General features: G+C 36.7%; 3 protein-coding genes and 1 pseudogene across 5 annotated transcripts; all 4 read left to right on the forward strand.

The window, feature by feature from the left end:
- Nucleotides 1–15,966, forward strand: part of LOC142543090 (cysteine-rich receptor-like protein kinase 15) — a 16,289-nt pseudogene extending 323 nt beyond the window's left edge.
- A 9,437-nt stretch (nucleotides 15,967–25,403) lies between these two features.
- Nucleotides 25,404–33,390, forward strand: LOC142543091 (pumilio homolog 1-like). Of its 2 annotated transcripts, none has more exons than XM_075650106.1 (10): nucleotides 25,404–25,775; nucleotides 25,909–26,622; nucleotides 27,510–29,029; nucleotides 29,116–29,257; nucleotides 29,373–29,480; nucleotides 29,688–29,900; nucleotides 29,993–30,103; nucleotides 30,451–30,645; nucleotides 32,144–32,318; nucleotides 32,947–33,390. In XM_075650106.1, exons 2-10 carry the CDS (start codon nucleotides 25,987–25,989, stop codon nucleotides 32,982–32,984), a joined length of 3,138 nt encoding a protein of 1,045 aa, XP_075506221.1. In that variant the 5' UTR covers nucleotides 25,404–25,775; nucleotides 25,909–25,986; the 3' UTR covers nucleotides 32,985–33,390. The 2 variants fall into 2 exon arrangements, with proteins under 2 accessions (XP_075506221.1, XP_075506220.1); XM_075650105.1 differs by having other exon boundaries at nucleotides 25,404–25,691.
- Nucleotides 33,391–37,448: 4,058 nt separating this feature from the next.
- LOC142541829 (putative mitochondrial protein AtMg00820) lies at nucleotides 37,449–37,790 on the forward strand. The gene has a single exon (XM_075648285.1). It carries the CDS (start codon nucleotides 37,449–37,451, stop codon nucleotides 37,788–37,790), a length of 342 nt encoding a protein of 113 aa, XP_075504400.1.
- A 10,866-nt stretch (nucleotides 37,791–48,656) lies between these two features.
- LOC142543092 (transcription factor PCL1-like) lies at nucleotides 48,657–51,513 on the forward strand. 2 transcript variants are annotated; one of them, XM_075650107.1, is made up of 2 exons: nucleotides 48,657–49,593; nucleotides 51,187–51,513. In XM_075650107.1, exon 1 carries the CDS (start codon nucleotides 48,702–48,704, stop codon nucleotides 49,566–49,568), a length of 867 nt encoding a protein of 288 aa, XP_075506222.1. In that variant the 5' UTR covers nucleotides 48,657–48,701; the 3' UTR covers nucleotides 49,569–49,593; nucleotides 51,187–51,513. The 2 variants fall into 2 exon arrangements, with proteins under 2 accessions (XP_075506222.1, XP_075506224.1); XM_075650109.1 differs by lacking the exon at nucleotides 51,187–51,513 and adding an exon at nucleotides 50,300–51,180.
- Nucleotides 51,514–72,089: the final 20,576 nt, after the last annotated feature.

Here is a 72,089-nt window from a genome sequence, read left to right on the forward strand (position 1 = left end):
TATCTACGAAGGTCGATGACTATGGATTCTACAACGCCTCCGTTGGGCAGAACCCCGATACGGTCTATGCGTCTGTGCTTTGCAGAGGGGACGTTCAGCTCGATACATGCCGTTACTGTATCCGAGATGCCGCGACTGAAATAGTAAGATCGTGTCAGAATTACAAACAAGCAGTTCACATTAATGAATTCTGCACGTTGCGGTACTCTGATGAATCCATGTTCGGGATCACGGATATTCAACAAAAGTTGTTCATGTACAATATCCAGAATGCATCTGGTCCCGACAAATTTCAGAGGGATGTTCTCAATACGCTACTACTAGATCTTCGTGGCCGAGCGGCTTCGGGTGGTTCTCGGCGAAAAGTTGCGGCTGCAAATACAAGTACATCAAATTCTCAGACTATTTTTGCGCTGGTCCAATGTACCCCGGATTTGTCTTTTGAGAATTGCAGCAGTTGTTTAATTGCTGCCGCCTTATCTGTTCTGGATTTTTGCGACGTGAAGAAAGGTTGTAGAGTATTAACGCCTAGCTGCAATATTCGTTATGAGGTCAGACCCTTTTACAACGTAACCAGACTTCAAGAATTAGACACAAACGAATCAGAGGCCACACCATCGATTATACCTTCGCCCATGCCTTCATTGCCGCGGCCGCAAGGTAATCGAATCATTATATAGTAGGTCTTGCTAAACGTCCTCGTGTCAATTCTGTCCATTTTTATAATAATAAATAATATTGACATAAAAATTAATATTTTTTTTATAGATTACCCAAATAAAATATTTGTCACACAACTTAACAAAAAATTTATAATGATTATAGATACTTAATATTTACAAACTATGTCAATTTCAGGCCATACAAACCCAACTAATTTAATCATTAAATAAAATCAATCATAAATTAATAAAGCGTCATAATTACGTCATAAAATAAAACATATATTCAATGACCATATATACATAAACAGTAAATATGGGATAGAAGTTATATGCTAAAATATATTACGAAATGTTGATCTTATTGTTGAATTCTTCAGTTTAACGAATTGAAATTAAGCGTAGAAGAGGAAGAAACTCAGAGCGAAACAATAAGATACGAGGACTTGCTAAAAGAATTTATTCATGTTATAAAATCAATAACATGATACAGAATGCAGAAAAATAGATCAAATGTTACCTCCGGCCATTGAATATGAAGAGCGCCTTGAACACCTTTTTTGAATTTATTCCATTTGTTTCGAGAGTCTTCTAAACATTCCAAAACCTCACAATTGATGGTGTAGTGTAGCTTTTGGTGTGTATGTTTAAGGACCTCAAACCCACTATTTATAGAAACTTTGTACCATCATCGAGTAAGTTTGTATTAAGTGTTACTTATCATGATGAGATATTTTGAATTTAAAAAGATGATAAACTTATCAAGATATAATTTTATAAAGATAGAGTTTTGCATATCTAAATCCTTACAAATCTATAGCCGGTTTGTGCATAATTAAATATTTTAATAATTGAATTTGTTCTTACAATAAAAATTAAATAAAGGAACCAAGTCTCGTACTTTCTACATGTTTCTTAAATTTATGAGGTAGCATGCTTTTAGTCAAATGATCAACAATCATCAATTCAGTGTTAATGTGCTCAATAATTATTGTTTTATCTTTAACACATTCTCTTATGATTAAATACTTAAAATCGATGTACTTGCTTTGACTTTGAATTATGTAATTCTTAGCCATAAAAATAGCAGTTCATTTTTCACAAAATTTCGTTAGTGGCCTAGAAATATAATTCACGATTCTAAGCCACGAAATGAAACTTTTCATTCAAACACCATGTGATGTGAACTCAAAATAATAATTGAACCCTGCCTCCATAGTAGCAGTCAAAATTTGTTTTGTGTTACTCCAGGATACAACTCCACCGGCTAGAAATAAAATATAACCAGAAGTGGATTTTCTTGAATCAGCGTAGCCAGCGTAGTCTGAATCAGAGTAGTCAATCACTTCCAAATTCTCAGTTCGTCTGAAAATAAGCATGCAATCTTTGGTCCCTTGAAAATATCTCATCATTTTCTTTGCAGCTTTCCAGTGAAAACTTGAGCATAAATCAACTTGAGGATTATTCTGATATCTTCCTAACATTCCAACTATATATGCTATGTCAGGTCTAGTGAAAACTTGAGCATACATCAAGCTTTTAACAGCAAAAGCATAAAGAATATTTTTCATTTGTTCCTTTCAAATTCATTTTTCGGACATTGATCCAAATTGAGTTTGTCTCCCTTCAAAACGGGAGCCAAACTTGGTGAACGATTTTTCATCCAATATCTATCTAAAAATTTGCTGATATAGGTATCTTGAGACAATCCTAAGATACCTAGAGATCTATCTCTTTGTACCTTGATTCCAATGAAAAGATGCATCACCCATATCCTTCGTATTAAAAAATTTTAGATAGAAATTGTTTCACTCAAATATCAATCCCTTATCATTGGTTGCAAGTAATATATTAGTCACATATAGGGATAAGGAAACAAATCTTGATCCCACAGATATTCTGTTATATACATTGGTCCATGATGCTCTCTACGAACCAAATGAAGAGATGACGTAATGAAATTTTAGATACTACTGACGAGAGGCTTGTTTCAATCCGTATATAAATTTCTTAAGCTTGCACACCAATTGCTCCCCATTAGTTGAGGAAAACCCTTCTGTTTGTTTCATATAAACCTCTTCCTCTATATCACAATAGAGAAATGTCATTTTTGTTGGAACTTTTCAAGTTCGCAATCTTGATTTTGATGTTAACAAAAATTGTTAATTTGTGTTACTAAAAATCTGCCTTAGTTTGCATAAGCTAGGAGGATCAGTCACGAGCTGTTTACATCGCAAACTGAGGACTCAACTAATCGCACAAACTGAATCAGTCTAACTGTTACGTCAATTGAGCATTCCAGCTGATTGTCCAGATGATAGGTGGTTCAGCAGGAGAACCTCAGAACCCTGGCCAGCCAAAGGAGTGTTCAACTGATGAAGAAACTCAACTGATCAGTTCAACTGATGAAGAAACTCAACTGATCAGTTCAACTGAACGAGAGTGAAATCAGTTCAACTGACGAGTCAACTGATTTCACCAGCCCAAGTGAAGATCAGTTCAGCTGACCAGTTCGGAGCATCAGTCAGAATCTTTCAGCTGTAGTTGAAGACAAACTCTTTATGAGGATTCCAGCTATACACAAAGGTACAAAGTAGCTGTCCAGTCAAAGGACAATAATGGACGTAGCATCAGAGCATTAAAAACAAAACGTTTCAGAAGAGCAGTCGGAAAGTCGAGACACAAAGTCCAAGAAACGAATTCAAGATGCAACGGATACAATAATTGAATCTCACTGTACGATCAATTTTCCCGCCTATATAAAGAGAAGATCAATGAAGATTAAACATACATAAACAAGAAGCTTCAACGCAAATACGAGAGAAAAGAAAGGGCACGCACATTTAACATCAACTTTCAGAAGCAATCAGCCTAGAGGAAACTCTTCACAGTCATATCAGCTTAGATTAGAAGCTTATTTCCCTCAGTGTGTGAGAAAATATTTGTTTAGTTCTCACACACACAAACACTCTCACCACCACTCAAATACAATCTTGCACAAAAACGTTAAACTTGTGTATTTAGTCTTTCTCACATAGACGTAAAAGAAGTGTTGGCTGGAAGGTGCTGCCTTCAGTTAGGCAGTGGGTAAGTACTAAGCTGAGTGGGTTTGTACAAGTAGTTGTATAAATAAAAGTATTCTAGTGGATCCTACCCGAGGTGGTAGAAGGGGTGTGACGTAGGAGCAGTTGAAGTCTCCGAACATCCATAAACATATCTTGTGTATTTAACTGATTAACTGCTGTTTTCAAACTGTTTGGATCAGTTAGAGTATCCGTCAGTTCAGTTCTCACCATAACTGAACTAATGAATGCAAAAACTAATATACCCTTTTTCAGTTATTCAGTTTACATAAGTTAAAATATTTTCTAATATAACAGTCTTCTTCACGAAGGATTACTTCGAGTTTCTTCCGCTTGATTTTAAAACCAAACTCGATTTAATTTATCGGTGTTAACATTCTTAGAACACGAGCTATTGCAGCTCATTGGAGAATGTAGTGTTTGAAATGCCTTCGAAGGCACTAGCACACTCGATCTTACAATTGGTATCAGAGCAAGCTGTTCCAAGAAGAACATCTGAAGAAAACAGTGTTTTAAAATTTATTACTTTAAAATAGTGTTAAAAACTATTTAAAAGTATTTCATATAATTTTCAAAACTATTTAAAAATATTTATGTATCTCTCTTTAGCAAAGTGTTGAGAGGATTGGTTCTACAACTAACGTTTAGTCACTTCTCTAGATTCTTAGCTTTGGAGTTTTAATCAGCCTGCAGGGGACTGAGAATCATCTGCAAAGATGCACAGCTAAATTGCTCGATGAACAAGATTTCAGTTGCAAGCCTACCAGGTCAGATGTTCTTCAGACGAAACTCATCCATGTTGGGATGTTGGTCGATTTAATCACCAGCTGAATTCCACGTGAGCTTAGTCAGAGTCTGCTCGACCAGTTGGGTAAGCACAGGGGTCAAGTTCAAAGCAGTTTAACTCGTTTCTCTAGCAAATTGAACTCATGACCGATGCAGCATTTCAAGCAGTCAAGCAACCAGTTGATGGTATCTTCAGTTCTGTCACATAAACCGATTGATATCTGATATTGTTTAAAATATGCTATTGTTGTAGCAATTTCTCTTTTTCAACTGATGTATGCACTCAGATGTAAATACAAGGAAAGCTATTTAAATAAACATCGTGTTTATTCAGCTGTGTTTCGTTGTGACTGAATGGATATTTCCAGATTTCTTGTCTACGATGCTTGAATGATTATAACATTTGAATGAATGATTCGATAAGTATTTTTCAAATACGGGATTTTACTCAGTCATCTAAGGGGGAGTTTTTCTTTTACCCTCAAATTGAAAAATTGTTTTTCAATCAGTTTTTAAAATTCAGTTGTTGAGAAGAATTCTTCTTTTTCATCAACTGAAAATTTTTTTCTTAATTTTGTTTATTTTTCAAAGAGGTTTTCAATTCAGTTTTGGAGGGGGAGTGTTTCTTTTATCCTCTATCTCTAAATGATTTTCAAAACTTCTTTTATTCAGTATTTGAGGGGGAGATTTTAACGATGTTTGAATGTACTAACTCTTAAACTGAATATATTGTGCTTAACTGCTCAAGTTTTGTAATCATCAAAAAAGAGGGAGATTGTTGGAACTTTTAAAGTTCGCAATCTTGATTTTGACGTTAACAAAACTTGTTAATTTGTGTTACTAATAATCTACCTTAGTGTGCAGAAGCTAGGATCAGTCACGAGCTGTTTACATCGCAAACTGAGGACTCAACTGATCGCACAAACTGAATCAGTCTAACTGTTACATCAATTGAGCAGTCCAGCTGATTGTCCAGTTGATAGGTGGTTCAGCAAGAGAACCTCAGAACCCTGGCCAGCCGAAGGAGTTTTCAACTGATGAAAAAACCCAGCTGATCAGTTCAACTGAACGAGAGTGAAATCAGTTCAACTGAAGAGTCAACTGCTTTCACCAGTCCAACTGAAGATCAGTTCAGCTGACTAGTTCGAAGCATCAGTCAGAATCTTTCAGTTGTAGTTGAAAACAAACTCTTTATGAGGATTCCAGCTATACACAAAATTACAAAGTAATTGTCCAGTCAAATGACAATAATGGACGTTGCATCAGAGCATTAAAGACAAAACGTTTTAGAAGAGCAGTCGAAAAGTCTAGACACAAAGTCCAAGAAACGAATTCAAGAAGCAACAGATACAATAATTGAATCTCACTGTACGATCAGTTTTCCCGCCTATATAAAGAGAAGATCAGTGAAGACTCAACATACAGAAACAAGAAGTTTCAACGCAAATACGAGAGAAAAGAAAGGGCACACACATCAGCTTTCAGAAGCAATCAGCCCAGAGAAAACTCTTCACAGTCATATCAGCTTAGATTAGAAGCTTATTTTCCTCAGTGTGTGAGAAAATATTTGTTCAGTTCTCACACACATAAACACTCTCACCACCACTCAAATACAGTCTTGCACAAAGACGTTAAACTTGTGTATTTAGTCTTTCTCACATAGACGTAAAAGAAGTGTTGGCTGAAAGATGTTGCCTTCAGTCTAGACTAGGAGTTCAGTTAGGCAGTAGGTAAGTCCTAAGCTGAGTGGGTTTGTACAAATAGTTGTATAAATCAAAGTCTTCTAGTGGATCCTATCCGAGGTGGTAGAAGGGGTGACGTAAGAACAGTTGAAGTCTCCAAACATCCATAAACATATCTTGTGTAATTATCTGATTAACTGTTGTTTTCAAGCTGTTTGGATCAATTAGAGTATCCTTCAGTTCAGTTGTCACCATAACTAAACTGATGAATGCAAAAACTAATCTACCCTTTTTCAGTTATTCAGTTTACATAAATTAAATTTTTTTCTAATATAACAGTCTTCTTCACGAAAGATTACTTCGAGTTTCTTCCGCTTAATTTTATAACCAAACTTGATTTAATTCATTGGTGTTAACATTCTTAGAACACAACCTATTGCAGCTCATTGGAGAATGTAGTGTTTGAAATGCCTTCGAAGGCACTAGCACACTCGATCCTTGAGTTTTCACACCTATTTTTTACATCTTGAGGTAAAAATGTTCAACTAATGTCATAATTATTCGAAGAGAATCTTTCTTGGAGACAAAAGAAAAAGTTATCCTTATAGTTGATTCCTTCCCTTTGACTGAATCCCTTAGCAAACATGTTTTGTTTTATATCTTCCAATGTTTCCCAATGAGTCTCTCTTTGTTTTGAAGATCCACTTACTGCAATGGTCTTTGTATCATCAGGAAACTGGATAAGAAACTCGATTTGATGCCATCAAATTCATTTTTTCCTTCATGAAATCATACCGTAATTTTGATTCACTACAACTTATGGCTTGTGAAAACGGTTCAGGGTCATTTTCGGCTCCTATGTTAATGTCTAACATTTAGCACCATGTACAGCCTAGGCGCTACATCCTAGTGCCTAGGCGCTACATCCTAGTGCCTAGGCGCTAGGCAGCTGAAATTGAATTTTTTTTTACAAATTTTCTTTTAACGGCATGCAAACATACGCCGTTGATGTTCTTATTCACGACATGCGGTGTGCGCTGTCGATGCTTGTATCCACGACGTGTGGTGTGCGCTGTCGATTCTTCTATACACGACGTGCGGTGCACACTGTCAACTCTTATTATTCGCAGCGTATGTTGCAAGTTGTCGATTCTCGTATCCACGACGTGTGGTGCGCACTGTCGATTATTCTACACATGACAGTGCGCACCGCACGTCATGGATACGAGAATCGACAACATGCAACGCACGCTGCGAATAATAATAGTTGACAGTGTTCACCACACGTTGTGTATAGAAGAATCGACAATACACGACATGCGGTGCACACCGTCGACTCTTGTATCCTAGACGTGCGGTGCACGCTGTCAATACTATTATTCGCAGCAAGCATTGTCCGTTGTCAATACCTATGACTTTCAACATCTTTTAACTGTGCAGCATACAATGCGCGCTGCGGAAAGCCCATTTGCACGCTGTGACCAATCATTTTTGTTGTAGTGATAGTATTGTTGATTTTCTTATTCTAGTATATCTTTTTAAGTTTCCATCTTGGAGAACTTATTGATAAATTGTTTACTCAAGAATTGTTTCTTGTTCCCCATTAACAGTTTGATCGATTAGATTTATATCAACATCTCATTGATCTTCAACACTTGGTTCTCCATCACGCGTTGGGTCTAAGGATGCGATAGAAAACCAATGGATCACTTGAATAAAAGGGTTGATCATTAGTGTGATCTCAATCAAGAACTATATCTTGAAGATTACAATTCCCATTAATCAAGTCATTTTCAAGAAATTTTGCATTTCTTGACTCTACAATTCTAGTACTATAAGATGGACAATAGAATCTTTACCCAGCATACCAAATGAAATATCCCCTTATGGTTCATGGACCATATTATTTTCTTGTAGGTCAAAATAAACTCACTTCAGACGGTCATCTCGGAATGCGTATATGTTGGAACTTTGTTTCCAATCTTTCCATAATTCAATGGTGTATTTGGGACAGTCTTGTTTGGAATTCGGTTTAATATATACACTGTATTTTTAAGAGCTTCAATCCACAAGTACTTGGGATGTTTTGAGTTACTCCTTATAATCCTAACTATATCAATTAAATTTTGGTTTCTTCTTTCAGCAACACCATTTTGGTCTGGAGAACCAGACATGGTATATAAGGCAACAATCAAATTTTTTTTGTAGAAACTTCTCAAACGGTCCAAGAGCTTGTCCATTTCTTGTGTATATACCATAATATTGACCACATATATCAGTTCTCACGATCTTAATTTTTATTACATAGTTTTTCTACTTCATCCTGAAAAACATTAAAGGCATTCAACAATTCGTGCTTATTATGAAGAAAGTAGATATGAATATATCATGAGTAATCATCAATGAAAGTAATGAAATATTTCGGACTTTGCATGTCCATGTCTGACAACATATATCTGAAGGTATGATCTCTAAAAATTTGGCACTCATCTTGGCACCTTTTTTGGATTTGTTGATCTGTTTACCCTTAATGCAGTCCACACAAGTCTCAAAATTAATAAAATCTAAAGTATTAAGTACTCCATCTTTTACTAATATCTTAATCCTCTCTGTGGAGATATATCTCCATCTCCGATGTCGCAATATAGAGGAATTTTCATTTATAACACATCTTTTAATACCAGGTTGAACATGCATAGTGGTTTTGATATCATTTTGCAAAAAAATTAAAAAAAATACCATCAATCATAGTACCATTACGAACAAGATTTAATTTGTAATATAAATTTATAGAATTATCCAAAAATTGAAATGAGAAAGTACAATACTTGAAATTGAAATTAAATTCTAGAAAAACATGGAACATAAATTTTTTTTCTCCAAAACCAAAATGAAACCGCTATCCAAAACTAAATTGCAAGTCCCTATTGCCTCTACATATGAATGCATCTTGTTTCCCAAATAGATTATCCGCTCACTTTCCACTAGCTTCCTTAGGCTTTGCATATCCTGCAAAATATTTGTGACGTGGATTGTAGAATAAGAATCAATTCACCATGTGTTATAATTGTATTAAACATATTAGAATTAATCATGACAAACAAATGAAATATGAATATCTTTCTTTTCAGGTCAATCCTTAAATTTGTTGTAGTCCTTCTTCATTTGTCTTGTCTTTTTACAGAATAAATATTTGGATTCTTTTTTGATGTCAGGTTGGGGGTGAAATTTTTCCTTTCCTTTTTCTCTTGACTTTGGCTTGCTTTTTAGACTTTCTTTGTGAAATCATAAATCATTATTACTTGTTTTCATAAACAATATTCATTCCTCTTGAACACACATGGTTATTAATTCGTTGATTGACCACTTATTCTTATGTGTGTTGCAAGAAATTTTGAAGGGTCCATATTGTTGTGGAAGACTACATAGAATGAAGTGCACAAGAAAATTATCAGATTTTTTCAACTCAAGTCTTTTCAATCGAGCCGATATGTCCCTCATATTCATGATGTGCTCTTGTATACCTTACAACTTTGTGAGCCTTAATCAAGAGAACTCCTTTATTAGGGTGTTGGCAAGGACCTTGTCCGAAGTTGCAAATTGTTCATCAATTGCCTTAAGTAGGTCATTGACTTTTTCATGCTCCTCGGTCGAGCCACCAATACCAACAGAGATATTGATCTTTATAAATATAACGCAAAGGCGATTAGATGCTCCCTGTTTTCATAAAGATCAATCTCCTTAGGTTCGTTGAATTCATCTATGGCAGATGGTTTATTTTTTCTTATAGCATAGTCAATATACATTCATCCTAATTGAAGGAGAGTTGTTTCCTTCCAGACTTTGTAGTTATTCCTTTTGAGTTTGGGGATATCACAACTTATATCAAATAAATTAACATATTTAATAGAAAGAAATTTAATAAACATGCTTATTGCTAAAAATATTTTGAGGAAAATTTCATTTGTTATCTATGTATATCATGTATAAAAAAATCTAGTGACATAAAACGTGCATGTTGGCTAAAAAAATTTTAATTCAATAGATTTTATGAAACTTTGTAATAAAAATATCAAAATAATTTTTCTTAACTCCTGCAGGTAAATTAAGAAAAATATATTTTGAAATTTTATCTTAATTAATCGTATAATAAAAGTCTATATGGGGTAAAATTTATTATATTTATATAATTAATCAAAATTTTATCTATAATGTGTATCAAATCCATTTAATGTATAATTTTGCATAGTTAAAAGTATTGTGGTTAAACTTCAATTATTTAAAAAAAAATATGATTTACTAGACAAATATTTGGTTTAACTTAATTATTTAATAACATAATTAAAACTTTTCAAAAGTGCCCCCGGAAAATATAGGTTGGGCTAAGGCTCTTTAAATACTAACTCCTAGACATAAAAACATTTTTCCGGTGAAGTCATGGACAGCCGACCATAACCAAACCTTCATCTCTTCTCACTGTCATTCTATTGCTCGAAAAAAAATCAATTTTGTTTTCAAACAAGGGCAGTAAGGCGATCGATCTCTTGAAAATTCCGGTCAATACACGGCGATATACGGTTGAGCATAAGTGACATGGTGAGGGGACATCTGGGCGACCTTTTTCCCTCTATAGTCACTGTCTAAATCTCCGTTGATCAAGCAATTTCACCAAAAATAGTGGCTAGATGCACGTGGTGTTGGATCTCGATTTTCTCGTGCCCAAACGCAGCGGAAGTTTTAAAAATTTTAGATCTTGACATTCAAGATGTAATTGTTTGAACACTCGTATGGTTTTAAATAACAAACATACATAGGATGTTTAGTAATATACCTTTAGTGAATTTTCACTTGACTCCAATTACGCCGGTATAAGCGAACGTAGCTCTTATTGTAAATCCCACGTACATTCTTCCAGTCTCCTTTTTTCAATCTTCGAATCAGGTCCACGATCGGATTACTTGTTCCTCTTCTAACTTGCACTAGAAAATTAGAAGTATTTTTCGTTGAGATTAATTAAACGAGAGGAGGCCGAAAATTTTGAGAGGAGAGGAGGAGGAATTTTTAAATCCTTGGCTTGGAGGCTAGGGTTTCAAAAATTGTGAATGAATTAATTCTAACCTTAAACCTAATACACTTATATATAAGTATAGGGTCCATTAAATAAATTAAATACTTAATGTGCTTAATCAATTAATTATTCTAGTCCAACTAGTTTAATTAATTAATTAATCATTTTAAAGCCCAATAGAACTTTAATAATTTGTATGTTGGTCTTGTACTCCTACAAGCCCATAATACATACACCCATTATATTTAATTTAAATCTTTTATAAATTCAACATTTAAATTTAATATTTAAATTATAAATTCAACTCCTTGAATTTATCACCTCCAAAATTTAATATTTAATAAACTCAACTTTTGAGTTTAATAATTAAATTATCAAATTTTATAAATTCAATTCCTTGAATTTATTCTCTCCAAATTTCATAAATTCAACTTCTTGAATTTACTATCTCATAAATTCAACTCCTTGAATTTATTTTCTCAAAATTTAATTATCATAAATTCAACTCCTTGAATTTACTATATCATAATATAAATTCAACTCCTTGAATTTATTCTCTCAACGTTTTATATAAATTCAACTCCTTAAATTTATTATCTCAACGGGGACAAAATAATCCAGTACTTGTGTGACCCTCAATGGTTTAGAGATACAGCTAGCCGTGGGTTCACAACTCTTTGTGATTCAGGACATAATCATTTATTCAGGCTTACCCTTATTTGCCCCATTCTATGTATCAACAATTGATCATGAGAATGTCAGAAATCATTTTTCTGATTAAACCCATCGAACCATGGTAAGAGTCTCTAGCAGCATCGCCCCATGATTCACTAGGTATCACTGATAGTGTCTGCAAGAACCAGTTGATTATGATTAGCGTACAGTACGGTCCCTTCATCTCATATATCCCGATCGAATCTGCAACCATTGGTTCATCGATGGTTGTATATTAATTCGATAACTATGTGATAAATATAAATAGTGGCATCGCATGTACCATTGGAGAACTCCTTCTCTAATGTACATCTCATACTCTGGCCAGAGATTCCACGCACTATTACTTCATCAGATCACATAGGATATCGACACCCGTAGGTGAGCGGTGAATCCCAGACTACAATGCACTGGCTCCTATATGTGTCGCAACTATACCCAACCTCGCCACCTGATGACTCTTGGAGCCGGTACACGAGTCAAAGCACAGTCCTATCATATAGAGCCTTAGTGTTGTCACGGGTCGTAAGGACTAATGGTGCACAATCATAACCACAGACTTATCCTCTCGATGAATGATAACCACTTGAAAAGTCCGAGGGAGGCTTGTTCGGTATAATCATCATATGACTACCCATCTGCATGTTTGGACATTTCTATGCCCTTACCAAGAAACGCAGTACACAACATCACAGTATAGTCTCAAGCTCAAGCGACCTTTATCCTTATTTTAGTCATCTGAATCGACTAGAAACGAATTTAAAATATGCAGTGTTTACAAATGAGTTTCAACATTGAATTATGATTCATTTGTATTAAAGCATAATCAAGGACTTTATCTATGCTGATTGCATGGGTATACAGTTAAAGTAAAACGAAACCATTAAAAAGTAAATTATATTAAAATAAATATTGTTTATTACACTTGAATCAATAAATTCTCCAGCCAACAGTTGGCTTACAGGACATCTACTATAACACGTGGACCAAATCGCGAACATTGGCCATTTTTCCGATGTATTGCTCTGGCTAGCGATGTAGAAAGAGTCGGCCCGACGTGGGCTGTCCGTCGTTGGGTCCAATTATCGAAGTTGGGTTCCATTAGATGCTCTCCATGAGTCATTTGAAAGTTAGAGTTTTTGTGTCATTTTTTATGAATGCCGAAAATTGCACAAATTTTAATAAATCAAGGATTTTTCAAAATTTTGTTTATTCGTATCAAGACATATATAAAACTCTCTATGATACCAAATGTAAGAATTTATTCATGTTTTAAAATTAATAACACGATATTGAATGCAGAAAAACAGATCGATTGAATATGAAGAATAGCTTGAACATCTCTTTTGAATTTATTCTATATTTGAGAGTTTTCTAAGCACTTCAAACCTTACAATTGATAGTGTTGTGTAACTTTTAGTGTTATACTTAGGGACCCCAAACCCCACTATTTATAGAAAACTCATACATGATCGACGAAGTTTGAATTAAGTGTGGCTTATCATGACGAGATATTTTAAATTTCAAAAGATGATAAACTTGTCAATATAAAATTATCAAGTTATCAAGACAGATTTTTACAAATCTAAATCCCTACTAATCTATGACCAGCAGGTAAGATAAAATTTGTGCATAGCAAATTAATGATACAAATTAAAGGAAAAACTATATTCATATCTTTATTTTTTGGTATAGAGCATCAAAACCATTCCAAATTCCTCTTATTTACTAGGAAAGAAAGATGATAATAGATCTCGAACTATCATGGTCGTCATTCTTGTTCCAATTGCTGCAAGTTTAACACTAGCTGCTTGTTCTGGTATCTTGCTAATGAAGTGGAGAAAGAAGAAGTCGAAGGAAGAACTTGAGAGTAAGTTCATTTTATTTCTTTTACCAAAGTTCTGCTGCAAGGTTTCGGTAGCAACTTAGATGAAAAATGTTTTCTTTGACTGTGTAGTCGTACAGGAGATTAGCTCTAGTACAGAATCTCTGCATTACGATTTTGGCAAAATCAAAGCTGCAACAGATGATTTTTCTGATGCTAAAAAGCTGGGGAAAGGTGGATTCGGGAATGTTTACTTGGTAATTGAAAAGATTTATTTCTCTCTGTTTGTAAACATCAGGAAAATTGCAAAAAAAAATCCTTTAATTTGGTCTATTTTTGTTTTAATCTTGTAAATAGTAAAGATTGATAGTCCTCCAATAAGTTTTTTTTTTTTTTTTTTGTCATTCTCAACACATTGTTGTGTGACATGATATGTTGATGTGATATCTAAAAATTACTGACATGTCGACAAATATAATTTACATGTCCAATAAGATGTTAGCACTTGGATGGAAACGAAACTTTGACTACTTACATGACCAAAAGCCAACACTAGCCAATTTACTAGACTATTTTAAAATTTCCCCAAAATATATGTCAAGAACTTGAAAATTATGAACACACACCCACTGTGAATAAATTTCAGGGAAACCTTCCAGATGGTCAAGAACTAGCAGTGAAGAGGTTGTCCTGGGATTCTAAACAAGGCGACGTGGAATTCAAGAATGAGGTATTGTTAATGGCAAAGCTTCAGCATAGGAATCTTGTCAGACTCATGGGTTTCTCCATTCAAGGGAGGGAGAAGCTTCTAGTGTATGAGTTCGTTAAAAATGCAAGCCTCGACAGATTTATATTCGGTACACCTTAGCTTTTTTGTCTCCCTGAATACTTTATTTTTGTTTGTTTCATGTTCTTCAACATAAGCTTGACTATGCACAACATATGTGTACGTAGACCCAGTAAAACGTTCAGATTTGGGATGGGATCAGCGTTACAAAATCATAATGGGCATCGCCAAGGGACTTCTCTACTTGCACGAAGAATCTAGGACTCAAAATAATTCACCGTGATCTAAAAGCTAGTAATGTACTTTTGGACGGAGATATGAACCCAAAAATTGCAGATTTTGGCTTGGCAAGGTTGTTTTTGTCGGATGAGACAGAAGGCAATACCAGCAAGATTGTTGGAACTTAGTATGTCATTTTAAGACAATAAAATTCAAAAGAAAAATAATTATCCTCTCTTTTTTTCTTTTTCTTTTTTTTTAATTTATCCAGCATCTTAATGTTGTAGTGGATACATGGCACCTGAGTATGCAATGCATGGGGAATTTTCTGTTAAGTCGGACGTACTTAGCTTCGGTGTGCTAGTCCTGGAAATCATGCAGGGTCAAAAAAATAATTCCATACGGAATGGAGAGAATATAGAAGACCTGTTAAGCTCGGTGAGTAGGGACACATACTGTCACCAAGACTTGAGAATTGCATATTTTTCATGTTCATTTTTTTTGTACTTGAGAATTCAAATCTCTTACAGGCATGGACGCATTGGAGCAAAGGTACAACTGCGGACATGATAGATCTCGCCCGTGCTGAGAACCAGTCTGGTATTGTGGATGACATGTTGAAATGCATCCACATTGCTTTGTTATCTGTGCAAGAAAATCCTGCACAAAGACCAACAATGGCTGCCGTTATTCAAATGATCAGCAATTCCAATATTAGTTTGCCACTGCCATCACAACCTGCATTTTTTGTTCCCACTTCTAGTGATTTGGACAATGCAATACTCTTGCGAGGGTATACCTCCAAAGATTCCGAGTCTACCAAATCATATCCCGACAACATACCCTATCAACCTACTCATTTATCCAAAAATGATCTATCAATCACTGAGTTACATCCCCGATGATGACCAGAGTCGGATTGGGAAGAGGGAAGGTGGACAACAATGCATGCATGCATGCAAATTGCAATGGTAATTTGAATGTTTCAATTTTCCTCTCAAAAGATATATATAAATATGGTAAAGCAATTTATGAGTAGGTCTACTTCTTTATTTTCCACTTTCCATTGAACATAGATTTTCGCACTGGTTTGAGAATTGTAAAGAAAATAAAATGTATTTTTTTCTTCATTCTGGTAAAAAAATTTATTATCATATCATCAATCACAATACACAAACTCCTACCCCGACTTAAGATCACACCAAATTTGAAATATTATAATCCTAATTGATGAAACTCATCATCGATATAACACGAATCTCGTCTATATCCTTATTCGTTAGCTAGCTCAGAACCAAGAACAATTTTAAAGGCTGCAATTATTTCATTGTTGCTAACGATTACACAACCACAAATATAATAATCTCAAAATCTTTGTATATACAACAGTGTACATCGCTTAAATTTTATTAAAAACAAATATGACATCAAATAAAATTAGAAAAGAATGTTCATTAAAATATCAAAAAACATGTTCGACAATTGGTTTTCTAGATACCTTCTCTAACAATTTTAGTACACAATGTTCATGGCTTATAAGTGCGGAATTAGCTCGATATACTTAGTCCATGTGATAGACTTGATATCAGCTCATGTCAATTCAAATGAAAAGATATATAGTGAGGGACGGATCCAGGAATATGAGTTTGGGGGCCTTGAACTCAATATAATAAGTAATATAATATATTGTGTTGGATCTCGGTTTCTCGTGTCCAAATTGCAGCGAAAGTTTTAAAAAATTTTAGATCTTGACATTCAAGATATTTGTTTGAGTACTCGTATGATTTAAATTAAACAAAACATTCATTGGGTGTTGATAGTTTACCTTTAGTGAAATAATTCACATTACTCCAACTACTCTGGTATTAGCGGATGTAGCTCTTGTTGTAAATCCCTACGAACTTTCTTCAATCTCCGAATCAGGTCCACGACCGGATTAATTGTTCCTATTCTCATTTGCACTAGAAAATTAGAAGACATTTTGCGTAGAGATAGAACACGAAAAAATCGACTCAAGTCGAATTTTTCTTGTAACAAGAAAATAAAATCGAGAGCATCCCTTTTGGAATTGAAAGAGCCGAAACATTGTTCTTCTTCTATTTAAGATTGCCGAATGCATGCCTTTTGTAACAAGGATAAGAAATCCTTATTTTAATACTAATTATTCATTAACTTAATTAATCCAATTAATATTGTTAATGAAATATTCTTATTTCATGCCAAATCTTCGGTCCTGCCTTACAAAATTTTCAAGAAAATTTCAAAAGATTCTTGGGCAAAATAAGAATAATTAAAATCCTTAGTTATTTTCTAATCCAACCTTTACTTAATTAATTAGATTAATTAAATAATTATGGATTCTAATTGCACGCCATATACATTAGCCAATCTCGAATCTTTAATGCACATATTTTGAGAACATCATGCATTAATATTATTTTAATTTGTGTGCATGTTTTTAAAATTATGGTATCATGAACTTTTCATATTACATAAATCAATACCATATTTTATAAAACTTAATGGGTTATATTTTAACTCAATTAAAATATAATTTAATTATTAAAGCGCATCTGAACTTTAATAAATTAGCATGATGAGATTATAATATTATAAGCCCATGATCCATGCTCCCATTACATTAATCTCATCATAATCTCGATCGAAGATCCAATATCATCGATGTGACAATTCAACTTGTTTATTATTATGATGCACAGTTTAATTTCGAGATCACCAATGTCTATATAAGGCAGGTGTACTCTGTTGAGTGTCTTAACAGTCATGCTCTCAAAATTTCTATAAGCTTTTATAAACTTTATTTATAAGCTTATCGATTGATCATATCAAACTTATTTCTTATAAATTCAACTCATTGAATTTATTATCTCAACGTTTTCTATAAATTCAACTCCTTGAATTTATTATCTCAACGGGAACAAGTAAACCAGAACTTGTGTGACCCTCAATGGTTCAGGGATACAGCTAGCCGTGGGTTCACAACTCTTTGTGATTCAGGACATAATCCTTTATTCGGGCTTACCCTAATTTGCCCCATTCTATGTATCAACCATTTATCATGAGAATGTCAGAAACCATTTTCTGATTAAACCCATCGAATCATGGTAAGAGCGTCTAGTAGCATCGCCCCATGACTCCCTAGATATCACTGATAGTGCCTGCAAGAACCAGTCGATTATGATTAACGTACAGTACGGTCCCTTCATCTCATATATCCCGATCGAATCTGCAACCATTGGTTCATCGAGGGTTACATAATAATTCGATAACTATGTGATAAATATAAATAGTGGCATTGCATGTATCATTGGAGAACTCTTTCTCCAATGTACATCTCATACTCTGGCCAGAGATTCCACGCACTATTATTTCATCAGATCACATAGGATATCCACACCCGTAGGTGAGCGGTGAATTCCCGACTACAATGCACTGGCTCCTATATGTGTCGCAACTGTACCCAATCTCGCCACCTGATGACTTTCCTGGAGCCGGTAAACGAGTCAAAGCACAACCCTAGCATATAGAGCCTCAGTGTTGTCCCGGGTCGTAAGGACTAATGGTGTACAATCATAACCATGGACTTATCCTCTCGATGAATGATAACCACTTGGAAAGTCCGAGGGAGGGTTGTTCGGTATAATCATCATATGACTACCCATCTGCATGTTTAGACATCTCTATGCCCTTACCAAAAAACGCGGTACACAACATCAGATATGCTAGTCTCGAGCTCAAGCGACCTTTATCCATATTTTAGGCGGCTGAATCGACTAGGAACGATTTAGATTATACAGTGTTTACAAATGAGTTTCAACATCGAATTACGATTCATTTGTATTAAAGTATAATCACGGACTTTATCTATGCTTATTGCATGGCTATACAGATAAAGTAAAACAAGACCATAAAAAGTTAAGTTATATTAAAATAAAGATTGTTTATTACACTTGAGTCAATAAATTCCCTAGCCAACCGTTGGCTTGCAGGGCATCTACTCTCACATATTGTTCAACGAAATTGTGTCATACGAGATTTTAATACATAAAATTCATCTATAATAGAATTTACATCTATATGTTTAGCTAAAATTCGTTCAATATAGAGTGTCAAACAATCGGCAAGAAAGTCATCCTCCATTTTATGGCGAAGTGTCGTCTTCACATGCTTCATTGCTGAAAAAGGTCGCTCAGTACTGGCGGTAAACACATGTAATGTCAAAACAAGATGAATCAATCTAGTCAATCAATGGCTCAACAACAAACAATCAAAATTCAAGAATCAATGGCACATAAACAAATATTCAAGCAATGTCGATCGATTAAAGGACGAAAAATCTATACAAATCACCTTATAAAAATTTTTATAAAAAACTTTTCCAAACAAATATTTTAAGGTTTTTTTCCACTAATGAAACATTAAAAACTTATCTAAACATTATATTTTAGGGCAAAGCTAACTCCTAGCCTCTTTTTCACATTTTTGTCTCGTATCAGTCTTTTCATGGCCACCACATCTTCACATATATAGGCAATGATTGGCAGTCTTTTCTACAAGTTTCATGTCATTGCGCGTTCTTACGTCCTAAGCAGTAATTATGGAGCTAAGGAAATTGGTGGGCTGGACTATGGCCTCATGAGTGGGCTGGATTATTGAAAGGGGATCGGTTACGGTGCCAGGTTGCGCAACGAAAGTTTTGAAAAATGTTTTTCAACAAGAAAACAAAATCAAGCACCCACAATATGTGTAGCAAATAACAATAAAACACATAATGTCATACATAGGTTTTTTTAGAATTTTACCTATCAATCTTGAAAAATTGATGATGGACTCCAACTTAGTTGTCAAACAACTAAGCTCTTCAATGGAAAGACTAATCTTCAAGCTTCCATGAGCACACATTGCTCAAAAATTAAGCCCACCACCAACTAAGGAAGATCTCTTCTAATTTTGCATTAGAAAAATTAGAGAATTTTTCTTTAAGAAGACCAAGCTTTCTTCTACAAATTGAAGAAGCAAAAATTGAAGAAAAATGAAGAAAATTTCGGCCATCTAGCATGGAGGAGAGAGGGAGGAGTGTTTTTCTTGGTATATGAAAAAGTGAAGTGGTCGTATGGTTCAGGATAATCAGCTGTGGTCAGATTATGCATGTCGGAAGTATGAGAAATGGACGAGAAAATCTAGTGAACATCGTGTTGCCAAATATGATGTACGTGAGAAAACTGCTTCGGTTGCTACTGTAGGAATTCCAAGTCGTGGCCAATATATGCAGGTGGTCAAGTTATCAATTAGTGATTGTTCATGTGGTAAATGGACGATTTTTGGCACCTCAGTGTTCTCATGCTATTTGCACCGCTAAGTGGCACTCGTTAGATCTCACGACACTTGTGCAACCATGTTATAATATATCTGAGTAATTAGCAACGTACGATGATAGATTTCAACCTATTAAAGATGAGCAATACTGGGATCCTCCAACGTTCGAGTTGCACCACAACCTGGCTAGACGTGAAAGAAGAAGAGTTGGGAAAGACATCTTCAGGATTTTCCTCATTTGAGTAACCTGGAAAAGTGATAGGTGAAATAACATTCATCTGTGGTCGCATATCATGGACAAGCTGCTGAGGACCAACATTAAGCAGATTTTTGAAACTTTGTATGTTTTCCCAATATGGAGTCTGATAATCCTGGTGACCAAATGAATGTAAGTCAGCAATCTCCCGAATCACTGAAAAACCAGGTTGAGTAGTAGAGGGTCCTGCAGTATTCAACTCAGTTGACGGAACAGTAGTGGCAAACCCACTTGGTTGCGTAACCATATCACTTCCAGCGAATGATGACTGATGCGAAAAAGGAGAAAGCGTACTGAAATTTTGTAGGACATTAAATTGCCCGGCAAAAGTATTGTACGGATATGGTTGAAAACCAACAGCATTAACTTTGGTGATATGGTGCGTACAGTTATTCGATTATACCATTTAAAGTAATCTTCGTCAGTTTGCATCGATCGCCCGTGTCGTCCCCCTTTAGCAACATATCTCAACCTACTATTTCACAACTCAATTGAATTTTTATGATATTCTCTCCAATTTGTGTTTCGATGATCTCGTACTCGTGATATTATGAAGATCATCGTTGTCGAGAGCAGACCCTGGAATTGATTGTCGTCTTTTGAATTGTCGCATCACCCGATTAGGACGATGCATCTCCGCGATGTCAAAGCAAATAAGGGGACAAACACATCGTCATATTTTGTTGTCGTATGAATCAATAATCGTCTTTACATTTATGTCAATCTTCAGGTAAACGATCCAATTAAACTGTAAAAAATATAAATATTAAAATTTAACATTCATTTAATCATAAATAACTTTAATATTCATTTACTCAGAATAAAATACTAAACATTCAATAATATCTCATTATTATTCATACGATCTAGAGAATCACTTATAATTCTTACAGCATGTGTGGGCGAATGTGTGTAACTAAATCCAATTTTCCACCTATAATTTAACAAATACAATTACATATCAAATTTTTTTTAAGAGATATACATGATATTACCACAATAAATTTTAAATATTATTGTGCACCATATGGAGAAACTGAAATAATAGCATCTGGATCAATGAGAGGTACAACTAATATTAACCCATCTTGGTCGGGGTTAACACATTTAATCTGCTCTATGCCCATATCTGCTTATAATAATAAAAATAGTCAAACAAAAGTAACAAAAAAATTGTGTTCAAATAATCACATTACATTATTTATACCTGCAGGAATATAAAGTCTAGCCATTGTAGTCTTCTCTATACGTGTTGCGTTACACAACTCACTGTATAGAAATGCTAAAACTACACTACCCCAACTATAAGACTTTGCATTATCAATATCCCGTAGCAGTTGCAAAAACATGAGTCTAGCAGACCCTCCTTGATAGTCAGGGAATAATATTCCTCCAATAATCATTAACGCTACACAACGAGTATATTTTACAACATCTACTTCTGAACTATCATCATTAACAAGGTTAGACATGCAATGATCGTGTAGTGCAGTCATAGACAAATGACCACATTTCAAATATTTTGATGATGACACAAATCCCAACAAATCCAAATATGTGTGTTATCATTCCTCAACTGTATGTGACACGTCTATTCCGGTGACTGCTCCACAATCAATTGTTAGAATTTAAATGATTGAAATATCTTGTAACGTGACAGTTGCTTCACCACATGTAAAATATAACGTGTGTGTCTCGCGTCGCGAACGTTCAAAGAGAGCAGTAATCAAATGATTATCAAAAACTTGTGAGCCACATTCTAAAATTCCATAAAACTCATATGATTCAAGTATGCAAGTACACGATTGTGTATGTAATTATCAGTGTATAACTTCCAAATCAAATTGTCTGACCTCTTCACTTTGACAATATCATCAATGGTTACGGAAGAAACTGTAGATGACATATGTGTCGCTTGTAAATAGAGGACAATGTGATCTTCTGGACCTCGATTATCTGTCATTTTGAAATAAGTTGTCGATCTTCTAAACTTCGTTATAAGGTAAGCAACAAACTCAAGACAGTGGACGGTTGTCCTGTGAGGAAGGAAGAATTTTCGAACGTTACAGAGAAATAAAGAGTGAAAGAGTAAGGAAGGAGGAAAAAGAAGAGGAGAGTGAAAGAGATAAGGTATGGGTGGAAGGGGTTATCTCCACGTGAACTGGAGCATCTATGCTTCGTAAGCACGGATGCTCGCCCACGTGGAGCATCCGTGCTTACGAAGCACGGATAATGCTCACGTGGAATAGTATCCGTGCTTCGTAAGTATGGCAAATTTTTTTTGAATTATTTTTTAAATAAATTTTTATTTTAAATTATTTATAAAAAAACCCCAACTTTTTCCCCTATGTGAGACTATGAGTTCGAGAGAAATCTTTGAATTATGATAAAGAAATAAGAATAGGAATAAGAAATTAAAAAATAAATTGATTCAAAATTGAACCAAAATATATAACTCAATTGTTTTTTTTTACAGGAAAACTTGTAATTTTATTCAAAGCGAAAACAATCCTTGATTACAAGCTTTACTAACCAAAGAGGAAAATCCCCAACCTCCCAAACAAAAGGTGAGGGGGAAGAAATAGCAAAAGAAGTTAAGAGAGTGTGCAACTCCGTTCGCCTTGCGCAAAATATGTTCTAGCTTTTGATGGCCTTGAGCTGCGAGATTGTTTCTGATGGTTGCAGCAATAGCTCCAATATAACCATAGTCTTCCGTTGGGCAAGTGAATGCTTGCACTGCCAACAGAGAATCCGATGTAACCTGGTGTATCCTTAAATTTTGATTATGTATCAGTTGAATCCCTTCATCAATGACAATGAGTTATGCAGCTACCATAGATAGAGGTTTTATAATCTGCTTTCCAAAAGCTAATAAGGGCTGACCTTCATGATTCCGCACAATACCTCCAATAGCATATCTTTTGAAATTGACATTATAAGCCGCATCAACATCCAATCGCAAATGATTAACTGGTGGTGCAATCCATATTCTCGGTGATAATAAAGGATCACTTCTGGCAGCAGATGTTAGCAGTGAAGATTTTGCCTTTTGGTAGCTACATAGCATGGGTTCACTCCAATTAACATTAGCCATCATTTCCTTGGCTTCAGTGTTGTGTATTATTCGAAGCCTCTCCATCCATATCGCATAAGTTCGCATGGCAAAGGATTCAAAGTCCTTTCGGTTTAGTTTTTCCTTCATCCATAGAGAAATGTCCAATACATCCAACAATCGAACCCTCTTTAAAAAAGGCCAGAACATGGTTTCCTTCCAGCATGATTTGATTGATGGGCATGAAAATAATGCATGGCTCGTGGAATCATAGGCAAATGGTGGGCAATTCTGAATAATGATAAATAAAAAAAATTATTTTTCAGTTTTTTAATAAATGGTGGGCAATTCTGAACAAACCGACCCGTTTCCCAACTCTACTCAAAATTGGGCACGAGGTAGCTGTGAAATTCATTAGTTTGCTTTGTGGTGCACACCAATAAATCTTTATATTTTATTATTTAATGAAACAATTAATAATCTGAAACAAAAATACTATTTAATAGTGAAAAAACAAGTTGGGTCAAAATTAAACCAAAATAATTATAACTCAACAATTAATAATAAACAATATTTTTAAATTTTTAAATAATTGGTTGATCGGCCCGATCAGACATACTGAAACTCGTCTAAACTCATAATCAAAACAGACTTACCCATTTTGTATTACTTCCAAATGAGTTGCTAAAACGTTACACAACCAACAATTTGTAAAACGAGTTGATTCAATCTCCACTCATTTTAACAATTCTACTCAAAATTGGGCACAAGGTAGCTATGTGATTCATTAGACAGCTTGTGGTACGGACAAATATATCTTTACATATTATTAATTATTAAATCAATTAATAATCTGAAAAACAAATACTATATTCAATAAGTTTACAAAAGGTATTTTACCAAAGGTAAGTGTCATTCTGTTTCTTATTCCACTATGACATATAATACATAGATTTTTGTCGTAAATTAAAAGTAAAAAAATGAAGAAATAATAATGTAAAATGACCATATATATATATATATATATATATTTATTTATTCTTATTAAAGTACAAATATTCCCTTTATCTATAAATTAAAATACAATTGAATTTCGTCAAAAAATTTAATTGATTAAAACATTATCCACAGAGAAAAAATGTCACTTCAAAAATTATTTATAAATGACTGTTTCTCTAATTAACTACTTAGATAATATTTATTTAATGCTTAATACAAGAGTAGTTCTCTTGTGAGACGGTTTCACGAATCTTTATCTGTGAGACGGGTCAACCCTAGCGATATTCACAATAAAAAGTAATATTCTCAAGAGTAGGTATCTTTTGAGACGGTTTCACGAATTTTTATCTGTGAGACGGATCAACCCTAGAGATATTCACAATAAAAAGTAATATTCTCTAACATAAAAAGTAATATTTTTTTTGGATGACCCAAATAAGAGATCCGTCTCACAAAATACGACCCGTGATATCATCTCACACAAGTTTTTGCCTTAATACAATTACAAATACTATCATGCTTATATCTCCTTCGTTCGAATTAAATTAATCATATAGATTAGATTGTATTTTTGTATTAGATAAAAAATATTATTTTAGCGTAAAATATATACATCAACTTTTGTTATTATATTAAAAAAAACTCTGAGCAGTGAAATATTTTTCTGTTAATAACGACTATTATAGTTTTAAATCTCCGGTGATATTTTAAAGAAGAAAAGATTATTTATTTTTTTTGAATTATTTATTTAATATTTTGGATATTTTATAAATAAATATTTTTATTCAGTGTAATTTAATATGAGATGTGAAATAAATAATTACTTTGTATGTTCTATATGGAAAGTGGGCATGCCTACTATAAAATTAAATATTTTGTTAAGGATAAATGAAAATGAAGTTGCCTGTAATAATATTACAAATCTGACACTCATTGGGCAACAGTAGTTTAAAAACAAAACCCTAAAGGGATCCTTGTAAGAAAAAATTCGCCGTCAGATTGATCTTCTCTTTTTATAAGTTCTCGAGGCCATCTCTTTCACCACTCTTTTATGTACACGAACCCTCACACAACTAGCTTCTGGGCTCAGCTATTTTTTTCTTCTGGGTTTCATTTAGAACACTCTGATTGCTGCTTTTCTTGAAATCTGAAGCGAGGAAACATGAGCTCTTGCTCGAGGATTGGTTGTTTTGTTTCCCTGGCCCTGAATGCGTGGTGAAAGTAAGTAGTTTCCGTATGTTTGAGCATCAAGCTTTGATGATCTTGGTATTTTTCTTCGAGTGTGGAGTTTCTTGAGTCTTGAAGGTCGAAAACTGGATGTTTATGAGCTTGAAGATTCGATTTTTTTAATTTGTGCTCGTGGGTTTTTATTTTTTTTATTCATTTTATTGTTTGATTAATGAAATTTTCTGTTTCGGTTGCTTTCTATGTTGTGCAGTGTTGGATTCTGCTTAAAATCTCTTCCTTTTGTGGGATGAAAAAGTGAACAATTTGGGTTCTCCGTTTGTGAATAAATATGTTATCTGATATGGGTAGGAGACCAAAGCTAGGAAACAATGAAAGTTCCTTTGGTGATGATTTGGAGAAGGAGTTAGGCTTGTTGCTTCGTGAACAGCGGAGGCAGGAGATGGATGACCGTGAAAGTGAGCTGAATTTATATAGGAGTGGATCAGCTCCGCCTACTGTTGAGGGCTCGATGAGTGCCGTTGGTGGGCTGTTCAACCATGATGTTGGTGGAGGAGGCCCGTCATCTTTTGCCGACTTTGCTAGAAGTAAAGATGGTAATGGTTGCATGTCCGACGAGGAGCTCAGGTCTGATCCAGCTTATTTATCATATTATTACTCAAACGTCAACTTGAACCCGAGGCTGCCGCCTCCTATGATGTCCAAAGAAGATTGGCGGTTTGCACAGAAGTTGCAAGGTGGGAATTCTACAATTGGGGATAGGAGGAAGGTGAATAGTAGGAATGACAGTGGCAGTGGTGGGAGGTCTTTGTTTTCGAATCCACCAGGGTTCAACTCAAAGAAGCTAGAGGATGCGGATGAGAAGGACAAACTGCAGAGTACTGTGGAGTGGGGTGGGGATGGACTAATTGGTTTGCCTGGATTAGGACTTGGTAACAAGCAGAAGAGTCTTGTCGAGATGTTTCAAGTGAGTTACTAGAATATGGTGGCCTTTCTAATTGCAGGATCCTTCTTTTACCTCAGAAGGACGTTCATGTTTTAATGTGATGCTTGGTGTGCTGATAGTTGGAAATACTAACTTCTAGTTTTGTATGCTCGAGGATTGTCTGGAGATTCTATTGACAATCATGTGAATGTGCTATGCTTTCCTCTTTCTCAACTACTTATTTATTTATGTAGAAGAATATTCTTGATATTCAGTGAGATGATGTCGATCCGAAGATGAATGACTGGACTATTGGCAGAATCGAAATTTCCTTTTTGTACACATTCATTGATGTGTTTGCATTAAATAGTCGGGATAAGATAATTTGATCTGATTAAAGAGTTTGGAGTCTTTGGATTATTTTTTTGGATTATACAGTCCTTTGTTATTATATTTGCTGCATTAGTCCAAATTGTTTGCAGTTTGAATTAATTTTTTTTCCATTTTTTATTTTTCCTACTGTTGTGATAGTTGCTTTAGAAATCTGTTGTTTGCTTGCTTAAAAAATTAAATGTTTTTTTTGTAAGAATTGGATCAATCCTGCTGTTATAGTTTGTTCATTCTCCGTTTGAGCAACCATGCATGTGAATCACCAAGAGATGTATTTTCAAATCCATGTTATCTTGTTCGTTTGATTGACTTTAAAGTGCTACATTTCTTTCGCTGGCCTTTTATGTGTGTGTGTGTGTCTATATATAGGATTTAATATGCAGATGCCCATGCATTTTTGGGTGCCTCCAATATTGCTGGATTATTATTCCACATATTTAAATGTTTTGATTCATGCTACCTTTTGTGATTCCAAATCATGTTATCCCTCCTCTCTCCCATCATGTTTTCTTTGATTCAAATACCTGATATATTTGCAGGATGACTTGACCCGTGCTACTCCAGTTTCTGGCCACCTTTCACGCCCATCTAGCAGGAATGCATTTGATGAGAATACGGTGGAGGCCGAGTTAACTCTTTTGCGTCGTGATTTGACATCATCAGAACCTACGCGCAGTAATTTAAATATTCAGGGGTCCTCTGCTGCACAACATGCTGGACCCCCTGCATCCTATTCTTATGCTGCAGCTCTTGGTGCATCTTTGTCAAGAAGCTCTACTCCCGATCCTCAACGCATTACAAGAGCTCCTAGTCCTTGCCTAACTCCTATTGGAGGAGGTAGGGTGAGCAATTCTGAAAAAAGAAATATCAGTAGTCCAAACTCCTTTAATGGTGTATCTTCTCACACAAATGAATCTACAGATCTAGTCACTGCTTTATCTGGCATGAATCTTTCAAATGGTGTGATTGATGAGGAGAATAATTTGTCATCTCGAATGGATGAAGTTGTCGCGGACCATAAAAATTACCCTTTTAATCTTCAGGTTGGCCCGAATAGCATGAATCAGCATGCTTATGCCAAAAAACCTGAAACCGGGCAATTTAATACGTCTGCTGTTCATCAGTTGGGTAAAATGATCAATTTTGAGACTGGTCTTAACAACGGTGGTGGATCAGATCTCAGTAATACCTCGCTTCATACTGAGATGCAGAGAAATGGCGTTCCTTCTAATAACTCATACAGGAAAGGATCTTCTAATAATGGAGTTAATGGTGGGGTTGGCCTACTTTCCCCGTATCAGCACTTGGACAGCCCAAATTCATCATTCTCAAATTATGGGATCAGTGGCTATCCTATGAGTCCAATTTCAGGCCAGCTAGGAAGCTCTAGCTATCCTCCTCTGTTTGAGAATGCTGCAGCGGCAGCTGCTGCTGCTATGGCTGTACCAGGATTAGACTCTAGGATTCTAGGAGCATCAAATCTTAATGCTGCAACCACTGAGCAGAACCTTGGTAGAATGGGGAATCAAATGGCAGGGAGTGCGCTGCAAGCACCTTTTGTTGACCCTTTGTATCTGCAATACTTGAGAACAGCTGAATATGCTGCAGCACAAGCTGGAGCTCTTAATGATGCCTCTTTGGATAGGAACTACATGGGTAATTCCTACATAGACCTTCTCCAAAACGCTTATCTTGGAAATCTGGTATCTCCACAGAAATCACAGTATGGGGCCTCATTAGGTGGCAAGAACAGTGGTTCTAGTCCTCATGGCTATTATGGAAATACGGCATTTGGGATTGGATTATCATATCCTGGAAGTCCCCTGGCAAACCCCATGATCCCGAATTCTCCCGGAGGACCTGGGAGCCCTATGAGGCATGGTGAGTTCAACATGAGATTTTCTGGTGGGATGAGGAATGTTGCTGGGGGTATAATGAATCCATGGCACTTGGACAACATGGACGCTAGGTTTGCTTCGTCTCTACTGGAGGAGTTTAAGAGCAACAAATCCAAATGCTTTGAACTTTCTGAGATTGTTGGTCACGTTGTTGAGTTCAGGTACAAGTTTTTTATTGAATAGCCTTGAATCCTTATTTTCGTTCATGTCTGATTTTCAATGTTCCAATCTACATGAACATGTATAGTGCGGATCAATATGGGAGCCGGTTCATCCAGCAAAAGCTTGAAACTGCCACAACAGAAGAAAAAAACATGGTTTTCCAGGAAATTTTTCCTGAATCTCTTGCATTGATGACTGATGTGTTCGGTAATTATGTGATCCAAAAGGTACCCAGTGCATGGTTATTCATTCAGTCGATCGTTTTTTTTCTATTGTACTCATCACAGCTAGTGCTTAGACTTTGTGAATCCAGCTTCTCTGCTAATATTACTGTCTTTCCAGTTTTTCGAGCATGGAATGGCATCCCAAAGAAGAGAACTGGCTTGCAAGCTTTTTGGACATGTTCTTACTTTGAGCCTTCAAATGTATGGTTGTCGTGTGATACAGAAGGTCAATCTGAATTCTCAGTCTTTAACAGCTATTACTCCTGAAAATCTATATCTATGTTATTATGTGGTTAATTCATAAACTCCAGTAAATGACATGGAAGTACTAAGCAGTTCTGCATCATTTACATCTAATTCTTCGTTTCTTTGCTGTATATTTTTTGTAAGTGTGTCACAGCTAATTGAAATGTAATGTTGTCTGATTATTTAGGCAATTGAGGTCGTCGATGTGGATCAGAAGATAAAGATGGTTGGAGAGCTAGATGGGAATGTGATGCGATGTGTACGAGATCAAAATGGAAATCATGTGATTCAGAAATGCATCGAGTGTGTTCCGGACGAGAATATTCAGTTCATCGTGTCTACATTTTTTGACCAAGTTGTGACTCTTGCAACACATCCGTATGGATGTCGAGTGATACAGGTTAGATTATTGTGGCATGTTTGAAATTTTTATGCTTTTACCGAAGTAAGGAGCTTAAATGTGCATATTGAGATTAACATTTTATTTGGCAGCGTGTTCTGGAGCATTGCAAGGACGAAAATACCCAAAAATTAGTGATGGAAGAGATTCTGGGATCTGTAAGCATGTTGGCACAGGATCAGTATGGGAATTATGTTGTTCAGGTTCATAAATCCTTTAAGAATTCTGCAATTCATGTGAATTTTCAGAGAGTTTAACATAAATTTTTGTGTTCTTATTTTGCATGTATCTGTTTTTGTGTCTGAACTAGTTATGCGTATTAGTGTTCCATTTTTTCACCTTTATCTTCCATCCTAAACGACGACAGGCAAAAATAATGTTTGAATGAACAAGAACTAAAAAATCAGTCGAAATTTATATCTAGTGAGCGGGATTGGCAATCTATTAGCTTATATTCATGCTCTGATATTGCACACTCGCTGCTCCGGATACATGTCTTTGCTCCGTTTTTCCCACAGTTCACAAATTAGATTTTGTATCTTTTTAATAGCATGTGCTGGAGCATGGAAAACCAGACGAGCGATCGGCCATAATTCAGGAACTAGCGGGAAATATAGTTCAAATGAGCCAACAGAAGTTTGCATCAAATGTTGTCGAGAAATGCTTGACTTTTGGAGATCAAAATGAACGCCAACTCTTGGTGAACGAGATGCTGGGAACAACAGATGAAAATGAGCCTCTTCAGGTACAAGTTTTAGTTTCTCCGAATTTGATTTCAGATTGTCAACCATTCCTTTTTGAGAGTATTTCTCACTTTCCGTCAAGATTTTATTGGCAATTATGTTGAAGGGGTTTGAGAATGTATTTTGTTGTAGTTCCTTGGTTTGGGAACCGAGGAAAATAAAGTCGTTTGTAGTTTTAATTAGTTGACAATTTGTTTTGTCTTGGATAAATATGTACTCCTTAGCGTACCAAATATTTGGCAAGTGTTTTAGTGTAGTTTATATCCCTTCTATAGAAGTGAGTTGTCCTGCAAATACAAATTTGATTGGTATATGAATAACACACTTAAGAGTAGACTGTATTAAGTACAAGTAAAAATCTCCTCAGACTGTGAAGATTGTCAAAGTCTTTGATGAGCTGAGAGTGGCTGATAAACATGCTTGCAAAATTCACTCGTTTCTCTTTCTTTCCTCCACTTGCCACTGCCTCCATCATCTCCAACTTCACAGTCACCTGTTCTCTCCCCCAACCTATGTGTGGCTGCATCCTCCTTTTTCCTGGTATTCCTTGCTGCAAATCTCTCTTACCACCACTAGCAGATCCAGTGTTGACGAAGGTGTTGGAATTATCCTTTGCAGCTCCTTTACTGCCGCATCTGTTGGATATGGCAGACAGTGGGGCATAGCTTGCTTTACAATGTGGAGGGAATGACTTGTTTTTTTTTATAATAATTTTTATTTCCTAATAGAATATGTATTGAATGTTTTCTTGGAAATGTCAAATTGTTGTTTTCAAAAGAAGGGTTTTCAGCAACATTTTCAAATGATAGCAATAGAAGTGACACTGGAGCCACCTTCTGTTCAACTTTTTCTGTTATGTGTTGATAGCAATAGAAGTGACACTGGAGCCACCCTGTAATGTTTTTCTCTGGGTGCGGGATATGCGTTATATTTCATGTGCCGATGAGGAGTGTATACTTTACATTGTTTCTTATCTATGTAATTCGTTTGACTAGTTCAACTTCTAACAGCGAAAAAATTCCCAACTTCTGTTTTATTTTTTACAAAAATATTTTTATGAATATTACCGTATTGAATTTTACTTGGTTGTGCCAATTGCTGGTTAAATGAAGTTGCATTTAGTTGCTATTTTTTTATTATATGAAGTAACTTCATTCCTTCATAAAAAGTTTGATTGTTTTACGTATATCTTTTACATGGTTACGACCATAAAGCTGTCAAATGATTATGCTATTTGATGTGTGCTATAAATTATGGGCTTCGTAGTTGGGATTGTGTAGGAAAGTGATGAAAAATAAATGGTCAAGGTAATTAGTGAAAATTGAGAGAGTTGATATTTTTCCTGTCCAAGAACGGCAGGTTTTAGGTTTCGGCAAGTTACCAGTGTAAGGTATATCCAATATTCTCGTGAAAAAGGCAGGTTTTTCTGGTGATTGTTTATAACTTTTTTTTTATCCAAATCCGTATTTTTACATTATATTTCTTTTTCTCTACAACCAGGCTATGATGAAAGATCAGTTCGCAAATTATGTTGTACAGAAAGTGCTCGAAACTTGTAGTGATCAAGAGCGTGAACATATCATGTCAAGAATAAGAGTACACTTGAATGCATTGAAGAAGTATACGTATGGGAAGCACATTGTAGCCCGTGTAGAGAAACTTGTTGCTGCTGGGGGTATGCATAACTCACCTTTCATTTTTTCTCATGATTTCTTTTTCCTTGAAAACAATTTAGTTACTCAACTTAGATCACTGGAACTCCAAAGTTTATCTCTTACGTTTCCATAGAGGACAAAAAGATTAATGTGTCTTCAAGCTGTTGTTACTTGAGAATATTTTGGAAATGAATGTGTAGGAGCACATTCCTTCCTCCAAAAAAATGAAATCCGATGTATGCATTCTGATGGAGAAGCTTTTTCTAAGTATACCCTTTTATTACAAGAGTTGATGTTTGGTTAGGTTATAATTTTTGAAGTGATTGAAATGTCGAAATCAAGAAGCTAATAATATTGTGGCTTAAACAACTTTTCGCTTCCGTTTCTTTTGAAAAAATTAAAAATAGTGTTTTTTTACTATCATTCTCGAGTATAAAAGTGCTTTTGCTTTTTATTCTAAAAAAGCACTTTAAAAACTTAACTTTATAAATTGGTATTCTAAGTTAAGTTCTATCTTTTCCGAACTCAAAATCTGACTTCTTCTTTCCTTATTTTTTATTTTAAATGGTTTGATATAGTAGTATTCTTGTTGACTTTACCTCTATGTTTTCTCAACTAAACCAACACTCGCCTTGTTTGTTCTTACAGAGAGGAGAATTGCTGCTCAGTCGTCGTATCTGGCTTAAAATGTCGTATCTGGCTTAAAATGTTGTAGGGAAGAACTTTGTACAGCTAACCGAGGATAGTTTGAGCTACCTCTCTCATCTTTCTTTCAAGATGGTACGTTGTGTTTGCAAATAAAGTTGATGCCTGTACTAAAAATGTACATTGTTTAGTTCTTAAGTTTATATACACAGAGTCTAGTAAGCTGAGGCTCAGATGTCGAATATTCTTGATGCCCCATAGAGGAGTTACAAGTGCGCGAGGGTGTAATATATAAAAAAAGGCGAGGTAGTTTACAGTGCGCTATGTGACTGTACAAAAATGATACATTGGTTGTCTAGGTTGAGGCTGAGCAATGCCCTGTATGGTAATTTAACAATTTTCTTACTTGGCCAAAGTATATGTTAATCCCTTCAAATTTCTATATCACATATTTCATTACTTAGTATTGAAACTGATGTGTGCATGTTTATTGCTGATATAATCGGGTCTTGGGTGGCTTCTGGAGACAAATGCGTAGACTTGTGTGTGTTTAATCCCCTAGAAATGGGATGCGATTGGTATGCATGGCATCTACCAAGCTCTTCTACCTGTAGCATTGGGTCGGCTGGTTGGAGTCATTCATGAATTTAGAAATCAAAACTCCATAAGTTGTTTTGCATATCAACACTATAATATTCGTTGGAAGGGGATGACGCGGGTCGCTTGGTTTTAAGTAATGTTTTCACAAAGCAAACCCCCTCGCCTGTCCTCTGGAGAGTACTTCTGGAAATGCAAATATGCATGTTTGCACGAATTCTCAATGGAAAGCGACTGAATCCGTAAATAGAAAGCCCTCTTCTTTTTTTTTTTTTCCCCAATATTGCCAAATCTATATCAATTTCTTGCCGTTTTTGGCAGCTCCAAGTCTAGTGCACAAGATTGTTGAACTTAAAGATTTAACTTCATAATAATAAATCAAACAGTTTGTTGTCTGTTTAAATAAATTTATTTGACAGTGAACCAAAATTTAAATCATTTTAGTTGATTTTAAATTTATCTCAATATTTAGTGCCATTTTAATTATTATTTTTAAATACTTACTCAAATCTAAACATGGAAATTTAGTTGCACACGTGCTTCGCTAGTTTCACTTATCCCAATAAGCAATATGTCTGGAATACATTCAAGATTAAAAAACAAAACGTCGTATTCATTTGGTCAAGAAATGGGTACTATCTTCTTCTACACGTAGTTAATTTTTAACCACTGAAGTGTCAAATAAACGAAAAAAATTAGCAGGACTACATTGATATTAGCATTTCAAATTTCCGGTCATCAGTGTATCCCTGGTTCAGAACAAGATGAGATCAAAAAGTTTTTTGAATGTATTAGAGTAACTTTCAGTAACTTTAGCTTGTGATTGGATAACATAGCATTAAGTTAGTCAGAAGTTAGTTACAGGGGGTTGGAAACAAAATATATAAGGCAATATGTGGATGTACACTTCTGTGGTGATGTTCTGTTGGGAACTCAATTGGTCCTTTTGGATGTAGTCTATATTCCAGAATTCAAATTTAACTTACTCTCTCTCAGCTGTCTCCTTGCTCATACACAAACTATGATGAGTTTCTACCGTGATTCGTTTATGATTCAGGACACCAAATCACAGAGGATGATTGGCAAGGGTAAAAAACTAGCAGGGCTATATGTTCTGGACTCGAATTCAATGGGTTTAGATCTTCACATAAATCTAGTTGGACTCAAATTTGGCACAAGTGACTTGGACACCCCTCAATGAAGGTCATGAATGCTCTAAAAACTCATTTACAACTTGTAACAGATGGTTCTTGCAATAAGGAGATCATCTGCACTATTTGTCCATTAGCGAAACAAAAACTTTTACCATTTGCCTCTCACCATAACATGTCTTTTATTGCTCTTGAACTCATACATTGTGACATTTGGGGACCTTACCATGTTCCTCATATAACAATCAACGATATTTTCTGACTTTGGTTGATAATTATACAATATTTACATGGGTTTTTCTTATCCAACATAAATCTGAAGCAACAAAGGTCGTTTCCAGACTTTGTACCATGGTTGAGACGCAATTCAATAGTAAAATTAAGGCATTTCGCACTGATAAAGCTAAAGAATTCGCTTTCACTGAATTATTTCAGCAATGAGGTATATGTTGTAATATTTCAGGTTCGCAATCTTGATTTTGATGTTAACAAAACTTGTTATTTTGTTTCTAACGAGTTTACCTAAGTGCGCAAAAAGCTGAAACTGATCAAGATTCGAACTTATCAGTTTACGAGCCAAAACGGAAGCTATCGAGACGCAAAATGAAAGTACTAACTGATTGACCGAATTGAACCAGCCCAACTGATATATCAAAGAACAGTTCAACTGATTGTTTAGCTGATAGGTGGTTCAGCAGAAGACCTTCAGAAGCCCGACCAGCTGATGAAGAGTCCAACTGATGAAGAGGTCAGCTGACCAGTTCAATTGTATCAGTGAAATCAGTTCAGCTGACGAGTCAATTGATTTCACCACACGGGTTCAACTGAACAGTTCAGAGCATTAGTTAGGAGCCGACCAGTTTGCAGAACAAGACAAGCTTATCTAAGTGGAATCCAGTTGTATGCATTAAGGAAAGCAAATGTCCGATCAAAGGACAATAATGAACGTTGCAGCAGAGCTTAAAAGAAATACGTTCAGAATGGCGGTCAGAAAGTACAATACACAAATTTCGAGAACAGATTCAAATTGCAACGGACGTACTTGATGAGTCTTGATGTAAAATCACATTTCCTCTATAAATACAAGATCGAGACCATCAACAAACAAGTGTATAAAAAACAGAGAGATGAAGATAGGGCACGCTCAATTCATATCAACTTACAAGAAGCAACAGGCCCAGATTTGAGGGAACACTTCAACGTGTTATTAGCTTAGATTAGAAGCTCAATTTCATCAGTGTGTGAGAACACTTTCGTGTTGTATTCATAGATCAGTTCTCTCACACACACGCCATCACTCACATATACACAGAGAATCGAGCGTATTGAATAGTTGAGTTAGTCTTGCACAAAGACATTAAACTTGTGTATGTAGTCTTTAACACATAGACGTTAAACAAGTGTTGGCTGGAAGGTGCTGCCTTCAGTCTAGACTAGGAGTTCAATTAGGCAGTAGCGTAAGTACTAAGCTGAGTGAGTTTGTACAATGGTGTTGTATAAATCAAAGTCTTCTAGTGGATCCTACCCGAGGTGATAGAATGGATGACGTAGGAGCAATTGAAGTCTCCGAACATCCACAAACATATCTTGTGTCTTTTAACTATTTAACTATTGCTTTGAAACTGATTTGATTATTTGAGCTGATATCAGTTCAGTTCTCACCATAACTGAATTGATACAAGCTTGAACCAATCCCCTTTATTTCAGTTATTCAGTTCACACAAGTTAAAAACTTTGAACTATTCAGTTTTCTTAATGAATGATTATTTCGAGTATTTTTCGTTTGGTGTGAAAACCAAACCCGATTTAATTCATCCGTGTTTACATTTTTAGAACACGAGCTATTGCAGCTCATTGAGAATATTTGTGCTTGAAACACCCTCGCTGGTGCCAGAACCGATCCTATCAGTATACTTCATCAATTTTCATGTGTTCAAACTCCCAAACAAAACTCTGCTATAGAACAGAAACATCAACATTTGCTCAATGTGGCTCGATCATTATTCTTCCAATCTCGGGTACCTATCAATTAATGAAGTGAGTCTATACTGATGGCTACATATCTGGTGAATCGTATCCCATCACCATGGACTAAAAATAAGTCACCATATGAATTGATCTATCATCGACATGTGGATTATACACATCTTCGAGCATTTGGATGTCTTGCTTTTTCATCCACTTTAGCAGCACATCGGGATAAATTCATGCCAAGATCTTGTGTGTGCGAGTTCCTGGGATATCCTCTATGAATAAAGGGCTACGAACTGATGGAGATTAAGAGCAATGAAGTATTCATCTCACGTGATGTGAAGTTTCAAGAATCAATCTTCCCCTTTCATTATCTACCTCATGAAAAAGGTGTCTTAGATCCATTTCCTGAAATTGTTATCCCCAATCAGCACCAATGGACACTTCTGATCATTTGGACATCAACCTGCCATCATATATAGAACCCGAACAAGTTGCTTCCAGTGAACCAACTGGTTCGTCCATTTATCCATCTGAATCATCGCACTTAGCTCCAACTCGCACTTTCACGAGGATTTCCAGACCACCCTCTTATCTACGGGATTATCATTGCCACATGATAAAAAAAATTATAACCCTTCATCAACAACCGCATATCCCCTCAGCAACTACATCTCTTATGAGGCACTCTCCCAGCCTTATCGAAATTTGGTACTTAACATATCATCTCAAGTCGGACCTCAATTTTTTCATCAAGCTGTTAAAATTGATCATTGAAGAACAGCTATGAAAGATGAACTCGATGCCATGGACACAAATAACACTTGGTCAGCGGTTCCACTTCCTCTGGGCAAACAAACCATCAATTGTCGTTGGGTATACAAAATAAAACACAACTCTGATGGTTCGATTGCTCGATATAAAGCTCGGTTAGTGGCCAAGGGCTACACTCAACAAGAAGGCGTGGACTTCTTTGAAATATTTTCTCCAGTTGCAAAATTAGCCACAATTAAAACTGTTATTGAATTAGCAGCAAGCCAAAATTGGCATCTCGCCCTATTAGATGTCAATAACGCATTCCTAAATGGTGACCTTTCTGAAGAAGTCTATATGGATCTTCCACAGTGATATAAGCCGCATACTCAAGCTTGCAAAGAAGACCCAAAATTTTTGTCGTCTAGACAAGTCCATTTATGGTCTATGTCAAACATCAAGACAATGGTACACAAAATTTTTCAACGTGTTGCTGGATTCAAGATTCGTGCAATCCAAGTCTGACAACACCATGTTCACCAAATATTCGGGACATAGATTTATCACCTTTGTAGTTTATGTCATCGACATCATCATTGCGGGACCTTCCGTTAATGACATCCAGCAGCTAATATCTGACCTCCAAGACAAGTTAAAACTTAAATATTTGGGTGATCTCAAATACTTCATTAATCTTGAAGTAGCTAGGTCCTCGAATGGTATTTACCTATCTCAACGCAATTATACACTCCACCTACTAGAAGACACTGGTTTCTTAGCATGTAAATCTGCAACCATGCCAATGGAGCCACGTTCCCACATAACTTCCACTGATGGTGACCCTCTTGTTGATATCACATCATATCGCCGTCTCATTGGACGGCTTTTATACCTAACCTTAACAAGACCCAATATAATGTTTGTAGTGCATAAACTAAGCCAATATGTTTCCACACCATGCACCTCACATTTGAATGCAGTCCACCAAATCCCGAGATACTTCAAATCCAAAACTGGCCAAGGGATTTTCTTCCCGTCTTCACTCATTCAGCTACGGGCATTCTCATACGCTGATTGAGCAGCGTGTCAGGATACAAAAAAGTTATTGACTGGTTTCTGTGTCTTCCTTGGCGATGCTCTAATATCGTGGAAATCAAAAAAGCAATTGACAGTTTCTAGATCCTTAAATGAGGCAGAATATAGATCTTTGACCACCACAACAACCGAGGTATTATGCCCTACACAATTGCTCAAGGACTTACAGTTCGACGTTTCCACACCGACTGTCATTTTGTGACAATCAGTCAGCAATTCATCTTGCAAACAACCCTATCTTCCATGAAAGAACCAAACACATCGAGATCGATGGTCACTTCATTCGAGATAAAATAAAGAAACGCTTCATCAAACTACTGCCAATCCATTCTCACCTACAACTTGCGGACATGTTCACTAAACCACTCCTATCCTCCACTATTTCACACTTAATCTCCAAGATGTCTATAAAGAACATTTATAGTACATCTTGAAAGGGGCTATTAGAGTAACTTTCAGTAACTTTAGCTTGTAATTTGACAACATAGCATTTAGTTAGTTAGAAGTTAGTTACAGGAGGTTGGAAACAAAATATATAACTAAGAACATGGATTGTAAAATATGATCTGTTTTTCTTCTCTCGGATATCAAAGATGCTTTTCTTCACTTCTCGTCCAATCTCCGTAATAGAATGTAATGCTTATTTCTCCATGTACATCAGTGACACTCACATATTATAGAGTGAATGACAAGAGTATAGGGGAAAACTAGATATTTCATTCCTTATAGAAGCAAGATCTTCTGAATTTTAGAATTATAAATTGCAGATGCAAACTGAAAATTATGTCATAAGCACGAGTAGTAACATATGCTATTATATGACTGTTTTATTAGTGAACCAGAAAAAGAAAATAAATGGTTGTGGCATAGCAATTTACTTTGATTTCACCTTATGCCTTTTTCTCACCAGGGATGAACAATCAAACAAAAGAAACATTGTTCACGACAAGGTAATGGAAACAATTTTACCAAAATCAGAAAAACTCTGTATTTTCAATCTGCTGCAACTACATCATCACTTTCTTTTTCTATCTTCTACCCAAATCCCCTAGGCCCAGCTCTAGCTCTAGCTCCGATTTTCTTCCTCTTTTACCATTTTTTTTATTCTGAGCAGCCTCTTATTTGTCAAACCTTTCCCTCTCCCTCTTCTGCAAGAAATCTCTCACATCTATGTAGATAACCTGACAACCCAAATCATTCGTCCATTCATCCAGAGATTAAAACACAACCCATTTGCCAAGATCAAAATTTGAGTTACAGTGACCAAAATAAGAGAAATTCAACAATAAAATTGTGAAATCTTGGAAGTGAATATGAGCTTGTGATGAGGATCTAGTTATTTGACGATGGTAGTCACTCAAATCATTTATGTGGATTATCCCCTATAAAGCAGCACATGTACATTTCCAATCTGCAGTTTACCACCTCCGTTTGACAGTCGGATTGAGGGTGATAGGCTGATCTGAAGCACAACTTTGTTCCACTCAACTTGAAGAGTTCCTGCCAAAAAACACTTGTGAAAGTGGCAACCCTATCAAGTACAATTGTCATCGGTAATCCGTAAGTTTAAAAATGTTGTCAAAAAAGATTTTTGCCACTGAAACTGCTGTAAACGGGTGGCTGAGCCCTAGAAAGTGAGCATATTTAGGAAAACGTCAACGACCACCAAAAGAATATTATTTCCCTGATAATATGGTAGTCCTTCTATGAAATCCAACGAGATATATGTCCAAATGTGGTGAGGAATTGGCAAGGGCTATTGGAGTCCTGTAGGCTTCAAAGCTTCAGTTTTTTGCGTTGGCAAGTAGACCTATTAGAGACCAAATCTTGAACTTGTCGCTTCATGACCGGCCAATAGAATTCACGGCCCAAACAATGGAGAGTACGCTGGTAGCCCTCGTGGTAGCTCTCATGTATCATGGCCACAATAGGTGCTGTTAAAGCCGTGTTTAGGGAAAGGTAGATCATGGACTTGAACCTTAAGATGCCATCCCGGAATTCCCATGGTCTTAGCACATCACCAAGCTGAAGTTCCTGGACTATGCGCTGCACTTCAGGGTCGATGGACTGTGTTTCTTGAACTGCTGCCACAAAGTCCTAGTGAGGTTTCCATTAACCAACCTTCATCGTCATTTTGACTCGAGAGCACATAAGCTACTATATTGGATGTGTCCGCGCGATACTCTACCTTAAAATCACATCCCATCAATTTACTTATCCAATATTGTTGTGGTGAAGTTGAGATGTGTTGCTCCAACAAGAATTTGAGGCTATAATGATCAATGCAGACTATGAAAAGCTTCCCCAAAATAAGAATGCCAATGTCGTACCACCTTGGTGAGTCCAATCAACTCATTTTCATATGTTTGTAGCTTGTTGTGACGTTGGGCAATGTGCTACTGAAAAATGCGAGGGTTGGCCTCGCCGTTGTAGGACGGTTGCAAGCCCAAATTCTCATGCATCACATGCCTTTGTCAGAGTGTCAAAGGCACATAAACTGTCTTCAGACCAAGAGAAGCCCTGTTTCTTCAGCATGTTGGTTAATGTGGCAGCAATAATTCCATAATTTTGTACAAACTTTCGATAGTAGCCCGCCAACCCAAGGAAGCCCCCAAGTGCTCGAACAGTCATGGGTTGAGGCCATTGAATAATGGATGATATTTTTCCTTTATCAACGCTCACCCCGACTTTGGAAACCACATGACCCAAATAAGAAACTTTTTTTGAGAAAACGATCACTTGGATTTTATGTTTCAAAATGGTAGAAACTTCCTGTGGTACGCAAATGTTCGCTCTATGTTGTGCTATAAATCAAGATGTCATCAAAGAATACTAGAACATACTTTTGCAAATGTTGGCTAAAAATGGCGTTCATGAAGGCCTGAAATATGGAAGAGGAGTTGGTAAGGCCACATGGCATGACCATAAATTCGAAATGTCCATGATGGGTGTGGAATGCAGTCATTTCGATACTTGCCTTATCCATTAAAATCTGATGATATCCGGAACGGAGGTTCAGCTTGGTGAAGTGCTCGGTGCCATGAAGTTCTTCTAATGATTAATCTATAACTATAATGGGGAATTTGTCTTTCAATGTCTTTGCATTCAAAGATTTGTAATTGACACATAAACGTCACTATTCATCAGATTTTTTAACCAGCAGAATCGACGATGAAAATGGAGATGAACTGGATTGAATGATTCCAGTTGTCAAGCATGTTGGTACGTACATTGTTTATCTATTTCATCCTTTTGTGCATGGGGGTACCGATAATTTGAACACGATAGGATCTGTCACTTGCTCAAGTGTAATTTTGTGGTTGAATCCCCGAGGTGGGGGTAGTCCTCGAGGTTCCTCAAACAAGTTGTTATATTCTTCTAAAATATAATGTAATTGAGAATGAGATATACCAGCCGAGAGTTTGGTTGCAAGGTTTTTGGTTGTGTATGTAGGAGTGGCTTCTCCTTGCCATGTAACCTGTTTTCCTTCCAAAAGGATCTCCATCTGCATTCTATCGAAGTCCCATGTGATACTTCACAGAGTTCGAAGCCAATTGACACCCAAGACGACATCAAATCCTCTCAGTGTTAGGACAAAGAAGTCAACGAGGAATAAATGTTCTTCCAACTGAATCGATACTGCCACAAATAAGCCTGTGCAGAGAAGTTGCTTGCCATTCACAACTTTCACTGATAGATTTCCTTTTTCTGTAATTTCTAGCCCCAATGTCGTGACCAGCTAGGCATCAAGGAAGCATCGGGTGTTGCTGAAATCAATAAAAATGAGGAGGGCTGATGATTTAATATATCACTTCACTTGCATTGTTTTGAATGACGGGACTCCAAAAATTGCATTAATAAAGATGCCCAACGTGTTTGATTCTTTTGGTTCGCTCTCATCGTCAATAGTGCTGGCCTTGATCACTTTCAGGAGGAATAACTTCTTGCATCGTTGCCCTAGGACGAAGAGTTTGTCACAATTAAAAAACAATCCTTTGGTGCATCGCTCCTCCATCTCGGATATGCTCAATTGCTTAATGCAATGCGAGTTATGGGGTTGGGTCGCTTAGCGGAAGGTGTAATTTCAAACCACCTTACTTCTGATCGCCTATCAAATAATCGGGTCAGGCCCACTGCAATTCGTCAAATCTTTGGGCTGATGAATTTCCACCTCAATTGAAATGTGCTATTGTAGCCTGCCGATGAATTTCTACCTCTTGCTCGCTGTTGAGGGAAGAGGCTCGGGCATATAATTGTTCAAAGCGTCATATGTATTCCTCGACCGAGCGATTCTGGCATAATTTGGATAATTCACCAAGTTTATTTGAGCGTATTGGAGGCCCAAATCTCAAGTGACAATATTCTTTGAACGCTTTCCATGTGAGATTTGGGCGGTCGCGTTCTAGTTTCAAAAACCAGTTCTAAGCGTCCCCTTCAAGGTGAAGGATTCCAACCCACTTGCTCATCCTCTGATGTATGTTGATGGCGGAAGAAATGCCCACATCGGCAAATCCAACTAAGATGATCAAATAAGCAATCAAATCGGGGAAAATCTATCTTGGAATATTTGGGCACGAATGGATTTGTTCCTCCATTGTCCTTGGATGTGCGAGATTCATGGAAATGCGACCCCGGTGATCAATTAATTTCCTTGTTGTTGTTGCGGCCCATGGATGCATAGGAGACCGCCAATTCTTCAAGTTGTTGCTTCAGATTCTGTTGTCGACAATCTTGTTCGTCAATATTGTCCTTGAACAGATTTATAAGGCTCGTTAGTTGTTGTTCAAGTGCCTGGAAATCGCCCATAACGCATGGCTCTGATACCAACTTGTTATGAGTTTGTGATGAGGATTTCTTTATTGGGCGATGGAAATGTCGATTGTTGAGCTCCGAGATAGGTTCATGGGTTTTTCTGCCCATTTTACCCATCTTCAATAATCTTTAGGGGCTTGTTTCTTGAGAGAACCCATCGATATCTTTAGTAAAGTAATTATTTGGAATTCAAGATATAGTTTTATTCATTAATTGAGTAGTTTAAATAAAAAGAAGAGTCGTCTCTTATTTAGGAATGGCACGGCTTAATGCATCTTTACATCCCGAAATTTTGCCATTTATGAGCAAAATAAAAAGTAACTAAAGATTGTATCAATCCTTGCAGATTTTCCTACAGTTTATTCTTAAATCTTCTATGGCTGAATAATTGGTAAATTATGTCCTTGGGCTTTGTATCTTTATCTGTTTGCATATTGGGTTGGTATGATGTGTTTGGGTCCATGACATAAAATCATATCCCTTTTTTGAGAATGATAAGCCAATGAAGGCACTGAAAAGAATAGCTGATATGACTATGGAAACTCCATTGTCGCTCGTGGGGACTATTTCTTCAGGAATAGCATCTGGGAATGCTTCTGAAAAAGAAAAGATCACACCAGTTATGGAGAGGCTCCAACTTTTGGTTGGTTTTTGAGCTGCTGCGTTTGGAAAGTTGATGTTATGGGATCTTCTTCTTAAAGGATATGAGTACAAAGGTAAAGAATGGAGAGAAGGAGCACGTCGGGGAGATGAATTGAAGAGGTTTAAGATTGAGAGTGATGCAGCCATGTTTACTTCCATCAGTAATGCTTTAGCATTCTGATTGCACATTATTTTTGTGATGCAGGAGGTGAAAATATGCACCAATATATATAAAAATGATAAAAATGTAACTTTTAACAACGATTGTAGATACTAAACGTGACCGTCCATTATGATCTCCTAAACAAATACAACTCTATAAACAAAGAAAACTAAAGAAACACTATTGGAATTTGCAAGATAAACTCCTAACATGATTTATATTTTCAATAAACTGTAGGAATTTATAAAATATTAATATAAAAAAGAATATTGTTGAAATCTGAAAGGAGATGACTTGAAATACTAAAAGAATGAGAAGCTATTAAAACGCTTGACTAGAACTATCATAAGTTTGCAGGGGGTTTGCAAGAATTTGTGCGATTGAATGCGTGTGTCATTTTCTATTCTCTACGCTCCATTTTTCTTCCGAACACTTGCCGGTTCTCTCCACTCTCCCATGACACACGATCTTCTCATGTTTCATCACTTCATTATTTATTTGAATCAATTTGAATCGATGGAAATTCATCTAATTTATCTTCTAAATTTTGATGGGTTTAGACAATTAAATTGGGTATGTATAATAAAATTGGACTGGTACAATTAAATTGGGCTTGTACAATTTGAGCCCAAACAATTGGCCTCACAAGCATTGGCTCATTGGGCCAAAATTCGGAAGTAATTTTTTAGTTTCACTATGGATTCTAAACTCGTCTCTTATTTTGAAGCACTATTGTATTGTATATATTAAGAAGTTTAATTTTTTTGGGCTTAAAGTTCTGAATTTTATGTCTAAGTCATTAAGATTATATTACAACAATTTATTTGTAGTCTTTGGGAATGAAATGACAGTCAAATTAAGTATGTCAACATAAAGTATTTTAATCGTCGGAGAACATGTTAAACAAAATAAAGTGGTCAATGAGCACATTATTACTGAATTAATTATCCTTTGACCTAAATGCATGCAAATTAATATTTTCAAGTATAATATGGTAATTAATGATATACATTTGGTTTTGATTATGAAACTCGTTTAATTATGATATTTATCATATTCAATTATTTATATATTCAGTTATATGGAGAAATTATCTATTAAGTTGGACTTAGAATAAAATATTGGTTTTATTTATTGAGTTATATTAAGGAATATGTATATGATACATGAAAGATAATACTCAGTATAAAAGGATATATTGTATTGATTCATCTATTTGTTTCTTAACTTTGGACAATGATTAATTTTTTGATTATTCAGTTCATTTGAAATATGTAGACCAAGTGGGAGAATATAATAATATTTTATTAATTGTTTAAAATAATTTAATTATAGTCAACATATTTCATTATGATAAATGTGTGAGATATCTCATATTTAAAAGAAGATAAATTAAGAATATTATCTTGATTAAGATGATAAATATTTTGATATTTGATTTATGATCATATCCCATATAATATCATCAAGATAAATCATAATCAATTCAAACTCTATCAATGATGGTTAGAGAACATCTATAAATACTGTCATACATGATCTCTAAATCAATGCAGTTATTAAAAAATACATCATCTCATAAATTGAATAAAGATTTAGAAGATCTATGTTTTCTCATGTTCGTGGGATCTCGTCAGTTGCAGTCGCAAAACAACGTCAATAGCTATAGGTGACATTCGATCTATATTCCGCATTCAGTTATTCATGTAAAAATTTATGTACATGATTATAAATTCTTACAAAATTTCTTAGGGTTTGAAGTTGCTAGATCAAGAAACAGAACCTATGTATCTCAAAGAAAATGTATTCTAGAACTACGGAAGGAGACATAAATTAGTGGATGCAAACCTAGTGATATGCTTATGGATCCAAATTTGAAGCTCAATGAAGTGTCTAAAGGAGCTTCCATTGAAAGAATGATATCGATGTGTTGTGGGTAAACTCATATCTTCATCATACAAGACCTTATAATAATACTTTTATTGTTAGTGTGGTTAGTCAGTTTATGCATTCACCCACATGAGAAACAAATTGATGATGTCTACAAGATTTTGAGATATTTAAATAACTCTCCAAGAAAAGGTTTATTGTTCCGAAAGAATAACCAGAGAAGCATACACAGATGCAAATTACGCAGGTTCTATTTCTAAGATACTGTCTGCTCTAGGGTACTGCACTTTTCTATGGTATAATCTTGTGTCGTGGAGAAGTAAAAAACAAAACGTTGTAGCTCATAGTGATGTAAAAGCTGTATTCCAGGGCCATGGCGAATGGAGTATGTGAGTTACTGTGGTTCAAGCTAATTCTTGAAGAGTTGAAGATAGACTGGGAAGTGCAATGACGCTATTATGCGACAATAAGTGAGCAATTAGCATCGTGAATAATCCATTACAATATGAAAAGTTCTTTTAGAGGAATTTCATCAAAGAATATGTCGAAGGAAGAATAATTTGTATACCCTTTGTTATAACTGAACAACAGATTATCGATGTCTTAATAAAGAGTTCTTTTAGACCCAAGTTCGAAGGTTTCGTTTGGAAGTAGAGCATTATAGATATCTTAGAGTGTGGAAAAGAAAATATTATGTTGTAATTTTTGTCAGAATATTTGATATTTATTCCTTATTGTTTGTCTAATAATTAAGGTTAGATTAAGAATACAATATAAAAATAAGTTTCGTATACGACAAAAACTCTTGTAAGACGGTCTCACGGATCGTATTTTGTGAGACAGATCTCTTATTTGAGTCATCCATGAAAAAATATTGCTTTTTATTCTAAAAGTATTACTTTATATTATAAATATCGTTAGAGTTGACCCATCTCACAGATAAAAATTCGTGAGATTCTCACAAGAAACCTCCTCTTGGTTACATACTATATAGTGTAATGTTGTACTGCAATTTCGTTCACAATAATAAGATATTCTTCCACGACACCCATCGTTTTCTCTATCTTTCGTGTTAGGGGTGACTGGTCCGCAGACCAAAAGTAGTTCTATAATCCATTATAATATAGTAAAAAAAAATAGAAATGAAATATTAAATTTTAAACCAATTTTTTTTATTAAGTTTGATTTTCAAAGAAATCGCCACTAGGTGATTATGTAAATTAAATACATTTAATGTGTATACTTACTCATTTATGTGGGTCCCACTTAACTTGGAAGAAATTCCGAATATTATGTCTCTTGTGAGACGGCCTCACGAATCTTTACCTGTGAGACGGGTCAATTCTATCGATATTCACAATAAAAAGTCATACTCTTAATATAAAAAATAATATTTTTTCATAGATGACCCAAATAAGAGATCTGCCTCACAAAATACGACTCGTGAAACCGTCTCATACAATTTTTTTTGACAATTCTGAATATTATAAATTTTGGTTCAAAAAACATATTTGTATGATTATGTTGTTTGCCCTCTGTAACTGTTAATAGGTCATATTTCTCCTCAAATCTCAAGTTCCGTACTTCATAATCTGATAGGTAGTGAATTCGAGATAATAGATCAAGAAAAAGGAGGAAGAAAGAATTGAAGCAAGAAATGAATCTTATTCAACAAGGACAGAGTCATTGATCTCTCCGTTCTCCGATGGTCATCAATAATATCATCTTTTAGCTGATTCTGATTTCCTATTCTATTAGATTTTGTTGCAATTTGAGGTCTTCCAATCAATTAAAAAATTTATTTAGAGACGACTATTAATTTATTTCTTGTCGGGATTATCTCATATCAGCTCAGCTCGTTTTTGTCTCATCGAATATTTTGATTATCGAACTTTTTTATCTCATCAAATTAAATGATAATACAAGTAATTATGATTTCAAAATTTAAACTCTCTCGAAACAATTTGAACTAAATAATTTTGAGAAACTCGATCATTTTTAAGACTCAGTGCTATCAAAATGGAAAGACAAAAAATTGTGTTAGACGGTGCTCACGGATCGTTTTTGTGAGACATATCTTTTATTTGAGTCATACATGATAAAATATTACTTTTATATGCTGAGAGTATTAGTTTTATTTGTGAATATCGATAAAGTGGACTCGTCTCACAGATAAAGATTCGTGAGACCGTCTCACAAGAGACCTACTTCAAATGAGAAATATGAGATCAAACTTTTAATTTACTAATCTCGTCTTATAAAAAAATTCTAAAATCTCAAGTTCGAATCTTTATCTTCGTCCTCGTCCTTGTATCTTGTTTTTTATATTTAAAAAATATAGGGAAAGTGTAGTATTTAAAAAAAAAAAAAGGAAAGTGTAGTATAGACAAATCTATCAATGTAAAGTAATAAAGGGATTCAGTTAAAAAGGCAAGTTGATTAAATTTAATCTTAAAAGTGGAAGATATTTTGCAGATTATATAAAATATCTAGGATAAAGCCTCCAGCGTGGCACACTTTTTCAATCTGAAATATCACCTTCAATCCGTTAAATATTTTATTTTATACAATTTGCCTCTATATTCTTTAGTTATTTCACTCTTACCCCTCACACCACTATTTTACGTTCCACTTCTAGCAACTATTTCTGAAGATTCGTTGAATTTTTCAATTCAGAGAGAAAAATGGGTGAAGAAGTGAAGATTGATGATGGGGTGCCGGAGTGGGAGGCGGGTCTTCCGTCCGCCGACGATCTGATGCCTTTGTCTCAGGCGTTGATCCCGGCGGAGCTAGCGTCGGCGTTCAAGATATCGCCGGAGGCACCGCGGTCGATGCTGGATGTCAACCGTGCATCGGACACCACGCTCTCGTCACTGCGTGCGGGGTTCAATTTCAAGCCCTTCAATAACGACGATAAGGATCACACCATGGCCGAGTCGGATGAGCCCGAGGAAGGATCTGACCCGAAGAAGACGCCCAGGGTGGACGCTGCCGATACTTTCACCGACGATGCGGAGAACGAGGCGGCGAAGACTCTGAAGAGGCCTCGGCTGGTATGGACACCTCAGCTGCACAAGCGTTTCGTGGAAGTGGTGGCCTACTTAGGGCTGAAGAACGCGGTGCCGAAGACGATTATGCAGCTGATGAATGTTGAGGGTTTGACTCGAGAAAACGTGGCGAGTCATTTGCAGAAGTACAGGTTGTATGTGAAGAGGATGCAGGGGCTGTCGAATGAGGGCCCTTCGCCGTCTGACCATTTGTTTGCGTCCACTCCGGTGCCGCGGCATAGCTTTAATGAATCTTCTAGTAATGGGAATGGAAATTACAGTGAAAAGAATGAGAATAATCATGTGGGGATGTCGATTCCGATGCCATATCTGCCGCCGCCAATTGTACCGATGCCGATTATGGGGATGGCGGCGAGTTCTGCAAGTGGGTATAACGGGTATGAATCAGCTCATTCTTATCAGCATCACTTTCAGCAGCAGTATAACAATATGGTGCATCAAGAAAGGGACTGGTCTGGGAATAATTTAAAGTTAATGAAGTGAACATAATTGGATTCGTAGAAAAAAGGTCAGTTGCTTTTGTGGTATTGAAGTATTTGGTTTTTTCTAGTACTCATTTCTTGACGATCGATCACACCTTCTCTGCTTGACTATGTTTTTGCTGATATTAAAGATGTTGGTATAGGTAGCTTTGTTTAATTTATTGTATCCATGTACTATGTATGATTTCGTTCATCTTGATTTAAAAGAATTGCATGTAGGATCATCTTTAGATTATATTCTTTTAATCGTTAATTAATTGTTTAAGCTGTGACTGACAGAATATGGCACCTTCAAAATCTAAAAAAAAAAAGATCTTTTATAACGGCCAACAATTAAGATTTTAGACTTTTTAGGGAAATGTCTGTGTGTAGTGTAGTTAACATCCTTGCAATGAAAGGACAGTCGCTGCGTATCCCTGCTGATGAAGGCTGTGCAATGTGATTTTTAGTATTCTACAGGTTGTGGAGTCTTAATATTGTCTTTTCTATCAAGTAAATTGGCCATATATACATTATTGAACTGTGGAAAAGCATTCTTCAACCATAAAAGTGGAATTTTTTATGACATATCAAATTCTTCTTATCTGTACTTTCTTACATTTTCCATCTCGCATAATTCTTGTTGCAGTTTTTAGCTGTAGTTGATATTTGAATTGCTTTGTCATCTTCAGTACATGAGATTTGGTGGTCAATTTTTACATTGGTTTTTTTTTTTCCATTTTCATTTTATAGCATCAAGCAAAATACAGGAAACAAGAATAACCGTCATCTGATTTGACCTCTGGAACAAAGCTAACTTACTTCCTTCGAGCCCAGCTTATCTTCATCAGTGGCCTTGGCTTATCTTGCTCATTATTATTGTCATTCACTTGGACACTAATTTTTAGTAGTTATTGGTGCTCTTTTTGTCAATAATGTTAGTCTATATTAAGTCTTCATCTGGATAGATAGTGTGTGAATCCTTGTGTTTATGGGCCTTAATCAACATCACTGTAATTGGTGATCAATGATATTTTTTGATGCACTATTTACTTACATTTCAACTTTAATGAGCTGGAATCTGTATCTGTGTGTGCATTGCATGCGTATCCCCTTCTTGATTTATAGGGAAAAAATGTTGCCATCTCAAATTCTCCTCTGCTCTATGCATGATTCATTTTTCCATAATCTCTTGCATGTTTCACTTGCTATTACATGCAATTAATCTTTCTTTGGTAGAGCCTTGATCCGAAAATACTCGGGACATATTTCACTTGCTATTACATGTAATCCGTCTTTCTTTGATGGAGCCTCGATCTGCAAATACTTAGGACATTGGTTTTGTTTCTGTTCTTTTCATCGTTACTATCATTCTTCATGGCTCTAGGATTGTTAAGATTGATAGAATTGTCCAATCCTCTGTGAGAATCAAATCCATGGATTCTCATAAAGAAACAGATAGTGTGAATTTCTGAATGCCTGAGAGTTTTCACATTTAACAATTCGGAAATCCTTATAAATTTTGTATTGCTTGCCATGCTTACTCTTGTATTCTCCCTGGCCTACTTGTTTAGCATATATTAAAATCCACTAGCCATGATATTGAAACTAAACCTTGATAATCTTGATTTAAAACATAGGGTGTCTCACATTGCATGCATCAGATGCCGATGGAAACTTCATAAATCGCAACTGAAGCTTCAGAAACTATCGCACAAGATCATATGTGACTTGAATGCACCAAAAGACTCGCCCCAAGTTACCGTGGCTGCAGTTGATATTCACTCGTTGTCAAGTTTATGTTCCCTTTTTGCTTGAATCTTTTAGTACCTTTATCTCCCAGTATATTTATATACTAATTCTTTTAAGCTTATTGATGAATGTACCAAGCATTTCTCAACCTGAACTGTTGTAATGAATCAGCAATGTGTTTGCCTTGTTTACATAATGTCGTGTGACACTTTTAATTAATTATATAATGTTTTACATGGGAATTACAGGTGATTTTTTTTGTATTCGATGTGAAATTCACATATTTCAAGTATATAATAATAATTATATTATATATATATATATATATATATACATATATTATATGTACATACACAGAATGAAAATCTTTTGTTGAGATAGTTAACACAAAAAGTTCGTGAGACAGGTTTTAATTTGTTTAACTTATTTTTTTTTAATGTCAAAAATATTATTTTTCATAGTAAATATGACATGAATATAAACCGTGAGAAAAAAAGTGTTAGAACTAAATTTATTGTGGAGATGCTAAGGAAAAACCATTAGATGTTGGATTAAGTACAAAACCAGTAGAACCAGTAGATGTTGGATTAGTTCAAAACCAGTAGAACCAGTAGATGTTGTAAACCAGAAGTACTTATATCGCGCTAAAACCTGCTTAAATAATTTCTTAGCTAAAACCAGAACTAGAAGGATACAAAATTCGAAATATACACTAACAGAATCTTGCGTATCTCAAAATCTCTAAATATTACCGTTGATCTATTAACGTGATACCAGCATTTATTGCTTCATTAAATGTCATTAAATGCTATACAAGAACATTTAAGACGGTATACTATTTTTGGTATGAACTGCGACTGATTACTTTTGATGTATTCTGCATGGTCCATTTTAAGCAATAAAGCTGAACCATCAAAAAGAAAAGAACCGTTCAGTTTTTGAACGTTGAATAGAGCCTATATATGGAGATGAAGGATTTCGTGAAGTAGCACGTAGCATTGAACAAAAATCTGAATTGAAAAACATCATTCGAGCATTGTTAGAACTTTCAGTTATCTAAAGAGCTCAAACACTGAAAAAGCAGCACACACTTCATTGCATACTCTTGATCATTGAGATCATATTGTGCTAGCTATTTTTCGTTATATCTTCTCAAGCTATTCACTTCACTATTTCATTGATAGAAGAATTTGTAATTGGAAAAGAGTCTTTTCCAGAACTTAAGATCATTCAAGAAGTTGAGTTGTAAAGCTAAGAGTTTCAATAGGCGAAGGGTAAGTCCTGTTGAAGTGGGTGTGTACAATTGTTGTGCTGTATTCACCAAAGTCTTTTAGTGATACCTTCTGGAAACAGAAGAAGGGGAGACGTAGAAGATTCATCTTCGAACTTCCAGAAACAAACCTTGTGCTATCTACTGCTTTTCGGCTTTATTATTTTTCACCCACTAACCAACAGATCGTTTTCCGCACATTATCTTGTGATCTGCTGGTCTTTATACTTGAACAAGAATCGTTAAAATCTCTAACAGGATTTTAGCACATCATTCGAAAGAATTTAATAAGTTGGTCATTGAGTTTATTCAACCCCCCTCTTCTAAACTCAATCCGATCCTCAACAAATGGTATCAGAGCAGAGTTATTCTTGTTCTGAAAAATATTTAATAGACATGACTCATTTCAGCAAAGTTCCAATGTTCTCAAAAGAAGATTTCGATGATTGGAAAATCAGAATGCACGCTCATCTTGCGGCTCAAGATGATGACATGTGGTATGTCATCACTGATGGTCCATTAAAGATCTTAAAGCCAAATCCAGCTATTGCTATCACCGAAGGTGCACCTCAGATGCTTGAAAAACCAAGATATGAATGGACAAGTGAGGACAAGAAGAAAGCCAATCTTGACAACGTTGCGAAGGACATTTTATACAAGACACTCGACAAAAATACCTTCAGCAAAATCAAGATGTGCCATACTGCCAAGGAAATCTGGGAAAAATTAATTCAGATCTGTGAAGAAAACGAAGAAACAAAGGAAAACAAATTGTCTGTAGCCATGCAGAAGTTTGAGAATATGAAGATGAGGGCTGGAGAAACTATGAATGAATTTGATGAACGATTCAGCAGCCTCGTCAATGAACTCTCAGCTCTTGGGAAAGACTTTGGCAATAGAGAAATTGCATTAAAGGTAATGAGAGGCCTACCCAGAGAATGAGACGTCAAAACAATGGCAATGAGAGCTTCCAAGGATCTCAACAAGTTAGAACTACACGACTTGTTCTCGGATTTAAAGGCATATGAGTTTGAACTTGAAGTTCGAAGTGGAGAAGAGCCCTTAGCAAATCCACCAACCAAAGCTCTCGCAGCTACTGTTAACTCTACTACTACAGTTGCTCCAAGTTCATCTTCTGCTACTGCTTTAGAGAACACTTCTGAGAGAAGTGCTGAACAGATAAGCAATGACGCAATGTCATTATTTGTTAAGAAGTTTTCCAGATTCATGAGAAAGAATCATAGAACATTTCAAAGTCCCAACCTCAATTTCAAAAAGGAATCATCACCTAGTGATATGGCATGCTTTAACTGTGGAAAAGTTGGACACTTCATTGCTGATTGTCCAAAACCAAAGAAGGATGACCAGAGGAAGAATGGTGTCAAACGCAATGATAAAAAGACCAGAAGAGACAGGAAGGCAATGGTTGCAGAAGAAAGTAAGTCCAAATGGGCAGACTCAAGTTCTGAATCTTCTGGTTCTGAAAGCCATTCGAGTGAAAGTGATGAAGATGAGATCAAATGTCTGATGGCAAATACTGAGTCAACCTCGACATCCGGAGAGGTATTTGACTTTGACTCTGATGAATTTACACGCAATGATTTAGTCAAAGCATTACACGACATGGTAGAAGAGTATTCTAGACTTTCTCAATCGTTCGAGGAAGTTAAGATCGAAAATCAGGACTTAAAAGATCAGAACAGTAAGTTAACTTGCTTGCAAGTAGACAGCTGTAATGATTTACAAGTTGAGATGAGTAAATTAAAAACAGAGAATGAAAGAGCAAAAGAAGAATATCAGAAGATGCTTTTTGAAAACCAGAAGTTATCACTACTAGTAAATGTTTGGAACAAGTCCTCTATTTCACTGGAAAAGATGCAAGAATTACAAAAACAATCTGGAGACAGGAGTGGTCTCAGATTTTGTAATAATGAAGTCACTTCTGAAACGAATACTAAGCCAAAACTGGATATGTGCAAAGGGAAGTATATTCACTTTGTGAAATTCCAGTGTGGTACAGAAACCAGAAGTACCTACTGTTTCAGTAGAAATGAATGTAAATCAGATGAACAAAAGGATGCATTATGGTCTGGGTTATGTTGAACCTAAGGAAAAAGTTGACCAGAGTTCTAAAATCAGAAGAGGATTCAACTCAGGAAGACAACCTCCTATGAAGGTTAAAAACTACCAGTACTACAATTCTAAACCTGTTCAGAAGAGATACAGGCTAGACAACAGAAATAGAAGGGAAGAACAACATACTAAGATGCACAATGTTAGAAACAACAGACCCTCTGTTGCACACACCTCCATGGATACCCGAAGTATAAAAATTATAAAAATGTGGGTTCCAAAGGGACTAATAAGGCTTGGACCCAAATAGATTGGGTACCAGATACTAAAATTTGTGCTTGCAGGAACAGGTGAAGAAAACCAAGATCAGTAGCTCAACATGGTATTTGGATAGTGGATGTTCAAGACATATGACTGGACAGAAAAGTCTGCTATCAGAAGTAGTAAGTTGTGCTGGACCGGAGATAACCTTTGGGGATAACTCAAAAGGTAAAACCGTGGGTAAGGGTAAGATTATCCATGGTAACATCACTATTAAGGATGTGCTCTTAGTTGAAAATCTTTGTTATAACTTGATCGGTATTAGTCAATTATGTGATAATGGATTTTCAGTAGCATTCTAGAAGCACACTTGCACAGTTAAAAATGCTGATGATTCTACTGTTATAACCGGAGTAAGAAAAGGCAACACTTATAAAATCTCATGGAACATAGATCATATCATTGCTCCTACATGTTTAGTTGCATCTCTAAGTAATAAACACTGGTTGTGGCACAAAATACTGAATCATCTAAATTTTAAGTCTATCAACAATCTCAAAAAGCAGAACTTAGTCGATGGATTGCCAGACATAAAATTTATGAAGAATCATGTATGTTCTGCATGTCAACTTGGTAAGCAAGTAAGATCTAGCTTCAAAAATAAAGGCAGCAAATCATCCTCAAGATGTTTAGAATTATTACATATGGACTTATTTGGTCCAATCCCTATCATAAGCTTAGGGGGAATGAGATACACCCTTGTTGTTGTTGATGATTTCTCTAGATTTACTTGAGTAATTTTTCTTGCTGGAAAAGATCAAACTAGTAACCTCCTGATCAAACTTCTGAAAAAGATTCAAAATGAAAAATCAGTTTCTGTCATTAGAATCAGAAGTGAACGAGGTACTGAATTTACTAACAAGATTCTTGAGATATATCTAGATGAACAGGGCATTAATCATGAATATTCAGCTGCCAGGACGCCTCAACAAAATGGAGTAGCTGAGAGGAGAAATAGAACACTTAAAGAAGCTGCTAGAACAATGCTAGCAGATGCAGACATCTCTCAGCGCTTCTGGGCAGAAGCTATTAATACAGCTTGCTACACACAAAACAGAACGATGATCAACAAGAGAAACAATCAAACTCCGTATGAAATATGGAAAGGAAGTAAACCGAACGTATCTTACTTTCATGTTTTCGGTTGTAGATGCTTTGTGCACAATAATGACAAAAATCATTTAGCTGCTTTTGATTCAAAATCTGACATTGGTTTATTTCTTGGATATTCAGCAGTTAGTAAGGCTTTTAGAATTTTCAATAATAAAACTCTTAATGTTGAAGAATCTATTCATGTTGTCTTTGATGAAGACAGCAGTGTTCCCGAGATTACTTACATATCTAATTTAAGTAAAAGATTAGACAGGGTTTATCTGGAATTAGACAGTGAAGATGATGCAGAAGCAAGTGTCAAGGATATTCAAAATCCAGAACCAGACATTCACATTCCAGAACCAGCAGCTGACATTCCAGAACCAGCAGTCGATACTCCAAAACAATCTACTGTTTTATATGAAGACAATCTAAATCCTTTTATTTGGAGAAAATCTCATCCTCCATCTTTGGTAATTGGAAATCCAGCAGCTCCACTAAGGACTAGAAGACAGATGATAAATGAATACATGCATGCTGCTTTTATTTCTCAAGATGAACCAAAGAAGATTGAAGAAGATCTTCTGGATCCCAGTTGGATAGAAGCTATGCAAGAAGAGCTGAATCAATTTGAGAGGAATAAAGTTTGGTTTCTAGTACCTAGACCTTCTCACCAAGCTGTCATTGGAACTCGGTGGGTATTCAGAAACAAACTAAATGAGGAAGGAACAGTTGTAAGAAACAAAGCAAGACTGGTTGCACAAGGATTCAGACAAGAAGAAGGAATAGACTATGATGAAACCTTTGCACCAGTAGCTAGGCTCGAAGCTATCAGAATATTCTTAGCCTTTGCTGCTTTCAAAAACTTCAAAGTATATCAAATGGATGTAAAGAGTGCGTTTCTTAATGGTCTACTACAAGAGGAAGTCTATGTTGAACAGCCTCCAGGTTTTTCTAATCATTTGTTACCAAATCATGTTTTTAAATTATATAAAGCATTGTATGGTCTGAAACAAGCACCTAGGGCTTGGTACGACACACTTTCATAATTTCTCATTAATCATGGTTTCACCGTTGATACTGTAGATAAGACTTTGTTTACCTTAGCCAAAAACAAACACATATTGTTAGTTCAGATTTATGTTGATGATATCATATTTGGGTCAACTAACCCCAAATTATGTGCAAAGTTTGCTAAGTTAATGCAGGACCAGTTCGAGATGAGCATGATGAGAGAATTAACATTTTTCTTAGGACTTCAAATCAAGCAGCTTGATACTGGAATCTTCATAAACCAAACTAAGTATACAAAAGAACTACTAAAAAAGTTTGGGATGGAAGCATGTGTTGCTGCTTCCACTCCTATGAGCTCATCTACTAAACTTGATAAAGATGAAGGGGGAATTTCAGTAGAGGTAACTCAGTATCGTGGTTTGATTGGTTCATTGTTATACCTTACTGCCAGTAGACCAGATATCATGTTTGCTGTTTGCATTTGTGCTAGATTTCAATCAAATCCTAAACAATCACATTACATTGCTGGTAAAAGAATTTTAAAATATCTTAAGGGTACTCAAAATTTAGGCCTCTGGTATCCCAAGGACTCGTCGTTTAATCTTATTGGATACCCAGATGCTGATTATGCAGGATGTAAACTGGATAGAAAAAGCACAAGTGGTTTTTGTCAATTTCTTGGTGATAGGTTGATCTCCTGGTTTAGCAAAAAGCAGACTTCCATAGCCACGTCTACTGCAGAAGCTGAATATCTTGCTGCTGGAAGCTGTTGTTCTCAAATACTTTGGATACAGCAACAACTCAAAGACTATGGAGTTCAAGCCTCTGAATCACCAATATTTTGTGACAATACCAGTGCAATTGCTATATCACATAATCCAGTACTCCATTCCAGAACTAAGCACATTGATATCAGACATCATTTTATCAGAGATCATGTGCAAAAGAAGAACATTCGTCTGGAATACATTCCTACTGATCAGCAAGCAGCAGACATTTTTACAAAACCTCTGCCTGAGAATAAGTTTTCTTACTTTCGAAATACACTTGGATTAATAGATTCAACTTGATTATTTATCATCATCTGATATTATGGCTTAACTTTTCCTCTGTGATTATTCAGTTTTTAATTTTGCAGAAGGTAAAAGCTGAACGATAGAAATAATCAGTAGACTTAAAATTTCATTAAAATAATAGAAGCGGGGGCGTACATTTCTCACTTCTTTTTTAACGTACTCCCTCCAGAATGCCAACCAAGTGGTCAGTTCTCCGGTGGAGGTACGTAGAAACTCCTCTGAAAAAACAATCTTTTTCATAGTCTTTTGCTCCTTTAAGAGCATGAGAAGGTAGACGCCATCATCAGAGACGACGTCTGCACTATCAGCACTATGGAGACGTCGATAATATTTCTTCATCATTAACAACTCCTTGGTGGAAGATGCTCGCCCACTCTCGAAAGAGGACTTAAGCTCCTGGATTTTAGTCCAGGTAGCAAGTGTCTTCTTCATCACTTTGTCTTCTATTGCTTTCTTTCTTGCAGCGGTCACCTCCCTCATAAACTCATCAGCCAAATCAGGACTATTATCTCTTGCCATTTCTCTTAAAGAATGATTATCTGGTTTACCCCATGTTCATATTTATAGATGAAAATCAGGCACCAAAGCTCGAGAAAGTCTTGACTACAGTAGATATATATATGAAACATCCCATATCAAGCTATCATCGGTTCAGTTACCAAGTATTTTAATTTAATAATTGCACTAATTTAGGTAGAACTTTATTCTGATCTTCTGTGATTTTGTGTCAGATGCAGAAAGTATTTTGTCTCATTAACAAAACAAGGCTTTCTTCAGTTTCCAGTAGAAGCTATCATAAGACGACTTACTTCCTTCTGAACTTAATCATTTATTCATTTTATTCTTCTAACATTGAGTTGTTTGCAAAAAGGAATAAAGGAACATCAAGTACTTCAACTGAAATTTCATTAGAAATTTTCCAGTACATTAAACAAAGTGAAAGTTACAGAAATCTCAAGACAATCGAAACGTCTTCTGAAATTCTAGACTAATCAAGCTCATGTCTTCAGTAATATCAACAGCTTGTAGTATTCTTGCAAAGTACTTCAGCAGAAGAAGGGCATTATAGATGATATTAGCATTATCGATCCACCAGCAGTCTCTTATTGCATTAGCATGCTTCTGGAAGGGATCGATGCTACATATCAATCTCAATGAAAGCAAACAATCTTTTTGATTGTTAATATTACAACTCCAAGAGTATGATCCAAGGATCATTATGTGCAGAACGACTTTTTCCAACATCTTCTTAGAAATCGCAGCAAGCTGTCTTCTGAACATTCTTGCTTCTGCTTCCGGATCAGTTGTTACCTCTTCTTTCATTTGATTTTTATGTTTACTTAACCTTGTTTAACCCTTGCAGGTATTTATAGTGATATTCAAAGGAGATAAGGATCCTTGCGACTGTTCAAATTCAACGGTTTAAATTGAAAGATTGCCAAGAGTCGTTTAGTATTTAATATCCATTACTACTGCATTAATTGAGAGGGAACATCTTTATGGCATTTATATTAGAAACTGATTTGTCTTTTCGATAAAACAGTATACCTACCAGAAGTTGTTAAAGTGCTGCATTTGTTTCAGTATCTTATCCACTTCCAGTAGATATTATCATAAAATGACAAATCAGCTTCTGTTTATTTAGCAACCGCCTCGGACAGCCCGCCAATTTTTCAAAATATTTTAAAATGAGTAGAGTAACTGACACTTTTGTCTCTCTCTCTTCTAACATAGCGACACGTGTCCCTATGTTCACTGACGGCTGTATATTTTGCTTTAACCGTTCATTTTTTTTACTACGCTTTACGAACTCAGATTATTTCCTTGTCTCTACTGCTTTTTCGCATCTACTGCTAACATACTTCTATTCTCTTTCAAATTTAGAAATGGCCGCAGCATATACGTTGAATGCTTATTAGGTGAATTTTGCTTCTGTTCTCACTATTAAGGATGAGAATCTTGTCAAGATGTTCAAATCATTGGAAAAGTCCGGGCTTCGAATATTCTTGGAATCACCTGCTATTATCTACAAGTCTGTTATTCTGGATTTCTATGCCAAAGCAGAAGTTGTGGAAGGCAAGATTACCTATACACAGGGAGATGCATCGATTTCTATTGATGCTGCACTTCTGGGTTCCACTTTCTTCCTATCGATTTCTGGCCTTTCCGAGCTCTCGGACATTTCAAAGGAAGACATGTCCATCGCCTTGACAAATTTTTCAGCCACTGGAGAAGAACTTTCACCCTCTTGCTTCAAAAAGCTACTGAAAATTGAGTACCAGGTACTCGCTGATATAGTAGCAAAAGCCTTGTTAGTTAAGGCTGGAACCTTTGACAAACTAACAAAAGAAAATGTTCAAGTGATGGTGGCCATCACATCAGAAAAGAAAGTGGATTGGGGACGTTTTCTGTTTCGCATTATGAAGGATATGATTCTCAGGAAAAGTACTTGATTTGCTGTGCAAATCAGTAAGATGTTGAAAGATGCTGGTTTTCCTGGAACAAGCAGAAGAGGATGGCTCTTCGGTAACAATGACTAATGCTGATAGCGTGCTTGCTTTAAGGCCAAAGCTAACCGTTGGTGAGTTTGTGGCCATTAAGAAGGAAATTGGAGAATCTCAAATTGAGGGGCAGAAGAAAATTAAACGAAAAAGGGTTGTGGTCTTGTCTGATTCTGACAAAATAGAATCTAGAGAATCAGCAGCACCCACTCAGCAAGCTTTACTGCCTCCCACCCCAACTAAGAAGAAGCCTCACACAACAACCCGCATCAAGAAAACAGCGGTTCTGTCTGAACTGGAGAATGTTCCTCTCCGCCAATGTTTTTCCATCTGTTGTTTCATCCACCAAAGCCAAACCGATTGAATCAGGGCCCTCACCTGCTCAAAGCTTCAGACCAACTTCTGGTGTGGTCATTAGAGAATCTGCTACTGGTTCTTCTGCTTTTAAACCAGTAGTCCCTTCTGCTTCTGAAAAAGGGAAAGAAAAGATTTCTGAGTTGTCTCAGTCACCGGTGGCAACATCAACCATTCAAACAGCAATAAATCTACATCTGGAAGAAGTTGAAATCTCAACCAGAGAAGATATGAAATTTTTTGACGATTGGCTTAAGGTACGTGTCTACCACCCAATCACATTTTTGAAAACTACTGGTGTTTATGCTCAAACAGTAGAAAATGAGAAAAAGGTTTTTGATGCTGCCGGGACACGAAATGTGATAGAAGCTATAAATCGTCGCAATTACATTCTGGAAAAATTCAAAATGCAGAAGATGGACACTGTTCTGAAAACCTTAAAGTCAAATTTTGACTCTGCAAGTCCTACTGCTTTTCATGACCAGAATGTCATTCAAATTTTGTCGGAGCAGCTGACAATTCTTTCTGAACAAACTGCTAATAAGGAAAAGGCCTTTTCTCGGCCTCCAAAGTTCAGTCTCACTTCTGTCTCCGCAATTTTGAAGAATCAGACAGTTGAGGAACCGGCCAAAGCTTCTCCTGAAGTCAAGGTCTCTATCACTCCTGCACCTCAAGAAGTTCCTACTCAATCATCCTCTCTGATTTCTGTTCATGATCTGGCATCGGTTGATGAGGTAATCGAATCGATTATGCCGACCCAAACAGCACAAGATGAATTGCTTCAAGCTATTCCTACTACTACTGATCCTTCTCCAGAATCTGCTACTGCTACTGCAACTGCTGCTGCCAGTGCTACTGTTATGACTACTGCTTCATCGTCTCTTCCAGCACTTGAGCATTTTTCAGAAGCTCACCAAGCTGATATGGCAATTTTATTGCATACTTCACCCTCCATTGTTGAGCCACAAGCTGTATCTGTACCTGCTGCTGTTTTGCAGCAACCAGACGAAGGGCCAACAGAACAGTCTACTGCTTCAGAAGGACCTTCTGCTGAACCAGAACCAGCTGTTACGACTCAAGCAGAAGCTGTACCATTCTCTATTCCTTCTTTGCAGTCTCCTGAGCGCATTGCCCGAATGGAGGAAATTAAACAAAGATTGCAAGCAAGGACTCATTCCCCAGCTATGGAACCATTTGATCTAGAATTCCAAATTGATGCTCTTCAAAGGGATCTTGTAAATCTTTCAGACTTTGTCAAGCGGATATCTCATGAAAATGCCGCCGAATTTCATGATGCTAAATTCTTCCGAGAACGCATGTCTAATGAAATACAGAACACTGCGGAATCTCTGAGTAAAATGCATGCTGAGACCATCGTCTTTCGACAGGCCATATCCAAAAGTTCCAGTCAGATCGCGCTTGCTCAATCTGATATATTTACCAGGATCACCGAGCATGATGAAATGTTTCGATCAATCTCCACCACCATGGACCTGATGGATGCCAAGATTGATTCTCAATCTCAAACGCTCACTGCTATTAATGATCGAGTTTCTAATCAGACTCCTTATCTGGAGATGCTGACAAATGGAATTCACAATTTATCTTGGAGAATGGATGAATTACTTGCTAGGGTCCTTCTTGATGATGCCAAAAAGGGGGAAGACGATAGAACTGGAGCAAGTAGCAGCAGACCAACTGGAAGAAATCAAAATCCAGATAAATCCATCTTCAGGGATATTGGAACAAACTAATTTTTCTTTGTGTCTCTTTTATATTTATGCTTTATGTGATTTTCGCTGGATATAAATTGTTTTGATTATCTAATCCGTTCTTATCTCTATTTTACTAACACAGAACATCTAGGTTTTGGCATCACCACAAAGTAGGAAATTGTTAGAATTAAATTTATTGTGGAGATGCTAAGGAAAAACCAGTAGATGTTGGATTAAGTTCAAAACCAGTAGAACCAGTAGATGTTGTAAACCAGAAGTACTTATATCGCGCTAAAACCTGCTTAAATAATTTCTTAGCTAAAACCAGAACTAGAAGGATACAAAATTCGAAATATACACTAACAGAATCTTGCGCATCTCAAAGTCTCTAAATATTACCGTTGATCTATTAACGTGATACCAGCATTTATTGCTTCATTAAATGCTATACAAGAACATTTAAGACGGTATACCATTTTTGGTATGAACTGCGACTGATTACTTTTGATGTATTCTGTAGGGTCCAATTTAAGCAATAAAGCTGAACCACCAAAAAGAAAAGAACCGTTCAGTTTTTGAACGTTGAATAGAGCCTATATATGGAGATGAAGGATTTCATAAAGTAGCACGCAGCATTGAACAAAAATCTGAATTGAAAAACATCATTCGAGCATTGTTAGAACTTTCAGTTATCTAAAGAGCTCAAACACTGAAAAAGCAGCACACGCTTCATCGCATACTCTTGATCATTGAGATCATATTGTGCTAGCTATTTTTCGTTATATCTTCTCAAGCTATTCACTTCACTATTTCATTGATAGAAGAATTTGTAACTGGAAAAGAGTCTTTTCCAGAACTTAAGATCATTCAAGAAGTTGAGTTGTAAAGCTAAGAGTTTCAATAGGCGAAAGGTAAGTCCTGTTGAAGTGAGTGTGTACAATTGCTGTGCTGTATTCACCAAAGTCTTTTAGTGATACCTTCTGGAAACAGAAGAAGGGGAGACGTAGAAGATTCATCTTCGAACTTCCAGAAACAAACCTTGTGCTATCTACTGCTTTTCGGCTTTATTATTTTTCACCCACTAACCAACAGATCGTTTTCCGCACATTATCTTGTGATCTGCTGGTCTTTATACTTGAACAAGAATCGTTAAAATCTCTAACAGGATTTTAGCACATCATTCGAAAGAATTTAATAAGTTGGCCATTGAGTTTATTCAACCCCCCCTTCTAAACTCAACCCGATCCTCAACAAACTCATATGAGAAGACAATTTGCTAAGCTATATAAATAGAAAAGGACGAATATGGAAATTCATAATTGAAAGTGGTATATTTATATGTAAAAAAAATAAGTAGATATAATATTTTTCTAAAGGGTTGAGTCAAAGTGGAACTACTAACATGACAGTGACAACAGGTGACGCAGGTGTTGATAAGGGTGTACTTGAGTGGAGAAATATTAACACCATAACAATACGCCAAAATGTTGAGCAAAGATGGTGCCCAAGGCTCAAACATTGATTCTGTAGTGCCCAAATTCAATACACGTATAACACATGCATTTATTTAATTATTAAAGCATTTATTTAAGTTTAAATTGAGTTTTAGCCATGCATGATTTATTTAAATGCATTATTTTAAATTAATTATGTTTATGAGATGCACGTTAAAATGTTTTCGAGTTTCATGTTTCAGGCGATTACTCGAGGCGAGATCGAGGAAAAGACCAGTGACGATTTTTGGGTACTTTAAAAGTGGGGTATTTTAATTTTTAGTCAAAAATGGGGCATTTTAGATAATTTATTAAGTTTTAGTATTTTAAAGCCTAAATTATTAATTTAGGGATTTAGAGTTTTAAAACTTTTAAGTTAGCATTGCTTATTTTATCTTGCATATTAGAGAATTTTATAAATGAGTGTGTGTTTAATTTTAATTAAAGAATTGATTATAGTTGGAGGTGTATTAGCATTTTTAATTAAATTGATAATTTCTAAATGAGCAAATTTTATTCCCTAAGATTTAGTCGAGTTTTCTTCAAAGAATTTAGTGCCACGTTCGTCCCGGATCAACCTCGCTTCTTTCTCCGCTTCGGTATCGCCGTTTCGGTAAAGTTTATCATCAAAAGGTACGTATATTCTGTTATTTCTGCATCGATCTCGTCATATTATGTGTCGTGTTATTTTTATGCGTAAAATTTTATGTGTGACGTTCGTCGTTTGAGCGGAAATTGGTTTGGATCAGTTTTGAAATAGTTTCTAGATCTGAAAACTCGTTTTTACTGTCTTTTTAAATACTGCGACTTTTCGGTCGTGATTCTGAGAAAACTTTCAACTTGCAAAAATTGTAGAACTTTTCGATACCTTCGATTTGACAGTAAATTCGAAATATTTGGATAAAAATTGAGTGAGTTATGACGTTTTTCGTGGGACTGCTCAAACTGCGTTTTTCATAAAATTATGTATTGATGCGTTTTTGAGATTTTATTGTTGCAGGCTTCGTTGGGAATCGACGGGTGATCGTTGCTGCGTCTAGGTATGATCAGTATGATGTTGGGTTGTTATTTGACATGTCGTTCGGTGTTGATAGGCACTCGAATACACTAGAAGTCGTAGGAACCGATTTGGTATCAATTGCCACGTTTTTGAATTGTATGTGTCGTAAGGTGGACGTAATTGCTTTGGGTGCTTGTATGAAGTTGGTTTGATGTTATGGCATGTTAGGATGTGTCTCGAGGTGTCGGTTCATGGTCCGTACGAAAATGTCTAGAATGTAAGCAGGACATGTACAGGATTTTCGTGAGTTCGCGTCCAACGAGAGTACACGGACCCTGGCACATGGTCCGTGTCTTTGTTTCTTCTTGACTATCCTTTTTGCGAGAGTACACGGACCCCCACAAGGACCAGGGCACGGGATCCGTGTCCTTTCCTTTTGGTTGTACCTTCTTTGCGCACATACACGGACCCAAACACAGACCCAGTCCCGGGGTCCGTGTACCTCATATAATGTGGAAAACTTAATCGTTTGTTTTGGGATTTCTTGTGATGGTTTAGTACATTGATTTAAATGAGGTCAATTCCCGAGTGTCTTAGAACGCCTTAAGTGTTGATGGAGTTTGGTGGTGAGCATGTGTACCTACGTCTAAGCAATGCAAGTTAAGCATGTAAATTCGTGATTAGTATGTGCAGGAACGGCCCCGATCGAAGTCCACCGAATCCCTCAACGCCAAGTAAGTATGTTCGACGTGCAAAAAAATATTTTTAAATTTTTGAGATATGCTAAATGTCTTGTGACCAATTTATGAATGGGTTTGGAAGTCGGTGAACGTGGCAGAGGACCTCTCTACCCCGTTAAATCATGAATGGGTTTAGATCGTGATTGGAAAGCGTTAAATCATGAACGTGGACCAATCAGCCCGTTAAATTATGAACGGGGATCTCATGTATGTGGCAGTGGATACGTCTCTGTCATCCCAGTGCTGTGGTTTAGTCTGATCAGGCGATTATGATATGGGTCACTTGCTTTGAAACATTCTCTACGCAAAATTATGAAGTTCACGTATGTTCAAGTATGTACCAGTATGCAAGCATGTTTATGAAAAGTTTTCACGTTATGGCACGTCTATGTAATGTACGTATGTTCAGTTTAGTGCAAGTTCAAGTTTCAAGTATGTATGTCCTACTTTAAAGTTGCATGTGGTTTTATTACGTAATACTCGTTATTTCAAGTTTATACGTGTTGAGTCTTTAGACTCACTAGACTTGATCGATGCATGTGAGGATATTTATGATGAGACAGGAGGTGGGGACCAAAGAGCAGGCTTGGACTGAGCGGGAGGCTAAACCCGAGGACCGCCCACGTTATTTTTACGATTTTTATGCATGTTTAAAATACTCTGATTTGATGTGGGTTACGATGTTTGAAACAAGCATTTTTTCAGCAAATTTTTATTGGTGAATGGACGATGTAGTACGACCGTATTGCTTTTATTTTCGTATTCCAGAAAATTTTTAATTCTTCCGCAAATTTTAGTCGTAAAAAGTACGGTATGTTACAGTTGATATCAGAGCGGTGTTCTTGTAAAGGGTTACGCCTACTGTCAGTCGCAAGAAGCTCACGAAGTCACACCTCAAGTTTGTAAGTTTTAAAGTTTTGAATTATGTTATGTATTAAGCAATAAGTCATGATTTCAGCATGCCCCTGTTTTAAGTTCAATATACGTACATCTTATGTTGTTTATATCATGTTCATGCATGTGGGGCTTATGTGTTGGGTAATTTATTGGAACAGTATGCCTCCTAGACGCTTGATTAACCGAGAAGCAAGGGAAGAGGACAGAGAGGCCCGAAATGAGGAGAGGGCCAATCCTCCACCTCCGGATATGCAAGCTCAGATGCTTGCAGGTATGACGCAGTTCTTCGCACAGTTTGCGAGGAACCAGACTGCAGTAGATGCGGGGGAGAGGCCCAGACCGGAAGCAGTTTACGAGAGGTTCAGACGTATGAGCCCAAAGGAGTTTTCGGGTACCACTGACCCGATGGTAGCTGAAGGATGGATTAAGTCCATCGAGGTAATCTTCGACTTCATGGAACTGGCTGATGCAGACCGGGTCAGGTGCGCCACGTTCCTTCTGACAGGGGACGCCAGACTATGGTGGGAGAGTGCGTCAGTGGCAGTCAACTTGCAAGTACTGCCTTGGAATGGGTTCAAAGAGGTTTTCTACTCAAAGTACTTCACTGAGGAAGTACGCTCTCGCCTAACCAGAGAGTTCATGACGTTGCGCCAAGGGGATAGCAGCGTGGCGGAGTTTGTTAGGAAGTTTGAGAGGGGGTGTCACTTCGTACCCCTCATTGCGAATGATGCCCAGGCAAAGTTGAGGCATTTCATGGATGGTTTGCGGCCGATATTGCGCCGTGATGTCCGAGTTGCGGGTCCTACTACTTATGCAGTCGCCGTATCTAGAGCACTAGCGGCAGAGCAGGATCAGTGGGATATCGAGTTGGACAGGCAAGGCAAGAGGCCCTATCAGGCACCACCGCAACACCAGCAGCAGCAGCATCAGATGCCCCAGTTTAAGAAACCGTATCAAGGGCCGCTACGGAAGAAGCCATATCAAGGACCGCGAAAGAGTAAGGGTCCAATCCAGCAGCAGGGGACGCTTCAGAAGCCAGGGAACTTTCCAGTGTCCCAAAAATGCAATCGCCAGCATCCCGGACAATGCTTATGGGGATCCGGGAAATGTTTTAAATGTGGAGCAACTGCCACATGTTGAAAGAGTGCCCACAGTGGAAGCAGCCAACTCAGGGCAGGTTGTTCGCCATGCATGCACAGGAGGCGAACCCAGACACGACTTTACTGACAGGTAAACTTTTCTACCTAAGCTCAGTATTATTTTGCCTTGCATGTGGAATTTTACTTGGGATTATTAGTGTGATAGTTATATTTTTGAGTGACTTGGGATATTAATTTTCTACTATGCTTAGGATTAAATGTTAGAATTTTGGGATATAAGTTTGTGTTGTGCTAACGTCTCTCAGGAAATATTTTTATTAAGAGATTAGCTACTCAGGCCTTGATAGATTCAGGAGCCACCCATTCTTTTATTTCGGAAACATTTGCTAGTCACTTGGACTATCAAGACTATTGGACTCGACGTGAATTATTCAGTGACAGTCCCATCAGGGGAAGAACTGGTAGCTACCAGCATGGATCAGAGACATTGATCTAGAACTGCAGGGCCGCCTGGTGTATGCAGACCTGATAATATTGCCGATGCCAGATTTTGACATTATCTTGGGTATGGACTGGTTGACGAAGAACAGAGTTCTGATTGACTTTCAGAAGAGATCAGTGTTGGTCAAACCGATGGGAATGGAGCAGTTTCTATTTGAGCCAGATAGGTGGAGAAGTTTCCCTCGCATGATCTCCTGCATGCAGGCGCGGAAAATTATTTCTAAGGGGTGTCAGGCTTTCGTGGCCAGCATTATTTCAGCACCTGAAGCACCCGCTCCGTCTATATCAGATGTACCAGTAGTCAGAGACTTCCCAGACGTCTTTCCTGACGACGTCACAGGTCTACCACCAGAGAGAGAGGTGGAGTTCGCAATCGATCTTATGCCATGTACAGTGCCAATCTCTAAGGCACCATACCGATTAGCTCCAGCTGAGATGTTAGAACTCAAACAGCAGATACAGGAGCTTCTGGACAAGGAATTCATCCTCCCCAGTTTCTCACCGTGGGGCGCACCAGTGCTTTTTGTGAAAAAGAAAGATGGGAGCATGAGACTGTGCATCGATTACCGGGAGTTGCACAAGGTAACGATAAAGAACAAGTACCCACTTCCTAGGATCGAAGACTTGTTTGATCAGTTGCAGGGAGCCACGGTGTTCTCTAAGATAGATCTTCGATCAGGGTATCACCAGCTGAAGGTGAAAGAGGCAGATGTGCACAAGACAGCCTTCAAGACCAGATATGGGCATTACGAGTTCCTAGTGATGCCGTTCGGACTTACGAATGCTCCAGCAATTTTCATGGACTTGATGAACCGAGTATTTCAGCCCTACTTAGACCAATTCGTCATAGTGTTCATTGACGACATTCTTATCTACTCGAATAGCCATGAGGAGCATAACCAGCATTTGGAGATAGTTTTGCAGACCTTGCAGAGTCGCAAGTTATTTGCGAAGTTCATTAAGTGTGAATTCTGGTTGGAAAAGGGTAGCGTTTTTGGGTCACATAGTGTCTAGCAGTGGAATTGAGGTGGATCCAGCAAAGGTAGCAGCCGTTAAGGAATGGGTTGAACCGAAGAATGCTTCTGAGATCCGCAGTTTTCTGGGTTTAGCCGGTTACTACCGTAAGTTCATTCAGGGGTTTTCTTCGATAGCAGTGCCACTCACTTCACTGACCAAGAAGAATGCTAAATTTGCGTGGAGTGACGAGTGTCAGAAGAGCTTCGATACTTTGAAGCAAGCTCTTGTTTCAGCACCAGTGTTAACCATGCCAACGGGGCAAGGTGATTTTGTGCTATACACCGATGCATCTAAGCTCGGTTTAGGCGCAGTCTTGATGCAGCAGGGTCGGGTGATAGCTTATGCTTCCAGACAGTTAAAGGTGCAAGAGAAGAATTACCCGACGCATGATTTAGAATTAGCCGCCGTCGTCTTTGCATTGAAGATTTGGAGACACTACTTGTACGGCAAGAAGTGCCAGATATTCACGGATCACAAGAGTCTCAAGTATTTCTTCACACAGAAAGAACTGAATATGAGGCAGAGACGGTGGTTAGAGTTGGTGAAAGACTACGACTGTGAGATTAGCTACCATCTGGGGAAAGCTAATGTAGTGGCAGATGCCTTGAGCCGGAAAGTTTCAGTCATAGCTCAGTTGTCAGTTCAGAGACCTCTTCAGTCTGAGATCCAGAGGTTTGGTTTAGAAGTTTATCGCAAGGGTAGAGCTCCGAGGGTGTCTAATCTAACAGTCCAATCTTCTCTGCTAGACCGTACTCGGGCATGTCAGCCTTCAGACGAGCAGTTACAGAAATGGAGGCTGAAGGATGAAGCCAAGGGCAGTGTACTCTACATAGTGTCAGAGGGTATTGTGAGATACAGAGATAGAATGTGGGTGCCTAGCGTTGATTCGATCAGAGAGGACATTCTGTCAGAGGCACACGCATCTCCATATTCCATTCACCCAGGAGGTACCAAAATGTACAAGGATCTGCAGATTCTGTATTGGTGGCCAGGGATGAAACGAGACATCCGCAGATTTGTGTCTGAATGCCTCACTTTTCAGCAGGTGAAGGCAGAGCATCAGAGGCCAGCAGGATTGATTAAGCCACTCCCCATCCCAGAGTGGAAATGGGAGAATATTACAATGGACTTTGTGGTTGGTTTGCCGAGGTCAGTCAGAGGATCGTATTCTATTTTGGTTATAGTGGATCGACTCACTAAGTCAGCGCACTTCTTGCCAGTGAAGACGACTTTCTCCATGACGCAGTACGCGGAGCTTTATATCAAGGAGATAGTTCGATTGCATGGGATCCCAGTTTCTATTGTATCCGACAGGGACCCGAGGTTTACATCGTCCTTTTGGAAGAGCTTACATGCAGCCATGGGGACGAAGTTACTTTTCAGTACCGCTTTTCACCCGCAGACAGATGGCCAGTCTGAGCGAGTGATTTAGATTTTAGAGGATCTACTGCGAGCATGTATGATCAATTTCCAGGGGACTTGGGAATCGAAGCTACCTCTAGTGGAGTTTACATACAACAACAGTTTCCAATCATCTATAAGTATGGCTCCCTATGAGGCGTTGTATGGAAGGAAGTGTAGATCACCAGTTCATTGGGATGAGGTTGGTGAAAGAGCAGAACTTGGTCCGGAGATAGTTTAGCAGACTGCAGATGTGGTGGTCAAGATCCGAGACAGGATGAACCAGAGCCGTCAGAAAAGTTATGTTGATAAGAGGAGAAGAGATCTAGAGTTTGCCGTGGGTGATCACGTCTTTGTAAAGATATCGCCCATGAAGGGTGTTATGAGATTTGGGAAAAGAGGCAAGCTCAGTCCAAGGTTTATTGGGCCGTTCGAGATCCTTGACAGAGTTGGGACACTAGCTTATCGTGTTTCCCTTCCGCCGAGTCTGGCCGGGGTACACAATGTGTTCCACGTCTCGATGCTGAGGAAATACCTAGCTAATCCTTCGCACGTGTTTAGCTATGAACCGTTGCAGTTGGCTCCAGATCTGTCTTATGAGGAAAGACCCGTCCAAATCCTAGACAGACAGGAGCGGAGACTTCGAAACAAAGTGATCAAGTTGGTCAAAGTCCAGTGGCTAAATCAATCAGTGGAGGAGGCCACTTGGGAAGCCGAAGCAGACATGAGAATTCGCTACCCGGAGTTGTTCGGTAAGATTTAATTTCGAGGACGAAATTTTTATAAGTGGGGGAAGAACTGTAGTGCCCAAATTCAATACACGTATAACACATGCATTTATTTAATTATTAAAGCATTTATTTAAGTTTAAATTAAGTTTTAGTCATGCATGATTTATTTAAATGCATTATTTTAAATTAATTATGTTTATGAGATGCACGTTAAAATGTTTTCGAGTTTCCTGTTTCAGGCGATTACTCGAGGCGAGATCGAGGAAAAGACCGGTGACGATTTTTGGGTACTTTAAAAGAGGGGTATTTTAATTTTTAGTCAAGAATGGGGCGTTTTAGATAATTTATTAAGTTTTAGTATTCTAAAGCCTAAATTATTAATTTAGGGATTTAGAGTTTTAAAACTTTTAAGTTAGCATTGCTTATTTTATCTTGCATATTAGAGAATTTTATAAATGAGTGTGTGTTTAATTTTAATTAAGGAATTGGTTATAG

The sequence above is a fragment of the Primulina tabacum genome, chromosome 4, assembly GCF_025594145.1.
Source record: "Primulina tabacum isolate GXHZ01 chromosome 4, ASM2559414v2, whole genome shotgun sequence".
Classification (NCBI taxonomy): Eukaryota; Viridiplantae; Streptophyta; class Magnoliopsida; order Lamiales; family Gesneriaceae; genus Primulina; species Primulina tabacum.

Bases quoted from the DNA above. Each gene is read 5' to 3' on its own strand.
- LOC142541829 (XM_075648285.1), top strand. From the start codon at position 37,449: ATGAAAGATGAACTCGATGCCATGGACACAAATAACACTTGGTCAGCG.
- LOC142543092 (XM_075650107.1), top strand. From the start codon at position 48,702: ATGGGTGAAGAAGTGAAGATTGATGATGGGGTGCCGGAGTGGGAGGCG.
- LOC142543091 (XM_075650106.1), top strand. From the start codon at position 25,987: ATGTTATCTGATATGGGTAGGAGACCAAAGCTAGGAAACAATGAAAGT. The intron at 29,030-29,115 runs GTACAAGTTTTT...GAACATGTATAG, and splicing joins GGTCACGTTGTTGAGTTCAG to TGCGGATCAATATGGGAGCC. The intron at 29,901-29,992 runs GTTAGATTATTG...TTTATTTGGCAG, and splicing joins ATGGATGTCGAGTGATACAG to CGTGTTCTGGAGCATTGCAA.